The sequence below is a fragment of the Spermophilus citellus genome (genome assembly GCF_964194105.1).
Source record: "Spermophilus citellus genome assembly, chromosome: 14".
Taxonomy (NCBI): domain Eukaryota; kingdom Metazoa; phylum Chordata; class Mammalia; order Rodentia; family Sciuridae; genus Spermophilus; species Spermophilus citellus.
In genome coordinates this window covers 49,048,780-49,120,868 of record NC_138194.1, presented here as the reverse complement: position 1 = coordinate 49,120,868, position 72,089 = coordinate 49,048,780, and the positions used below count along the sequence as shown (strand labels likewise).

At 32.9% G+C, this 72,089-nt stretch overlaps 1 long non-coding RNA gene across 1 annotated transcript; it reads right to left on the bottom strand.

Moving 5' to 3' along the window:
- Positions 1–37,595: 37,595 nt before the first annotated feature.
- LOC308633557 lies at positions 37,596–70,745 on the bottom strand. The gene is made up of 3 exons (XR_014018799.1): positions 70,673–70,745; positions 39,994–40,085; positions 37,596–37,943 (listed from the first exon to the last, which is right to left on the bottom strand). It is a non-coding gene; the product is annotated as an uncharacterized lncRNA (long non-coding RNA).
- Between the last annotated feature and the right edge of the window lie 1,344 nt (positions 70,746–72,089).

Below are 72,089 nucleotides of genomic sequence, written 5' to 3'. Positions count from 1 at the left end.
CCCTAATTTCAAGCTCCATTAGCACCATCGGAAATATTAAATTTCTTACATTTATGGAACTGAAGAAGTACAGACCTTCAAATAATACAACACAAAAATAAAGAGTATTTTATTCAGTTTTTAAAATACAAGAACTACATATCTAATTTATATTTTTGTTGTTATAGCTATAGTCCTCTGAATTAAGTAAATACTTCCAATAATACTATTCTCTATCTTTTAGTGATCATCATTTGTAAAAATTTTAGCATTTTTAGTAATAATTCTGTAGTTTAGTACATAAATGTTTTTTGAAATTAAAAATTTAGTTAGGAGTTTGATAAATTTTTGAGTATGTAGATGCATCTAAGGCCAAACAATAATATATTCTAAAGGCCAAAAAATAAATATTTTCCAAAGTAGAAAATAGCTTAGAAAAAATGATATTTATTTATTTTTACACTGACAATCAAACCTAGAGCTGAACATACGTTAAGTAAGCACTCGACCACTGAGATATATCACCAACCTCAAAGTTATAATTCTTTTAAAGATATTTTCTAATGAAGTACATTTATTCTTGAACTAATAAATTCCACATTTGTACCAATAACCCTTTAATCCAAACCCCTCACCTGAATAGTAGATTTTAATGTATAATGGGCAGCTTGTCATCACTACATATATATGTAGGTATTTCAAATTCTTATGTCTAAAGAATTCTTGATGATTCTATCCTACTCATGTCAAATAATGTCACAAGTTCCTCAATATAAAAATTCAGACTTAACATCTCTTGCTCAAATTGTTTTCAACTTTACTTCTCAGTATCCAACAACTTTTTGATATCTCCACTACTGAAGTTTAATTCAATATCATTTCTTAATTAGACTGCTGCAATATTTTTTAAGTGCTTCCACTTTTGTGTTACCCAACCTCAAAAGTGGTTGCCAAGACTTTTTTCTATAGATTAGCAAAAGAGATATTTTCAATGACTAAATTAGAATATTTCTTTATTCTCCTTAAAATTCTGCATTGAAATCCCCTGCAATTAGAATAAAACTTGAACTGCTCCCAAAGGCTTAGCTTTTGGAGGCTTCTAATAAAGGTCCAGGTTTCTAGCTGTGATATCATAAAGTGTCCCTTTTAATCACTGGATTTTGATTACCTTCACATTCTTTCTATCTTTTTAACACTCTGAGTAAATCTTGTCCTCGTTTCTTGACATGTATTCCTTTTCTTGCCTGAAATTTCTTTCCCCAGGTGTTTTTGTGATTTGCTCCTTCACAGTTCTTAATTCTGACATCCCACTCTTAGAGAGACTTTCCTTGACCATATAAATAAAGGAACCCCAGCTGAACTTGGTCTTCACATTGTTTTGGTTTCTTCATAATCATCAGCAGTTTAAATTATATTTTGCCATAGTCATTTTCCACCTGTCATAAATTCTACACTTACAATACTAACTCCAGAAGAATATGAGTTTTACAAGTGCAAGAAATGGAATTTGCCTATCTTATTCCCTTCTATACATATAGTAGCTAGTTCAAAGCTGATCACCTATTAAGTTCTAAAAATCATTGTAATTAATTAATTATCACTCAAGTACTTCCTTCCTGCATGAGGTCAAATGGAATTATACATATGGGGTAATTAATTATGTGATCCAAAACTCAGACCTGACTACTAGCTCTTCAAGATAGATAAAAGGAAAAGAATGTTCAGATCAGTGAGGAAGCCTATTTTGTTTGACTGTTGTTGATATTGCCTCACAATTTTGCTACTAAGAAGGTGTATTATGGCTGTCCTGGCATGTTCTTTTCTCATTGCTCAATGATTTTCAATGATGGATGAATATGCTGTGACTGAGCCATGGAGTCTTAGAAGCTATCTGCTATACCCTACATGGAGACCACTTCCACTAGGAAAGCACAGTGGTTGCATTGACCCTATATCAATTGCTCAGACACCATAATGGGGATGTTCAGGGGTGGGAGCAACTCTTCCCACCAATGAGTGTTGTTATTCGGTTTGTTCAAAGTTGTTTCAACTTTAATTCCCAAAATCCAACTATTTTTGGACCTCTCCATTACTGATTTGTTCAGTCCATATTCCATAGGTCTAAATTTTCAACATGGAGATTCAGAGCTCTTTTATTAGAAGCTTGTCTAAAGGCAACAGAATATGTAATTAAAAGTAGATTACACAAAGAAATATATCACTTCACCTTACAAACCACTGAAGCTATTTAAAATTATATGGACCAGAATTAAATCACATATCCACGCCCTAAATATAATTGTAAGAAAATGAGTTTGGGGCCTCTTCATTCTTTACAGTGAGAGATAGGTCGTAGAATTGGGAAAGAAGATAAAATTCTATCTGCCCCAGAAAGTTGTCTTTGCTATACAAATGAAGCTATTTTCCCAAAGCCATGGCTAGGTATCAAAATGAGTCAGCAAAAGGGATTGTCTAGAAACCCTAAACCAACTCCTTCTATGACAGTCCAGATTTCTGAGCAGGTGTCCCAAAGTTTCTGGAACCATTCCATTTCTATCCTCTGAAATATTGATTTATTTATTAGAAGAAAGTCCCAAATCAATCTAGTTGAACTAAAGATTAGACAAACACACAGGGGAAATACTGAAGATATACTCTCTATTACCAACATGGGAAAGTCAGATAGTGATTCCAAATTGAAGAGTACTGAAGGGAAACATGAGGTTCTGTCATTTTATCCAGAATGAGCAGAATATGGCACAGAATAATAGTACAGATTAATTTTTCTATGAAAAAGAAAGGTTTTTTCCCACATAAAATTCAAGAGTGCTAAGATTGGGAGCTTAATGCTATCATGGATATATGAATAGTTCTTTTTTATTTAAATACAAAGTTTTTAAAACTCTGGAAAAGAATAGTGGGATATGTTGATTGGGTTGTTTGTTTTCTTATTGTCTAATTTTTTGAGTTCTTTGTATACTCTGGATATTAGGGCTCTATCTGAAGTGTGAGGAGTAAAAATTTGTTCCCAGGATGTAGGCTCCCTATTTACCTCTCTTATTGTTTCTCTTGCTGAGAAAAAAAACTTTTCAGTTTAAGAAAGTCCCATTTGTTGATTCTTGTTATTAACTCTTGTGCTATGGGTGTCCTATTAAGGAATTTTGAGCCCGACCCCACAATCTGTAGATCGGAGCCAGCTTTTTCTTCTATCAGACGGAGAGTCTCTGATTTGATATCTAGCTCCTTTATCCACTTTGAGTTGACTTTTGTGCGTGGCGAGAGGAGGGGATTTAGTTTCATTTTGTTGCATAAGGACATGAACAAACACTTCACAGAGGAGGACATACAAACAATCAACAAGTACATGAAAAAATGCTCAACATCTCTAGCAGTCAAGGAAATGCAAATCAAAACCACCCTAAGATACCATCTCACTCCAGTAAGATTGGCAGCCATTATGAAGTCAAACAACAACAAGTGCTGGCGAGGATGTGGGGAAAAGGGTACTCTTGTACACTGCTGGTGGGACTGCAAACGGGTGCAGCCAATTTGGAAAGCAGTATGGAGATTCCTGGGAAAGCTGGGAATGGAACCACCATTTGACCCAGCTATTGCCCTACTCGGACTATTTCCTGAAGACCTTAAAAGAGCACACTACAGGGATACTGCCACATCGATGTTCATAGCAGCACAATTCACAATTGCTAGACTGTGGAATCAACCCAGATGCCCTTCAATAGATGAATGGATAAAAAAATGTGGCATTTATATACCATGGAGTATTTCGCAGCACTAAAAAATGACAAAATCACGGAATTTGCAGGGAAATGGATGGCACTAGAGCAGATTATGCTTAGTGAAGCTAGCCAATCCCTAAAAAACAAATACCAAATGTCTTCTTTGATATAATGAGAGCAACTAAGAGCAGAACAGTGAGGCTGAGCAGGAAGAAAAGATTAGCATTAAACAGAGACATGAGGCGGGAGGGAAAGGGAGAAAAAAAAAGGGGAAATCACATGGAAATGGAGGGAGACCCTCATTGTTATACAAAATTATATATAAGAGTTTACGAGGGGAATGGGATAACAAACATGGAGGGAAATGAATTTCAATAGATGGGGTAGAGAGAGAAGATGGGAGGGAAGGGGAGGGGGGATATTAGAGGATAGTAAAGGTAGCAGAATACAGCAGTCACTAATATGGCAGTATGTAAAAATGTGATGTGTAGCCGATGTGATTCTGCAATCTGTATTTGGGGTAAAAATGGGAGTTCATAACCCAATTGATTCTAATCTATGAAATATGATTTGTCATGAGCTTTGTAATGTTGTGAACATCCAATAAAAAAAAAAAAAGAATAGTGGGATAGGTAAGAAGGTGACCAAGGAGTCCTTTGTTGTTGTTTTTGGTGATTTTTGTTTGTTTTGAAAATTAATGTGTTCAGTATTGATCCTGAAAGTAATACAAAATAGGGCTAGAAAGTTAAACATAAAAGCTACATGATCATATCTCTATAAACTTAATTCTTCATTAACTCTTGTCTGTAATACAAAGATTTCTATAACTTATCTCTCTTCTGATGTTTTCCCAAATCCATCTAAGTCAAATTGACCCATGAAATATTCCAGAATCCCTTGCCCTCCCCACATTGAACTTTCCTACTCTTTATAGAAGTCCTCTGACTCCCATCCATCCCTCTGCAACATCTTTGATTTCCTTTAATATGAAACCCCACATGTCAAAAAAATTCATATCACTTCTTTGAGAGGATAAGATAAATGCAAAAGATTTTAAAGATATATAATTAACAAGAATTTCCAGGTTATTGGATGCTATATATAACTGATATGGAGAAGTCAAGAATCATTTTACTTTACATATTGGAAAATACTGGTGTCATTAGACATTACTGGTGACACTAAAATAATATTCAGTAAAAGCATAGTAACCAGGAGTAAATTATGAAGGATTTCATAAAAACTTGAGACAATGATTACAGGTTGCTCTGCCATAGAACTCTCTGAGAACAGAAGAGAAATATGAGGGTGGATTTGAAAACTCAAAAGAAGATATTTGATTCTCAAGTATATGGGAAGCTATGACATTTAAAGCACAAAAAGTGGAAGAATATTTTTGAGGACTTAATCTCTGAATACTAAAAAAAGATTCCTTTTGCTAAAGATGCTTAATATGTGAGCAGGAAAAAGAGAGGAAACTTGAATTGGAAAAAAATGTATGAATAGAGTGGAATTTGGCCTAAAATGGATGCTCATAGCAGAGGGCTTAAAGATCAAGGAAATTGTTTAGAACTGTCCACATAAGAGACTTTTTAAAAGATTGCTAAACAGAAGAGAGAGCTATCTGAAGCAAGCTGGCATGTACTTATAGGCAAATCAGCAGAGTTATTTGCCTGGTTTTCCAGTTTAGCAATGCTTAGTATACAGGGAGAGAAAAATGAGATGTTAATGTCATAAGGAGTTTGGCAATGCAGGAATTGTAGAACAGATGGCAAGATGTCCATGGAATCATTATTGAAAGGGTTGACACTGGAATCCAGGAAAGGTGTAAGAGGTTAGAGTGAGTTAATAATAAAGAGAGGAGAAATTAGAGGGAAAAAGGGAAATTGGTATATTAAGCATAAAAAGATTGAAAAAAAGTAAAAAGTAGCTTTTGTGTAGAGATCGAATATTGAGATTTCAAAATCTTATATGGAAGGCTCTTATATGGAATAAAAAAAATTGTGAGCATGTCAAAGAAGACAACTGTAAAGGAAATTTATAAGAACAAGAATGCCAAGGAACTGGGAGGATGGCATATACCTCTCTAAATTTTAGTTGTCTATCCTCTTCTTAAACAAACAAACAAAAAAACCCCGAATACCCATAGAAGAAAAACAAAAACAAAACTTTTTCTTATATTCTAAATCCATGTGATTTAGATTGAGACATCAGACTACAATGCAACTTCGAGGTATTTTTTAAACTCACCTTGGTCAATCAAAGTAGTATATGAATAAAGCCAAATAGCTCAGGAGTGGCTGAATATTTGATACAACCCAGTTGAATTCTAGTACTTCTGCAAAATATTTGTGGTCAATGAAATTTAAAATATAAGCTTAACGGGGCTCTTAGTTATAATGATACCTCAAGGGAATCATCTGCCTTAGAATGGAGCCAGATTTAGGAAAAAGTATAGAAGAGATGAAGAAAGTAAACATAAGACCCAGTGATATAAGAGCCCCTTGATGAAACACTCCAGATACATTCTACTTTAATTCCTTTATTCTGTTGATATCTATTTAAATTGGACTTCTGTCATTTGCAACCACAAAAGTTTCTAATTATAAATAACTACCACCAGGTTTTTCATTTCTTGAGAAACAAAGATAGAAAGAAAAAAATATAACAGAAGCTCAGCAGTAAACTATCCCTCATGAAGGTTTTCATGTTGTTTATTGTTCTTCTTAAATCTCTGTTCATTTGACTTAAATCTTAGCTGCTCTAATCAGGACATTAAATTAATTAGGTCAAATCACAATTGATGCAATGTTTTTTTCAGTTGATGTGACTAAATTTAAAACAAAAGCAGAAACAGAAGTCATTTTGGTTCTTGGGAAGGAAAAATGGAAGCAGTGATAAATTTAAAGATGATTTCCAATCTTAGAGTTTTCATTGTCCTTTGTGAAAACACGTGTTATTTAGAAGATGGCTTTCCAAAGTAGAGGGTCACTGCTGAGAAAGGTTTTAAGTTCTATCACCTAAGGAAATAATATAATAAGAACAACTGGAAATAAATTAATATTTAGTGTAGAAATGGATGTTTTATTTCGGTGACTTGGATAGAAAAGCTACAATTATGGAGCTTTCAAAGATGATAGCATAATGATACAGTTCTTTATCTGATTTACAGAGAATGCTGCCATTTGAAACAAAGGAAAAGAATAACTAGAACAGAACAAGCTCAAATTAAATGACCACTATACTCAGATTTTTTTCCCATCTTAAATAAGAAGATAACATTTGGTTGAAGGAATAAAGCAAAAAAAAGGTGGACTCTATAACTTACATGACTGCAAATGGAATACCTTTCACCTCTAATTCACTCACTGAAATGGAAGCAGTCTCCATAGAGACCGAAATTCTTCCAGGAGAGATGGCAGCTCAGCCGAGAGACTGCACATTGGGGGGTGGGGGCACCCTATCCTTTCTAAGAGGTAAGTATGACATTAGGACCATAGTTAACTGCTTTCCTAGGTGACCTTGCCTGTTATCAATCCTCCATATTTTAAAATATAGTGCTTTTGTGAATAAAAAATTTTAATTTTTTTATGGCAATACTTTGATGCAGGGGAATTTTTTAAAAATTAATATAAGTCTTAAAATTCTGTTCAAACTATCAAGCTTCATGTTATCAACATCAATATGTAATTGAGTTTTCTCCTATATAGTTATGTGCTAAAATTCTGTGAATATATTGATTATAAGTAGATGTTATGATTGACAGATTTGTACATTGTTTCTCAGGTGTAGGTTAAACTTTAATAATAAAACAAAATATTTTAATATTAAAATAGAAAAGGAAGTCTTCAGTTAACCACTGTCTTCTTAAACTGTCCTTTTTCTTGTTTTCACTACCATACATTCTAATTTTTCTCCTACCTCACTAACTGCTCTTGGCTTTTAACATTTATACTGACATCACTAGCTCTAAGTGCAAAGTCTAGTGTCTAATGGTTGGGGTTCCTCAGAATTATGTCCAGGCCATTATCATATCTTCAATGAAGGACCTGCTAAACCCACCCAACTTTCCCTCAGACTCTCTTCCATGGACCCCTTCAGTCTTCTACTCAGAGATGGGATCTTTTGGTTTAAACATAAATGGAATGCTGTTCCTTTTCTGATTAAATCCCTTTTGGCTTTCTGTTGCAAAAAGAATGAAATTCTTTGCAAGGCTCTGCATTAAGTGCTTCTAATTCTGCTTCTCTTGTTTACATTCACTATATTCAGTCATTTTTTTCCTCAATTCTTTAAAAACTCACCTCTGTTGACTCTAATTATAATATTTCTCCTACACCTCCAGATGGCTGTCTCTGTCGTCTCTCTCTCCCTCCTTTTGGTCTCATTTAAAACGCGATTTCTTCAAAGACTTTCCTGATAATTTAAAATAAGTGTACATATACTAATCTTAAGTACTCTTATGCCCCTTTCAAAAGCATACTACATTTGTGTGATTGTATGGTTTTAAGTATGAAATCTAAGAGGTGGGTGTAGGTGGCACAATGAGACGTTATTTTAAAATGCACACATTCTTCAAAAAGCATGTTTCTAATGTTTCTTTTGTTGTTCAGTTATCTTGATAGAGGCATTCGTGCCACTGAACCATCTGTTCTCCAGACATCATGTGATCTACCCAGTGATAACAACTAGATTGGAGAAAGCTCGTTTTGGACATGTTTAACAACAACTAATTTTTATGGTTTAAATTAGAAAAGAGATAAAAGTGCACTTAAGATTATGTTTTTGTTTGTTCTCAAATCTGAAGCTCAGTCTCTATTGTGATTTGAGGGGTTAATTTTGAAACAAGATTAGCTCCTCTATTTTTTTTTTTTTGTTGTTGTTGTTGTTGTTAAAAAAAAATTGCATTGTCAGAGAAATCTGGCATGTATTAATGGGCACTCTCCTCTAAAAATCCTCTTTGGCACATTTTAAAGTTGCTCCAAAACATTTCTTTGATTTCCTACTGGCTTAAAAAAAATCTACGCTGGTAATTATTAAAAAAAGGACTAAAATGTTAGAGGCTTTGGGGAAAATGTAAAGGAAAGCACCTAGCCGTTTCTACAAAAGTTACTATTTATGTTCTCAAAATACTATCATAAGCTATATACTAACATAAAAAGAGTTCACAAGGCATTATTTTGAAAGAAGTCAAGCACAATGAAAATAATTTTCTTAAAAAAATCTGGAACACTTGTGCAAAGTCATTCCTCTACAAATCAATATCAGGCCTCTTCTACAAACAATGTGCTGTGTTCAGTTTAACCTCAACCAAGGCTCCAGTTAATTTCCCAAGACAGCCAACTTCCCTATATATTAGAACCTTTTCTATATCAGAACAAAGCTCAGGTGTCAAAAACATTGAACCATGTTCAGTGGGAGTTTACCACTTAAGATGGTGTTCAATATATTATCCCTTTGCTACATGCCCAGAAAAGTTCCAACTCTAGAACCTACGAGATGTGCATCTACTCTCATCCTGGGAAACATTCTCACCCTTCTGCCGCCACCCACACTGTCATCTCCTCTTGTTTAGATTTGATTCCACTTCCTGCTCATCCTCTCAACTTTTCTTTAGGTCCATGCTGGTCAAGAAAGCACCATTGATTTATTCTCCATCATGAGACCATGGGTCACTGTTCCAGTGCATGGTTACCTTCTTCTGCCTCTTAGGAAAGCTCATTAAATTTCCTGCATTTTGTCTCACAGTATAGTCTCTGATTTTCTCCAAGAACACACTTCAACAGTGTTAGTAGATATGGCTTTGAATCTCCTGAATTCATTTTTCTTTCTGGAACATGATAGTAAATAGCCATTTTGTCCTCAGATACACTTCATATTGCATAGAAAGTTACTCTCTGATGCTTTCATTTTTATATATGACTAACTGATAAACAATTGAAAGCCAAGTTTTCAGTGACTTACAGCAAGAATAGCAAAACAGCTTGGTTCAGGACCCAGAGAGGCATCTACTCATGTACAGTCTACTTGTGCTGTCATCAGAGTTTAACTAAGCTAAACTTAGTCATAGTAATTAAAGTATTGAAAACAGCTTTCTAGCAGTTTTAATGATTCCATTCTTGTTTGAAGCCACATAATTGTTCATACTTGAAGCAGTGATTTTCCTAGCAAATAATTAAAATTATGACACTGTTTCACTTACTTAATGGGTCTCTCTTCTTCACTGCCCTTATAATATAATTTAAATCTTTACGATAGAGTACAAAGTTCAAGTTCACATTTGTCCAAATAAGAATTTTCTTATAAGCTCTCAAATTCATGCTCCTTTCACTTGCAGCACCTCTTTTGTTATAACTTCCACCCATAAGCACAAACATATACTGACTATCCCAGTCTCATCTGCCTGGATCACATTTATTCTCTTATTGTATTTCAATTAGGAGTACAAAATCACTGAGGGGTAATGGAGGATGAGCCATTGGTCTGTGACTATGACTAGCTCTAGGATACATAGGCATTGTTTAGATTCATGTGTCAAATCCCAAGCCTCAGGTATGCTACACCATTAAGTCACATCCCCAAACTTAGTTGCATGTTCAAATGTACCATTTTTTTTTCTTGAGAGTTTTAAGTATATCCTTAGCTTTCAAATTACTAAGGTCAATATTTTATTCATATGAATTAAATTAGCACTACTTTTTTTATTTATTTTTATTTTTTTAAATTTTTTTATTGGTTGTTCAAAACATTACAAAGCTCTTGACATATCATATTTCATACATTAGATTCAAGTGGGTTATGAACTCCCATTTTTACCCCAAATACAGATTGCAGAATCACATCGGTTACACATCCACATTTTTACATAATGCCATATTAGTAACTGTTGTATTATGCTACCTTTCCTATCTTCAACTATCCCCCCTCCCCTCCCCTGCCATCTTCTCTCTCTACCCCATCTACTGTAATTCATTTCTCTCCTTGTTTATTTTCCCATTCCCCTCACAACCTCTTATATGTAATTTTGTATAACAATGAGGGTCTCCCTCCATTTCCATGCAATTTCCCTTTTCTCTCCCTTTCCCTCCCACCTCATGTCTCTGTTTAATGTTAATCTTTTCCTCCTGCTCTTCCTCCCTGCTCTGTTCTTAGTTGCTCTCATTATATCAAAGAAGACATTTGGCATTTGTTTTTTAGGGATTGGCTAGCTTCACTTAGCATAATCTGCTCTAGTGCCATCCATTTCCCTGCAAATTCCATGATCCCTGAAGACCTTAAAAGAGTGTACTACAGGGATACTGCCACATCGATGTTCATAGCAGCACAATTCACAACAGCTAGACTGTGGAACCAACCCAGATGCCCTTCAATAGATGAATGGATAAAAAAAATGTGGCATTTATACACCATGGAGTATTACACAGCACTAAAAAATGACAAAATCATAGCACTACTTTTTCTCAGTTTTTTTGAGCAATGTATGAACAACATATTTTATTTGTACATTTGAATTACTACTTAGAGAACACTACATCTACAAAGATAAAGATTTTGTTTCCTATAATTATATATTGCTCACCAATGAAAGCTGCTTCTTGAAAGAACCATAACAAACATCCCAATAGTAACAGCAAATATATATATATTTTTTGGTACCAGAGATTGAACCCACAAAGCCACATCCACAATCTTTTTAATTAATTCATTAATTATTATTATTATTTTAATTTTGAGACAGGTTATTGCTAAATTGCTTAAGGCCTCACTAAGTTTATGAATTTAGCTTTGAACTTTCAATCCTCCTGCCTCAGTCTCTCTAGCCACTGGGATTACAGGTGTTGACCACTGTGTTTAGCCTGATAGCAAGTCTTAACAACTATCTGTGCATAGTGACACAGGCCTGTTCTCACAGTTGCTTAGGAGGGAGGCAGGAGGGTTACAAGTTTCAGGCCAACCTGAGCAATTTCATCAGAAATTGTCTCAAAATAGAAAATAAAAAAGGCTGGGATGTAGCTCTTAGTGGTACAATGTCCATGAATTCAATCCCCAGTATGGCAAAAAAAAAGGGAAAAGAAAAGAAAAAAGCAACTATCCAATATTATTTTCAATAATAATGAATATTTATATTATTTTTAAAATTATAAAAGTTCGTTTTACAAATTATCCAATTGGTTTTTTGGTGGAGTGGTACCAGGGATTGGAATCAGGGTCACTTGATCAATGAGCCACATCACCAGCCCTATTTGTTATTTTATTTAGAGATAGGGTCTCACTGAGTTTCTTAGCACCTCTCTTTTGCTGAGGCTAGCTTTGAACTCATGATCCTCCTGCTTCAGCATCCCAAGCTGCTGGGATTACAGGTGTGCAATATCACACCCAGCCAAATTATCTCATTGTTAATAGTCATTGTTGCATTATTTCATTTGATTATTTTACAACTCTGTAGAGTAACCATTAATATTATTACGAATTTATATTTGCAAGTGAATGTCAAGTATAGTTTTTCTCTATATAAATATTACATCTTTTCTCCGTGAAATTTGGAATCTGTATTTATTCTTAAATGGTCATCATTTGAATCAACAATGATTGATGAGTAATTGCTCAGTAACTTTGGATTAAATATTAGAACTAGGGCTCATAATTTTCATGTAAAAAGTTCTGTTTTATTTTTTTTTTTACTTTATTAGCCTATATCAAAATATAATCTGGAAAAAATAAGAGGATTTATATAGCTTTGGTAAGAGGGTCTCGTCAAGAAATGTTATGGTTTAGACATAAGATACTGCCCAAAAGTTTACATGTGAGAAAAATGCAAGAAAGTTTTGATACAAAATGATTGGGTTATGAGAAGGCTCTCATAATCTCATCAGTGCATTGATCCCATGATAGAGATTAACTGGGTGGTAATTATAGGAAGGTAGGGTGTGGTTGGAAGAGGTGGGCATGGTGTATATTTTGTCCTTGTTGAGTGAGAGCTCTTTGTGCTTCCTGGTTCCATATCCTCAGCCTCTTTCCTCCTCCACACATTTCCGCCATGATGTTCTGCCTAACCTTGGGCCTATGGACTGAGATCTCTGAAACCATTAGCCCAAATAAACTTTTCTTCTAAAATTGTTCTTGTAAATCTTTTGGTCTAACAGTGAAAAAGCTGACTAAAACAACCCATATTGTTAAAGGTCCCTCTGTGTATTATTGAGACAAAAGCACAGTGTTAAATTCCAACTCTGAACTTGCACAAAAATATCTTTCACAAATATTGTCACTTCCCAAAGTATCTTTCCTACATCTACTGTCTAAGGATGGTTTCTCTGGAAAACAGATTGCAGAGTATTGATTTTTATGAAGAAAATGCATTGGACGTTCTGTCCAATGCATTGATCCCATGATAGAGATTGAAAATGCATTGATCCCATGATAGAGACTAACTGGGTGGTAATTATAGGAATGTAGGGTGTGGCTGGAAGAGGTGGGCATGGTGTTTATGTTGGATTTGATATGTGAAAGTAGGGGAAAAGACTGGGAAGAAGGAAAGGTGAGAAGCACTGCAGATACAAGAAAGAAACTCTTCAGCAATCCCAAGTCTGCTGAAAATGGCACAAACCCTTAAGTATTGTCCCAGTTGAGGTAAGGGACCCAGGCCATAGTACTCACACTTTCATCAGTGGTTGCTTTAAGCTTTACTTGGGCAGGGGTCATAACATTGGCAAAGGCAACTCTGATATTCTGAAGACAATTTCTTAGAAAAGAGTTGTGAGCCATCAGCATCCAGGCAGGTGTGGAAATGAACTCCTCAATACTAAAGAAATCTGAGTGGTAGACAACTGTTTTCACAGTACCCACATATTTAATGGAAATAAAATGATATAATTTAAAACATCACATTTTGAAATACCAAAGTGAGTATCAATTAGAATGTATTTGTTAGCTTAACTATTGGTTTAACTGGAAACTCTCAGTTTTCATTTTCTTTCTACTATTCTGTCTCCCTCACTGAAATGCAGGCACCATGAAGACAGGGATTTTGTGTCTCTTGTTCACATCTGCATCTCAGCACCTAGGAAATCATCTACCTAATGGTAATCGTTCAATAAAATTGGGTGTACAAATGGACATATGAAGGAATGAAGGACACTTCTAGAACCTGTGGAACTATTTCAAGTTTTTAAAGAGTTAATGTATTAGTTTTCAGAAATCTGGAAGCATATTTTTAGATACAAACTGACTCTCAATTCATAGTGATGAACTGTCTTGTATTCAAATGACTCGACAAGCAATAAATCTGCTCCAAATATAGATATTATTCATTATTAAATGTTTGTCTTTTTTATTTCCTTGATGTGTTGTGTCTCACTCTCACTAGATAAGGTAATGAAAATATAAAATATGGTTCAGATATGATTTATATGTTGAGTATTTTGTACAGTACATGCAAAAAGCAAACTAACATTATCATGTTTTCATTGGTGTGCTGTGAAAAATGCTACCTATCTGGTACGCAAGAAACCTTGCTCTTCCTGAGCAGCTCATTTCACTTAAATCATAAAAGAATCTAGAAATATATAATGATTGGGTCTATTGAATTGTTTTGCTTTTTGCAACTGCATATACCTTAATAAACTCCAGCTCCAGGTGAAACAAATTGAAAAGAACCCCAAAGAATTGGAATAGTACTCCCTATTAATTTGGGACTTTACTTATAGTTCCTTCCAGGCAAAAATATTTCAGCATATGCATATCTGAAAACAAGGTCATCAAAAGAAAATGTATTGGTATGTCCCAGGCAAGTGTCTGTATGCACTGTCCATGCAGATTCTAAAGTAGAGGCAATATCCAACCCTATACCAGTAATAGAAGAGGGTGGGGTTTCACCAATTGCCATTTTTACTTATATATGTGTGTAATATATACTTTTCCTTGGTTCCTGCCATTTGTAAGTGCATGACCTTTTGAATGTAAAATTGTACAAATGATTGTGCTAGAACTTGTATTTTTAAAGCTCTAAGTGATATGTGAATATTTTAAGAATTAAACACATATTTCTTCTCAAACATTGTCCTCCTCTTCATGTTCCATACTCTTAACTTCATCTACCAAATATTATCATGCATTAAATATTGGCATTGCTAGCATATGGATGTACTTCTCATTTGAACATGTAGAAAGTAATTTGGATTTTTGTTTATAGTTATTCCTGTTTCCCTCTAGAAGAATTTTACATATAGTTAGCCCAAAGATAACCCAATGAGTCCAAACTGAAGCATTCTTAAAAAAGTTTATTTTTTTAATATTCCAGTTCATTTCCACCAGTTCTTCTCACAGATGTGCCTCTTTTAATCATTTTCACTATCCCCCATATTCAAAGGATTTCTCAACCTAATGCTTTTTGAACTCTCTTCCAAATTCAATTTCACCAAGTATCTAAATATTATCTTCAAAGTGACCTTGAAATTAAATTAAATTTTTTTTTTAGGTTGAGCCACATGGAACTTCATATTTTGCAAGTCAAATGCAATTGAATAATAGCAATATTTTCTATTTTAGAAATATTTTAGGCAAATATTGGGTAATCTGGGGGTTAAGACCAGAACCAGATACTCATTGTTTGATATATTCATTATTATACTCCACCTGACTGCTTTAAACATTTCTGTTTTTTCTTCACTCCTACCCAAAGCATCAAGTTGGTGACTCCAGAGAGACAGCTGCCTACTGCTTCCACTTAAAATACTTGTCATTCATTTTAAAGATGCAAAGCATACTTCTTAGCAGTTTAATACTACAGAAGATGCAGTGTAAGTTCCTCTATGTCCCTCAGTCTCAGTGGACAAAGCACTGATGAGCTATTACTTCCTAGTACCTCCCCCTTCAAACATCATCCTCAAGAGGTAAATTTCTAAAACATTGACTGTGACAGTCACCTTTGTATGTCCCACAGTATAATGTTTCACAAAGCTTTGTTGAATTGAATATAATGGAATTGAGTGAAATGTGAAACCCCCAGTTCCTATGGATTTTTGTCAAACACATGCTCCCTGGTTATATTTCTCTGTTCTCAAGAGCTCAAGTTTCTATCCTCACTGTTCTTGTGTGTTATTTCACTGATACCACAAATTTAGTACTAAAACTATTTTTGGTTCATAAGGTCACAGTTTAAAATTAAAATTAAAAAAGAAGATATTAGTGGTGACCTATTTTATGAGAGTTCTTCTTTTCTGTAATAAAAAATCATTAAACTAAAAATGTATGTTAAAGAAATTAATTTTAATCCAAGTAGATCTTTGGAAATCCTATTCTCTGATTATAAGAAGCATCATTAAATATCTGTTGGCTCATCTCATGCAAATCAATTGTTTCCAGAAAATTAAAATAGTCACTGAAAGAAACTGCCAATGTGATTATGCAAGACCAAACTGCTATCGGTTAATAACCTGAATTCACCAAATCAATTTCTATATATGTTAAGGAGTAATAATTTTGGTAAATTAATTAATATTGAATATTTCTGCGATGGTCTTATTGAAAAATTCAGTATTAGGCATTTTTCCCTTTTGTTTCTAAATTTAATGTGTTTCTTTTAAGAGATTTGATTTGTAGTTAGAAGATGCTCCCATGTTAAAATATAAAATATTTGTACTAATCTTTAAAAATCTTCAAAATAAGGTTTACTATAAGATCCGTATATTTCAGTATTGGTTTTAACTTTTTTTTTTTTTAGTGCAATTGAAAGAAGCTTCGTACATACTAATGTCTGTTATAACCATGCACCTGAATGTTAACTTATTCAATATGTTCTGTGTACTCAATAATTAGGACAATTCCCCCAAAGCAATGATATTAACTAAGGCTGACAGTAAGGAACTAATGAGATAGGAGGAATGAAAATGTAGAGAAAATTGTGGAAGAAAATCTTTTAATGTGAAGATCAGCAAAAGAAATACAGAGCATGAGTGCTTAACCTAGCCCAAAATAGGTCATAGGGACAAAATTACAAATCTTTTTCTAATTATATGCAATACTCATTGAAGGCATGCATAAAAATAAGCATCAACTAAAATCATGTATGTGTTAAATAACCATTTGCAAGTATTCAAGTCTGCAAATTGGAAACTGCAAACATCTGTGGCTTCCCTAGTTTTCTTTCCTTCAACACTTTCAGTAAATTTCGTGACACAATGGAAACCTTGTGGCAGTCACAAAAATACATAGCTTAAAGATGAACTTTGGGTATTTTATGGGCCTTTCAGGATATGTCAAACATTGCTCAAAGACAAAAATAAATACTTGGTGAACATATCCATTAATCAATAACAATTTGCACTTTGCTGTTGGTATTTTTATTTATTCAACTTTTCTCTTTTCTCTCTCCCTGCTCTCTCTCTCTCTTTTCAAGCAGGGTCAAATGCTGTCCCTCTGATCTGCTACAATCAGGTGCCCTCTGCAGAGCTCTCTCTTTGTTCTTCAGGAGGGGATGCTCTTGCCACACAGATGCATGGCTTTTGATGATCTGAAAAATGTGGGTGTTCCTCAAGGGCTACTGATCTAGAGGCCTTCATTGCTAGAAATAGATCAAGAGATGCTTTCTCCAAAAATCTAGAGTCGTGTCACAAAGAAAACCAAGAAGATTAAAAGTTTTACTATGAAATTATACTCTCACTACTAAGCAAAACCTGTACCTCCATTATGTTTTGGTAGAATTACCAGGGAAAATAACTACATTGATATGCTATATTCAGTACTTCATTCTCCTGAATAATGGATAAATGATCACTGTTCTTTAAATTGGATAACAAAGCTTAAGTCTACCAGAGTCAGGAATATGTTTCAGAATTAACTTACCTCTACATTTGCTAGAAGGTTCTGAGACATTTGAGTTAACATATTGAAGTATTGGGATTTTAGGAAAAAAACAAAAAACTGCTGTGTGTATTAGCTTAGAAAGGACTGCAAAAGTTACACATAAACATTAGGGAGATGTGCAAACAAAAATCTTAAGGACAAATGCTGAAAATTTATTATAAATTGGAGCATAAAAATTTATAAAAAAGTTTTAATAAATGTAACTAGTTGACACATTTATTTATTGTGATAATGAGGATAATGGCAAAACATGAAATTATATAGCACACCAACCCATACAATTGAGGATGGTTTTAAAAACAGAAGATGGGAAGCTTAACAGTACTTATATTTTTGTATAAAATGTCTTTAATAGCCTAGCTTATGGAATTGAAAACATAAGGTGAATGGGTTTTGAGTTTTTACAGCCTATTTTCACTTTCTCTTATATCTAGTTACTTTTTTTGCTCTATGCACAAGAGAGATAAAATTAGTCAACATTTTACCTATGGGGCAAAAATCACTCCTACTGTTTTTTTCTTCTAAGTTCCCCAGCTGCAATCAAATCTTTTATTGGTACTCCATTATCTTTAAATGAATAGAATCAAATTTGCATAATAAAAATATAATGCTATTTACATAGATAATATTTAAAAGGCTTGGTCATATTTGCAAAAAAAACCCAAGAAGTAAATAAAATTATGATTATTAATACCGAAAAATAGCATGGGGAGTTTGAAGAATTGGGAATTGTTAGGTGGATCATAGATCAAGTCACCTGCCATATGTAGAAGCTGTTGCAAATTAACTGAAGGGGAGCCAGGAGTTGAAGAGGAGACAGAAAAATCACAAAGAGCTTTTAGTCACAGCTTAATATTTATAGTGTTTTTAGGCAGGGTGAGATTAGTCAAACTTGTCTAAATTGGATTCAAAGTGATACCATGTGGGTTGGATTCTGGATCAACGAATCTTTAACATTGCTACACTTAAAAAAAAGAAAGAAAGAAAAAGAAAATGTCTTTAAAGTAAGTAACATATTGCCTTTTTTATGTGCTGCTGAAATTTATACAATGTGAAAGTAATCTTTGAAAGACTAAGGATAAAGGTGAAATTAAAGATCCTAAAAATCAATTAACTGATCCAATTGCATAACCTTTTTAAATGTTTCATACTAAAAATTATCTGTAACTGACAGAGACACCCAAGAAAGTGAGGATTTTTGAATTTAAATTTTCATAAATGTGTCTGATCTTTGACTATAATGCTCAAACTGTCATATCCTCTGCAATTAACTAAGCTATAAATTCAATCTCTTTTCACATTTTTTAACACTCAAACTAAGGATACAGTCTTATATAAAACTAGTAGTAGAATTGAAAATAGTGAAAATAAGTGCTAAAGAATATGTGTTTTTTATTTCAAAGCATTTTTAAATGTCTGCCATATTATGTTTTATAAACAGAGAACACTAATGCCAGTTATAATTGGCAAATTCAAGTAAGCATAATTTAAAAAAATATAGTGCTTAAATAGTTTTCTCATAGAATATTAATTTATGGCTTTTTATGGTTTTAATCAGGCTGTATTCCATAAACTAACTTTGCTAACAATGTATAAACACAGTAGCAAATGAAATATTTGGGCAAAGCATTGGCATATATGTGATATGAACAATTAAAAAGTTCTTGAGCAAACAGACTGATTTCAATTTGAAATGTTTTGATATTCCTGATTATTGGATTAGTGTCATAGCAAATTTTTAAGATGAATTTTGCTGTTTTCCAAAATTGTGTTGTTTTTTAAAAAATATCTGAACTGGATCATATGTAATATTTTGATTATTTGGCACTTACAAGAGGTAAAAATTTATTCTTCAGGAAGCGGGTTATATGTTAACTAATAACCAAGTGACACTTGGTCAGAATAGAGAATTGCTAAAAGTCTCCCCAGTGCTAGAAATCATTGTCCTATCTTACCAACAGGACCTGGATACATAGCTATTTGGTAGACTCTTTTTAATAAAGAAGGGCTCTAACAAAAACCAAACTATGAATATCTCAGGGTCCAATGAAGCAGGCCAAATTCAATGAAATGTTAAACTGTAAAATTGTAAAATACAGTTAAGATATTTCTAAGTTATACTGTGAAATATCTCTGTATCTTTAGAAATATTTGATTTGGTGTTACTGGAATATTGCATAAATGAGTCACAATCAGTCATAGATATGGATGTGAGGTGAATAAGAGTTTTAAATTTTGTGGTAATGTTAAATCCAAAAGAATGAATCCAAATAGCATTTCACTAGGATTCAATTTAGTATTTAAAATAGTAAATCAAAATTTTAGTTATGATATGCAATATGAATAATGTTTAATTTCTCCTCTTCATCCTTCTTATTCCTCTTTGTTATGTGCAAGTTTTCCATACAATTTATGGACTTTTGAATGAAATTTATATCAGTCTCCTATTTTGACCCTCAAAAAATGATCCAACAGCCTTTTCTTAGAATGCTTTGTATTTCTCTGTATCCTGTGTGTTATAGTAACATTGTATTTTATTTTTCTTTCTCTGTTCTTTACAAATATTTCTTTGTAGTGTATATTTACTCAATAGTAAGCTCTCAGTGTACGCTGCATAGTGGAGTTAATTGAGGAGCTTAAAAGTCACCTATTTGAGGGCCAGAGATGCTAGGTTTTGTGTTTTGTTTTGATTTTTCCTTGGGCAGGGGTGAGTCTTCCACATTTTGTTGTTGTTGTTGTTGTTGTTTTTGAATTGGTCTCACTATGTTGCCTGGGCTAGCTTCAAACTCCTGAGCTCAAATCACCTTCTAGCCTAAGCCTCCTGATTAGGTAGGTCTCTAGATGTTCTCTACCAGATCCAGCTGTAAATTATTTTAAAAATTCACCAATTGATTCTAGCATTCAGAGTTATGAACCACTGAGAAACCCACCTAAATATTCTTGAAGGTACAGGACAAATGGTGCCTGAAGGGTGTGGTGTCATCCACAGTAACACAGGAGAAAAGTCTTTTCATATAGTTTTAGACTTTAGTTATTTGTGGACATATAAGCTTGTCTTATTTTCTTTATTTTTTGTAAAATTATGTGGTCAGAGATGATATTGTATGCATCTTTGTTAATGTTATGCTTTGTACACTTTAAATTCAAAGTACAGTTTGGTTATTTCAGTGTATATTAAGTAATATATTATACAGAACTCAGTGTCTTCTAGCACCCATAAAATAAATATATTTGTTCTATAATCTCCAAGTCGGATTTAATATGAATTGTTAATCAAATAAAAGGTACATTCTTAAGTACACATGGATATTTAAAGATATATGTGTGAATATATAGTTTTAAAAAATAAAGGAAGAAGTAACTCAATAATAAATATCTTTTCATTTAATAAAAGAAACAGTGGAAAAGGTATACTACATCTTTATCTTCCTAAGGGTATATAAATGGTTTTGTTTCCCTCTGAATTCTTTATGATTTAAAGAGTAGTTAGGTCAAAGTAGAAACTTGATTATCCATTTTTTATGTCTCTTCAAACACAAGCATATTGAACACATAGAATTGAAGACTTAGACCAGAGGCAAACTGAATTTTCCATTACAGCAATGAGGGACTAGTAAGATAAAATGAGAGCGTGTGGATTATAACAAATTTTTTCCTGAATAGCTGACCCACAATCTGAGAAACCATTTGTATAGAGTGATTCAGGTATAGTCTACTACTTGACCATTGGACTATATTTTTCTTTCCAAGATAATAAATGTTAACAGAAGAACGATGGTTTGTGGAATTTTCCAAAAATAAGATAAACACTCAGCTTCAACTTAGAATGTGTACCACACACTTTGTTAAAGTGGCTTTCTTTCCTAGAGTAGAATTAAGTTTTATACCATGCTTATTCTGAGTTGTTGCCATGGTAACTATATATGTCTTTAAAACTGTAAACAATTGTATAAAACGGTCAAATAGAACACATGTTTATAGCTTTACTAGCACAGTTCAAATGTATACACAGACCATTTTTAATATTATCTTTACAAAAAATATTTATTCACTTCAGATAGATGCTCAGAACCTTCTTCCAAAAGATTATGGCCATTTGTGTGTGGGTACATGGTGTGTAATTGGGGGGAAAGTGACTTTTCTTTCCATGTTCCAAAACATAAAATGAGGTGATTATAATGCAGACAACTAGAATCCACAGTTCATCCATCTAATTATTATGAGTAGTCTATGAAAACATGCCAAAAGCTTTTCTAAGAATTAGGCCCTCAGGTATAAAGATTAGCATGGTTAAATTGACTGCCGGCGATTTGAACAACCTTTAAAGGCTCTGCATAAAATCCATTGACAATGAAAATTTTCATTTAAAAAATGTGCTGCCATGGGCAATCCATGCTAACCAATTTATAGTCTCTATTTTTATAGGAGTTTGGAAGAAAATGCTTTTAAATCAGCCAAACAAAACTCCATGAATTTGTTATACATTAATACATGATGATTTTGCTACCATAAGAAAAGACAGAAATTATAGGAAATCAGAGGGCAGCCATCTACCACATACATCTAGCTCTGCTTAGGGGTTTGAATTAGAGAGTGATGTTTTTGTGGTGTCATGTTTGCTAAAACTCTGAATGAGAGAATGAAATGGAAGACTAAGATTCTAAGAACATTTGTTCACCCTCAAGGAAAACCTAGTCTGAAAATGCCTTCACAATACATGGGGGTTAATTGTTAGTAACAACATCACAATCATCCTAGATATTTATGTATTTTAAATGTCCTACAATATTTAGATTCAATAATTAATAAAAACATTTTCTAAACAGTGATATGCAAATTATTGTTGCATTATGAATCTTCGAAAATAATGTTGACCAAGGAATTTCCTAAATAAGGTGACACATTATAATTTTTTCATAAAAATCTTACCTTAGGTATGTCATTTTTTGTTTTTTTTATTTTCTAATTTTCTGCCAAAGTTTTTCATTTACCTATTTGATAGAAAATATTACCAAGTTAAGAACAATAAGTAAAATTAGAAGTTAATTATACAAAACAAAAGTCTAGAATACAGATTGTTATAACTAGAATGAAAAAAGTGAAAGTGTGAGAAATTAGGTGTTGGCTTTTTCATTAAGAATTAGTCCATTCTGTGACTACCTTCCACGATATTTTCTCAGTATCATCATGTGAAAGATGAAATTTAATTATTTTCAGAAAAAATTTACTGTCTTTTAACTATCACATACCAACAACAGAATAAAAATTGCAGAGACAATTAAATATATATAAGAGAAAATTGCTGTTGCAGAAAGAACAGCTGTATCATCTGGTTGCTTAAAAACTCATAGAAAATCTTCAGAACTTTTCCAAGGCAGATTCCAAGGGTCTGTAATTACCTGAAGCTATATTATAATAATATAACAAATATAAAAAGTTAATATCTGCAAACATCTCAGACTAATACAGTCATAACAATGAGCAATAGGGTTGTCTAAAGAATATTTTGTGCCAGGAAAAACAAACTGTGTTTAATAGAGATATGAGATTAGTCTATGAATCAAAATGAAGCCATAGTATGCCGTGTGTGTGTATGCACATGCACACACACACACACACACACACACACACACATAAACATAAACATCTTTATTTTAATAAAAGCACAGTAGTATGTTTCATAAAATTTTACTGTGAAATTAATTTAAAAGACAGCTAGCAATATAAAAATGTTCACATGAACTGAAAACTAAAGACTACAAAAGAGTTTCTAGAGACAATAACTTTTCTTCCAAGAGAGTATTAACTGCATTAAAATAAAGGGAAAATAAGGGGAGGGAGAAAATTAAAATTTAACTTCTGATATGTAACTTTGTATGAGTTAAATACACACTGATGCAACTTGGGGAAAATAAAAGTAATTGAGAGAGTACATCACCAAAAATGATGAAGTACAGCCTTGAATCCCCTTGTCCATGACTAAGTACAGAATTAAAAAACCCCCTCCACACACCCAGAGGCGAAGCCACAAACATTCTTCAAATGCAAAGGGAATTTGTGACAAAAGGCCTACCTATATTCCCTAGTTCTATTATTATAATGGACTTCAGACATGTAACACTCACCTGTTAAACAGTAAGACACAGTTCTAAATTCTGGGGGTAAAATAATACGCAACACACATGCTATTCCTTCTACTTGTGGATTTTATAGTCTAAAAAAATACTAAAACTAAAAATGGTCACTGTAAACTTTTGAGCTAATAGGACAGATACTGGGTGGGTTGTGTTAAATGATATTTCAAAGGTAAAATATGAATTACTTAATAATATTAGTAATAATACTCCATAATTGCTGCATTGATTATTTTATATTCATGCAACTCACGTTAATACTGTTAAGGCACTATTCTGAAATCTCAAATAAAACTCCAGGTCTTTTTGAAGCAATGATAAAGGATTCATTCTGGCCAAGGCCAAGGGAGCAGAAAGCAGACAGTTCTGCAGCCCAAGACACTGAATGCTGGTTGGGGGCAGCATAAAAACAGAAAACCACAAAGAAGGGGAGTCAGAGAGGTAAGTACAATCATAAGACACATTTCACACAGTGTCACCAAGTTCTCAGAATTGACACCTCCAGGACCTACTCAGGAATGAAGCTAGCACCAGCTCCATAGTTTAAAGACATTGTGGTTCGGGTGCAAGTGGGTGGGGGTATCAGCTTCTATGCGAGTGGACTCTTAAAGGAAAGGAGGCCAACTCTGCACAGGGTGAGATGTCTGAGCAGAATGGGGTCGGCCTGAATTAACTTTTAAATCATCACATAACAGTACGACACCAATTAGCCACAATTAAATAAACACAGAAGTCAGAGGAAGGCAGTGGGACTTTGTTTTGTTTGTTTTTGGTTTAGGTACTGGTGATTGAACCTGCCATTGATCTATATCCATAGTCATCTTTATATTTTATTTTTTTTCCTTATTTTATTTATTTATTTATTTATTTATTTTTATTATTTTATTGTTGGTTGTTCAAAACATTACATAGTTCTTAATATACCATATTTCACAGATTGATTCAAGTGGGTTATGAACTCCCATTTTGAGACATGGTCACATTAAATTGCTGAGGCTGGCCTCAGCCTCTAGAGTTCCTAGTATTGGATTTAATCAACATTGGTGTCTATCATTCTTGGAGCTTAGAATAAGCTGTAAAGAATAATAATTATCATATAGTTTCTGTTCTCAGGTAAAGAAGCAAATTAGTAATTTAAAAAACGGAATGGTCCTGGGAGCAGTGGCTCACATTTGAAAATCCTAGCTACTACAGAGGCTGAGACAGGAGAATCCCAAGTTCAAGGCCAGTCTGAGCAATTTAACAAGACCCTGTCTCAAAATGAAAATTAAAAGAGCAGGGGATGTAAGCCAATGGCAGAGCTCTGCCCCCTTGATCAAGGCCCAGTATTGCCAATTACTGTTTTCTATTAGGAAGGTCTTTAAACATAGTTTAGAGTGATGAAACAGTAGATTTAAGTTATTGGTAATTCATAGAGTGGTCCATTCTGGGGGCATAGGTATTTATCTTAACAATGATGGGGAAATATTGAAATTCAGAAATGCTCTAATACCAAAAATGCCATAGTCATGTTTGTGTTTTAGGGAAAAAAAAAATGGTAGAATCCATGAACTCAGAAACCTAGTGTTTCAGGCAGATCATAAAGAGTGGACATGGGGAAATGGGCACTAGAGATAGAGAAAATGACACACTGGATATAAATTATGAGGTGAAATCACTAGAAATTAGTGTCAGTTGTATCTGGGCCCAGAGCAAGAAAAATTTAGAAACTTCCTAAAATCACACCTTGGGTACAGTGAGATAAAATTTCTTTCACAGCCTTGGAAATTAAAGGTAAATTAAAATTTTAGCTTGTTTTAAACATTTTTTATACTGTAGGGTATTCAGGAGAACACTGTCCTACTGTCTACAATGGCCTTAGTCAATTATTTTCTACTCTACCATCTACTTCATTGCTTCAAGAATAAACCCTGAAATTGATCTGCAGGTGGGGTGAGGAGTGTATAGGAGAGTACCACGAGAGTACCAACATGTTCAGCTAGGACATCTCTGCTAGGTGCAAAGGGGCACAACATCAGAAGCAAAGAGGGATAGAGTAAATACTAAATAGATATTCATAATTTTGTTTTAAACTCTCTCTCCTCCAAGAAGACATTTTAGTCAGCTCAGTATTTATAGAGTAATGTGCTACATGTTATAAATCATCACTCTGAAGCAGCACACTGTGATAAATTAACTATATTTGATGCTGTTGTTAGAATTAAACAATTCAATATATGAACATGTCAAAGAAAATTATTCTAATCCATTGAACTGAAACAATGTTAGTTCATGTTTTAAATATCTTAGTTTATTTTAATGCTTGGAATGAAGGTAGGATCTCATGCATGATAAGCACCTTCTCTACTACTGCATGATGCCTCGAGCTGCCCAGAACTTCAAATATCTAAAAACATCTATTTCCATGTTGGCAAATTTTGCCTTAGAAATTCTATCATTTGTCTAAAACCTCAGAGAAAATGTGAAACAGCACAGTTGTATGCCAATTTAAAAATGTGAAATTAAAAGTTTTAAAATTATTTTTCCTTAACATATGAATCTTCAGAATTGAGTTCCACAAATTTTAAAATGCATATGGCTTTCTGAAAAGAGAAATATCTGAAAAAAATTAACTTTGAACACAATAAGCCTCCACCTTCTAATTAAGGTTAGTCTGTTTGGAAGGAGTGTGTTTATGGCTTTTGTGGATCTCGTGCATTCCAGGCAGACGCTCTACCACTGAACCACATACCCAGCCCTCATAGATTTTTGTATTGCAGAATTTACAAAAAGAGAGTGTGTTTATTCCATTAACACGTGGAATACTTACATACATAGCAACTTTTCTTAGATGAGGAAAGATACATGAACTAAAGTAATATGGTTAGTAAATTAACAGAATAAAATCAATATGAAATATTTAAAAGGATATTTTTTAGTAACAAAGGAAACCTGAAGTCAAGGGTGAAAACCAAATAATAACAACCAGAAATAATAAATTTAAAATTGTAAGCCCAAACTCAGATTCATTATACAATGCAACCAATAGACACTCATGCTTTGTAAAAGTATGAAATGAACTACAAGTGGCTGCCCTGAAAATTCTCAAGTGGAAGAAATGACCTGAGGCTGATTACTGCTGCTGCTGGAGCTCTGGTTGAATGAGCTCCAATTTGACCCCGAAGTGACAATTTCACCAAAAAAAAACAACAATAAGGACTATATGATGACAGCCACAATGTTTTCAGAGGTGGGCTGACCTAATGTTAGTATAAAAGTGGAAAGAAATTGAATGCATTTTCTAAAGAGTGAAAAATCCAGAAACATTTAGGATCTAGCTTATCAGCAGTCAACCAAGAATCTTCAATAGGGAAAGCAAATGTGAACTCAATGGACCATCCTATTCAAAGCCTGCCTAGTGGGCAAACACTGTTACCTAAGACTATGAAAACACAGATTTCAGTAAATGGGAAGGTAGATATAAAGATTTATGTTGGTTAAAATAAATGGGTATGGTGCACTACATGCAAGAAGACATTGCTTGCTCTTATGTACTATTATTGTTTAGATCCCCTAATTAAAATTACACAATTCTGAAAACAAGGTTACCATACTCCTCCACATTTGTTCTTGCCTCCTAGGCCATCTCTTCTCTTCAATTATTCCAAAATGCCCATTCTTTAAATACAGAACATAGGGGATATAGCAGTTTTTTTGTAGAGTGCTTGCCTTGAATGAACAAGGCCCTGAGTTCTAATCCTCAGCACCACCAAAAAAACAAACAAACAAACAAAAAAAAAACAGCAAATATATGACATCAAGTGTCACACAGGAGTTTCATAAAAGGTGATGAAGCCTACATTTCCAAGTTTAGAAGTTTTTGACAGAATTCATTTCTCTATTTGATGTTGATCAGTCTTCTCCTTTAGGTCTTTTCCACTTTGGTTTATCCAACATGGTAATCTGCTTCATTAAGGTGCAGAAGTCAAAAGAGCAATAGAGAGAATTTTCAATATGAACTCATAAACTTTCAAAAATTAATTGAAGAAATGACATCCCATAAATTTACCATATTTCATTGGTCACTAGAATTTAGTGATACTTGAGAGAAGTAGATTACTCATAGCACAAATATCAGGAGGTGAGGTTCATTAGAGATCAACCTAGAAGCATGCCTACACTATGGGAACAGAGATTTTTTTTTTAAATTTCTAAACAACAAGTTTTATATCTACACATTCACAAAAACAATGAAAATACCACCCAACTAGTAATCTGTAACAAATGTCTTACCAAATGCTAAAAATCTGATAATATTTATATTCTAAAGTGGTTTCTTATCTTCTTAAAAAAATAGAGGAGATATGAGTAAAGAGGAAAAAATTATGAAAATGGCCAAGTTTTAAAATTTTTATTATCTCAATAATATGTACACTCTTTTATGGCTTGTAGATTAAGACAAAGAGATGAAAAATTATACACTTGCTATGTTTTTCTTAAACTTGTATTAAAGCATGTCACTTGTCTTTCTTTAATCCTTCAATAGCATCTCACAGCCTTGAGAATTAAACTTATCAGCTTTCCCATGTCCTATACAAGTCCCTGAGAGATTTACCTGACTCTGCAGTCATTTCCTTAAGACCCCTTTCTTCACACATGCCTTCTCCCAGTTCATAGGAGTTATCTTTAAGTTCCATTAACTGCAGAGTTTGTCCAACTTAGGATATGCTTACTTTGCTCTTTGCCTAAAAGTTTTACTTCACATTTCACATAGTGAATTCTAGCCAAGTTACTATGTGTTTTCCTGATAGAAGCCTCTCCTCTGAGAATTACTTTCAGCCAAATAGGCACTTCCTATTTCTGGAGGCTATTCTTCCCTAGACTTTACACTGTTCTTCTCCTCCAGTTTTGAATCAATGACTGACTGACTAGGATATGAAAAGATTGATTGTTTCTTCTTCAAAGGGACATGAATTGGTGTATATGGTTCTTCCATAGTAGGTACCACTATTTGTAATTATTTTATTCATTTTCTTGTTTATCTCGTTTAGTCCTTTAATTTGAATGAAAGTTTTCTAAAGGAACCAGGAATATCATGTTCTTCTATATCACTGTTAAAACTTCAACAACTAGAAATGGGTTTAGCACATGATATGGCTCACAATAAATATATTTATTTTTATAATCAGTGGTGAAAGTAACTGAATTAATTGGGATAGAAATGGGTTCCTTTGGCCCCATTTAATTTAAACCACATCATGTTTGTCTATCTTGGCTCCCTTGTATGTAGAGTTAGATTGCCCTTTAAAAGTCCCACTTTATATCTAAGTCCTTAAGTAATTACTAATAACTTTTCTAAACTAGCATCCTAATTTAAATGAGAAGCAACTGGTCATTCTATCTATGTCACTTCAAACTTTTCTCCTAGTATTTTAGTTTTTTTTTATTAGTATTATCTTTTCTCAGATCATCTTTGGAATAAATTCCCCTACTTTATGTGACCTTGAAAAAAGTTACTTAAACCTCCTTAACAGATATTTATTATCTTTCAAGGGTATTGATCATACTCACATTGTATGGCTGCCATAATTTGTAAATGAGACAATGCGTATACAGAATCAGGTATTTGCTATTTATGTATTAGTATTTCTCCCTTAAGAAAACCATATAAGCCAAGCTACCCTCAATTTATTAAATGTACTTATACTGGGTTAGACATGCACTTTATTTTCTCCATTGATTGTATTGAAATACATATGTAAGTGGAGATTGACAAAAAAGTCTGTTCATTGAAGGCAGTAGATTTTCTGAAACCTAATTCTTTTTATACCAGCCACCTACTTTGATGATCAAACCTTAAAATGTATATAAGTGTACTTTTAAGATTTAATAAAATACCATAAATATGTATATTTAGATTAGGAATAAATGACTTTTAGTTTTTTAATCTATATTCACAATCTAATTACAAACATTAATACAAATGCTCCAAAAATAATGATTATCACTTTTAATTAAACTAGTGTTCACTTTTTGCTTGAGCAATGTAGAGTATCTGTGCTGATATCATCTGAAAAAGAAGATTTTAACCTTATGCTGCCAATAAGTAATATTTAGGTTATATGGTTTAAAAAATATTAATAGAGAATGATTTTTACCCTAATATAGACATCAAAGCAATTCTTAAAAAAAAAAAAATGTGCAAGCAAATTAGAAAACCAAGGAAGTTCCCTAACCACTGTTTACAAAGTATTTGCATTAGAAAGCTAGAGGACTTCTATTTGAAGCTCAACTACCCAAATCAATTTAAAGAAATGATGTTTTTAATTGAAGTCACTATAGTCCAATTACATTGACACTCTCTCTCTCAAAAATTGACAAGCAAGTAAACAAAAATACTTTGAGACTCTCATTATGAACATAAAGTATAGAGGTGAGCCAAATAACAGGATCTCTCATGCCTAAAAATATTTATTCTTGAGGCCTCATATTTTACCACCCTTAATAAGGTTCTTTTTACTAACAATTGTTGAAAAGATCAAGTAGAGATAAAAGTTAATGGGCCAGAAACTAGGACTTTTGGTGACCTGGAGTTATAATTAACCAGCCTTTTCTTCTACAATAGCAAGTAGTAGCAATGCTAGATAATGAGGAACCATTTGAAAAGGATGAGTGATAGGAAGTTTATCTCATAGCTATCAGAAAACTTAAAGCATCTGGACTTGTTCAATTTAGTTCACATGAGCAATAAAATGGAAAACCTGGTGTATAGTCATTTAGTGGCTTCCCACTTTGTCTTTCACTGTTTGTATTTTTGCAATAGATTTGATATGTTTTTGTTTTTGAATGCTAAGTGGTGTTCATTATATAAATGAAATGAGCCACTTGGTGACTATGGATACATTGTTTCTATAACCTGCCAAAAATTAGCTGAACAACTGCCATGAATGATGATGGGGAACTAAGTCCTTTCACATGCTGAAAAAATATAAAAAATAAATTCCATGTGTATTGCATGTCCTTCAGTTCACAGCTGGTTAAGCTATTAAAAGTACCATACTTTTTTTCCAATTTGCTTCACACCGAATGGAATTTATAAATCTATTTGTAAAAATTAACATCCATTTCTCTCTATTATTCAGATTCTCTTTATCTTGTTCTCAGTTTCCCAAACTACAACATCAGCTGTTTCTTCTCCCTCTAATCATCTATTTTATACAACTCTCTTCATTATCTGTTACTAAGTCTAACAAATGATGGACTAAGAGACTGAAGAAATGGTGAAAACAGTGGATCCAACACATTCTCAGCATCTTTTATAGAGAAATTGTGACATAGTAAGTTGACAGGTGAGTAAATAATAGATATGGATATAGAAATGAGAGAGATTTCACACAACACACACACACACACACACACAAACATTCATATATGTGAATACCATCAATCTGCTCTTGTGTAGGGCAGAAACTCCTTTCTTTTTATTGACTTCTTTTAAATGTTAGCTTCATGATTCTTAGCATTCAGGACTCTCTTGATAATTAAACCAATTAGTTTTACTTATTAGTCTCGTCCTATCTTTCATAATCATCAAGTTGCTTTCATTTCTTATCTGGTGCCCAATTATATCCATTTCTCAAATATTTTTCTTAGAAGATTAGGGTTCAAATCCAGGTACTGACCCCTCACTTAATAGCTTTATGATCACAGATAGGTCATCTTTATGTCTCAGTGTCTTCTTCTGAAAAATAAAATATCCCTCTGTTGTTTATCTCACAAAAAGTCAATAAGGATTGAATGATGAATAAATGCGAAAGTTCTCATACAATGTGAAGTATGTTTATTATTAAAATAATTATTAAAGGAAAAGACCACATAAAATCCATGTTTTGATCCAAGTCATTTTAATCACTTTAGTGAGCCAGTGATACCTAAGAATCAGGCAAAGGAGAATATAATATTGCGATTTGGTTTTCTTTGTTTACTAAATTTAATTTTTCACATGTATTAGAAAATTGAGTAAATTATTCAAACATCCCTTAATGACTATGCACTTGAATTATGGCTTTCTTACCAGTTCTGTTAGGAAAAAAATTCCCAAAGCTTTAAAATTAAAATTACAGTTTTGTTTCAACCCCTGAGATTAAATGAAATGTAATTAGTTTTGTTTGCTTTCTTTTTAATTAAAGGTTATAATCATCAGTGCAAAGTTTGAATATTGTATAGATAAATTTATAACAACATATACTTAAAATAAAACTGACTTTTATAAAGAATCATGAATACATAAGTAATATAAGATAAAACATGCAGTATCGATTCATTTAATAACGTTCTAACTTTTAAAAATGTATGCCTAAAAAGGATTCATCTTAAATGGATCTCATAATGTTCCATTTACATACTTGAAAATGAAGACCTTAAATCTGAAAATACCATAATAGGATTCTGAATGTGAAACAAAGGGGAATTAGCTCTGATCTTAATTTAATTTGGTAACAAACCAAAGTTTAGAATATTATCTGTACATGAAGAAATAAGTGCACATTTGGGAAATAGGAGGAAAATGGACAACCTTAATATTTTGAGACCCAAGACATTTGCATATTTTTCACAAGTGTTTTGAGAATAACAAAGATTTGCACATGTTTTTTATATTAAAAACAATTTCAATTGCCAATAGGAATATTTGTAATTCCCATACCCTCATAGGTAATGTAAAGTTTCTTGGAAGAAGCAGAAATAATCATTCTGTGTTTTACAATAATTACAAAAGCCATAGGATGCAGCTTACTTTCCTGAATGTTTTACTAAAAATACTTTTTCTAAATTAAGTTCACAAATATTGAAATAACTAAAGTAGAAAATTTGAAGAAATTCAAAGCTGGGTCCTTTTGCTGGTTGTTAAGAAAAATAAAGAAGTTTTATTATTCTTCCTAGTTATCTAGTAGTATATTAAACAGTAAAAATAGACTGAATAGAAACTAATATGCTATTGAATCAAGTTAGCTTATAAATATAGTTTTCAATATAGAGGAACTCTTATACATAAGGCCTGGTGATAAGGAAGGTGAAATAATGTTTGTCAAATATTTTCCTAAAATTTGCTTTATGAATTAACTAATGTTTCATTTTTTAAAATTTTATTATTCTATAATTTAATTTCATCCCATAATAGAATCAGGGTTCCTTGGGGGCAGGTAGCATAATATTTTAAGTTAGCAGACCAAAAGGTAGTTACATGATCATAAAAGCTTTGATAAATGCTCCTAAGACATGATCTGTACTAAACAAGTGGTTGTCAGTTTTCTCCAAGAGTGTCAAAAAGGTCTGCAAATTCTCTAGTATATTGCTAAAAAATATTTGTCCTAGTAGTTTCAGAAACTCCTAGAAAACATTTACAAAATCAATTCTGATTACAAATTGTGCTTGTCATTATCTAGGGTTCAGAATGATATCATATCTGAGGTTTCTTTGACCCAGGTGGCAGATCACCATCATATGGGCTGATGGTTTGGGGGTAGCAGAATAAAAGCATGAAACGTTCCACTTCGTAAGTACATATTGTTTTGCTTTGAATGTTTCCAAAGTTGTCTCTATGTAAGAAATCATCCAAGGAAAACAATCGTCAGGACACATAAATCTAGAGAATGTTCTTGCATTTTTAAATACTAACTTGAGGTAGAATTTTATCTTCATATAAAATAATGAAATACACTTATAAAATGATAAATGAAATTATGTAGTTATTACTTTATGCCTTAAGTTCATGTCTCTGGGAGGAATAAGGTGCTTCTGGGGAACAAAGTTCAGAAAGCTTAGAATGAAGCATTCATGGAATTGGATTATGTCTTGAAGTCCCCTTGGAGGGTGTCCCATCTGGATCAGTCTGACTTGGTCCTTCTAATTTAACATCGTTTTAATCTACACCTGTAGTAGTCTGCAGTGTCACTCCTTCTACCAACAAATATATGTGATTTTAACAAATGGTCTCCTTAACATGACCCAGGATAAATATGTCAAGACTACTAGTCTTCAAACCTGAACATTCAAAACTTGAGAAATGCTGGTATAAAAGCATAATGAGTAGTAAAGTAATTTAGAGGAAAACATCTTTCATAAAAATAAGAATACTTTCTCTCTATTGCATTAACAGGATCGTTGTAGTTATCAATTAGTAATATGTACTAAAATACAAAATGAAAACCTAATTTTATACTGACAACACCAATAAACTAAAGTAACACAAGGCTCTATTTCTTATTGTTTAGAACCAATTAAGAGTACTTGGTAAGTCGGTTTCCTCAGGGAGGTATAAGTTATGAAAAATAAGCTAGAATCATGTAATTATGAATATTCATTCAATATAATCAAATTTCACAGGGCACTGAAATTTTATAAACCAAAATATGAAAAAAGAATAATTCTTAGAAATAATACCTCCATTTTACTAAGTGCTTATTTTGGCATTTGGTTAAGGATAATTTTATTTATATTTCAACACATACAAAGAAGGTACTGTCAGTTTTATTTTAATGGCAGATAAATTGAGGTTTAGAGACCTTGACAAGATCAACTAATTATATTCATGAAGTTACAGAGCCAACACTAAAATCAAGAATATGATGGTTCCATTCAGGTGGACCATTGATTCTAATGTGGTAGGATGTGACCACAGTGAGTATCTCTAGCTTGCTTGCAGTCTGCTTGCAGATTTGTTCTCTAATGGCAGAAGACAGGGTTAAACCTACCAATTCAGCAAATTCCACAAATTTCCCAGAGTTAGATGTTTTTTATAATTTGTATATAAAAATATAAATTTTTATATATATATACATTTATAATTTTAAATGTACATAATTTATAATTTTAAATGAATATATTATAGTACATTAAAAGGACATTATCAGTCTTGATAGCCATATGAATACAAATTAATATTATACATTGGAAATTTTACTTTTACCTTTAATTGCTTTAGATCAATTAAATACTGTATCATTTATCAATTGAAACTCTTTTAAATGTCTCTATATCATATAAATAACAGTAAATTTTTAGTTTGTGTATTTTAATTTTATATTGTGTAAAATAAATTTGCTATAAGAATTAATACTTTCATTTACTGTCAAACTTTTTATATCAAGAGTATTTTAACTATAATAAAAAACAAATGTTTTAGCAAGAATTGATTTTTAATGTTTCTTTGAAATATGTTTAGTTGTATTTTTTTTTTTCACAAAGAAGTAGAAAGGACTTTGAACTGCACAGAATGCTCAATGTTCTCATTTCACAGGGGAATAGAAAAACCAGAGCAGGAAGTAACTTTTCCAACATCACAGAATGGAGCAAGGATTAGAACTCAAAATTCTGTTCAATGCAAGATAAGTTTGCAAGAATGCCCGTACGTCCTTCCTTTCTCATGAAGAGAAGGAACCTATTTCTCCAAATCTTCTATCATTGCTAGTCTTGTGACTGCTTTGGCAAATGTTACATGAACAAATATGATGTAGGTAGATGCTTGAAAAGTGACTGTGCACTGGGACTTCGTCTCTTGTTGCCCTTGGGTTCCCACTAAACCTGGAATAAGTTGCATGCTGCTAAGACACACAAACCCTAGTTGTCCTTATCACCTTTCTCTACAGCCTTCTAAACACTTCATATGTGAGTGAGCATTCATTCACCAGTAAATTTTCCATCCGCTGCTATCTGATTGCACAGATAAGAGCCAGCCAAGGCAGAATCAATCAGGTGAACTGGTACAATAGAACAACAGAGGCATCATCTAAACAAATCATTGTTTAAAGAAGCTATATTTGGAAGTGATAAGTTACACAGCAAAAAAAAAATACTGATGCAAATACATTTAATTTCAATATTTAGTAAATAGGGTTCTCACAGATCATCTTTATCAGATAGGCCTCAAAGGCAGATCTTCCAAGCATACTATTGATAAAATCAAAGACAAATGAGAATCTGTTTCTTAAAAATAAGTTGCAACTACTCTAAATTTTTGAAGACTCTTCATATGGCATGGCTAAGGCAAATCATTCCCAATAAATAGATATCAGGCTTTCCTTTATTAAATATGTGTAATAATAATAAAAATTTGAAAACATCAGGAACTCAAAAGTAAAAGTAAGAAAGAAACTTGGTAGCCTACAGATACCATCTAATAGAAGAGAAAAACAAATTATAATGTTGATAACATAAAAAGGTTATCACTGCAAAAAATAATGATAATCATCAAATTCAGAGTTAACCCAGAGAAACTTAAAGAATTTAGACACATTGAAATAATTTTTATAATTAACTGTGTATTATCAGAAGCAAAAAAGCCAGTTCTACGTAACAAAATTAGCAGACTTAAGTAAGTATTTAAACTAGTTTCAAGTCTGGTATTTTACTAGATAAAATAAAATAAAATAAAATGAATGTGACATATCGGTTGCAATATAATAAATGTTACAAGTGTATAAGATATACCTACAATTAATGCAAAATAATATAAGCACTAACAGAAAAGTGTAGGGTTCTGATTTCAAGGACATATACTGTTTTGGGGAAAAGATTTCCCAAAAAGTTTAGGTAGGAGGGAGTCTGAATGATTGGCGTTTAGCTACCTTGGAATGCTAGGGTAGTTTGGTTCAACAGTAGCTAACCATTCATGGTATTCAGCTTCTGAAATACAAGCATACAAGCTAATTGCATGCTCTAAATTCACTACTGTGGGAATAAGAGATGATGAAAGTAATGTTAAAGCACTTTTTTCCCCCAGTAATGTACATTTAAATTTCACATTTTAATCTTAGAATCTAAGTAACTAAAATTCAAATTAACAGAGAGATAATTATAAGTATAGCTTCTATTATATAAAGTGGCATAATACATCCTGTCTAGAAAATAGCATTTGCTTTTTATGTACCTCATAAGCAAATGTGACAACTTTGAAATGCTCAGTGATCAAGGATCTGAATGCTTCTAGCATAGGTAAGGCAAATGCCCCAAGAAATAAAATGTTTACAGATATTTGAAAGAATACCAGGGAAAATCTTGGCAAATGAAAAGTACTACATAATGAAGATAAGTGGAGAGGAAAACAAGGGAGGAAAGAGAGTAAGAATCCATGGAGGAGGAATAATCATCATGACAGCTGATTTCTGAAAATTTCTCTGTCAATTTGAGTGTATCAGCCAATTGCATGAATGTCACCTTCCCTTTCTGGGAAAAGAAATTTTAATTTTAAAGCTAATAATATTCAGCTTAACATGTGGGCATTTTAATTGCATTAGCATCATAGATTTGTCAGTTAAGTGCTGCCTGCACAGGCCATCTTCTCTCTGCTCCTAGTGAATTTTAGAGAAAGGTTACTTTCCTTCTTTATCTGTTCAAATTCTTAAAACAGATTCTCTGACTTTCATGGGATTTAGTTTGCTTCTGTTAGATTACTTTTTGCCATTTACAGTGAAATACTTTGTACCATGAAAGTCAGCATTACTATGGAGGAGGAATTAGTTCTGTTTTCAAAATTATGGAATGAAAGATTGTTTTAGAAGCTCACTTGGTTTTGACCATTAGTCTTGGTAAGTAGGATGCTATGTAAGGGGGAACAACAGAACCTAAAAATCAGGCAATTCTGCAAATGCAAAAATGTCTAGACACCTAGGTTTACTTGTTGAGACTTGTTTCCTTGGTGTCATTGTCATTGTTAGATACTGGAAAACCCAAACCAGTGTGATCATCTCTAATTTGGTTGTGTACCTTTTGTTGCCATTATTTAAATATATTTCAATCATATCAGGAATAGACAGGTGTGTGCATGTTTTATGTCTGTACGGGATTGTTATGCATAGTACAACTAGATGAGATATTTTAAGTAAGTTTTCAGTCTTTTCTGATCATTTGAAACCCTGGTTATTTTGGGGGCTAAAATCATAAATTTTCAGATACACAAAAAGAAAATCAGGGGATGAGAAAGAGAAAGAAGATAAGAAAAGAGAGAAAGAAATAAATAAAAAAGAAAGAAAAGCAGGCCATATAGTTGTAGGTAAGAAGTACGGGGTAAGTTGAGAAGTAAATTGTGAATGTTTTAATTATTTTGGGCCACAGGAAATGAAATCAGATTTTTAAGAGGACCCAATTTTGCTCCCTTTTGTGCTTTGATCCACTGATTAACATTTGCAACCACTAACTCACTTTCCTGATGGAGGCGACTGTCAGATGGTGCGGCTTCCAGAGCCGGGCGCAGAGTTTCCAGCTGTGGATGAAGACAGATCAAAGCATATGATGGACTCTCTACAACACAGTCTATCTGGAATACTAATAATAGTCTGTACTACTTGTAAAGAATCAAGTCATTTTTCTCCACTCCTTCAAATAATCAGGGTTTCCTTGTACATGCTATTAATTGATTCAATATGCTGAAAGAATGCCTGAACTTTTCCCACGCCTTACACTCACTCATTTTTTATAATATACATTAGTCTACCTCCAGAGGTTGTTTTAATTCAAATCAGGTTTTTTTTTTCATAAAAATGGAATGAGTACAACTTGTTATGTTTAGCTTTATATGCTATGCATTTTCTTATGTTTTATAATTATGTGTATATGTGTCATCGCCTACTCTGTTCAATTTTGATGCTACTTAACTTGCTTAGAGTAGAATTTCATGATCCATTTTGATAAATATCGAGATTTTTTTTACAATGGAGACTTTATAGACATTGCTTGGTCTTATTAGACCCTTATTAATATTTTTTAAACACAGTAGTTTGAAGCTCTCCCTAAGACTGATAATGTTCTTCAAGCTTGCCAGACGATGAAAGGATGACATCTTCTGTGTTTTTGTTGGTTTATTGTATGTGGGATAATGGTTATTTGCTTTTACTTCATTCTGAGTCTGCCATTTTCATATTTATTGTTTATTCTCATTTCTGATAAACTTGGAGATTTTTTCTTTTTTAACCTTAAGGTCTCTACTGTTTGGTTTTCTTAAGAGTGTGGAGCACAGAGATGTGTCACAGACATTAGGTGTATTCCTGATGCCTTTGGTGGATAAAAAGCTAAAGTGCCAATTTTTCTTGTTCTAGTCATATAAGTGTTTGTCATACCTCCAAAGCTGTGTGGTTTGTAGTGAAAGAGATTCAAATACAAAAGATACATAAAAGCAGAATCTTTTCAATCACATAATTTACAATTCATTATTCTTAGATGGATGTAAGATTGGTGAGAACCTCTATGTAATTGGTGTTCATGAATACATCAAGTTGATAGAATAATCGCCTTGACATATTTTATATACCAACAAGTGAAGGATAGTATCTACCTTGGGTGCAACAGAGTTTATGGTCATGTCTAAAATCATTAATGTGTTTTTTTTTTTTTTTTAATCAGGCCCTGACACTGTACTCTGTCCTTGGTTTGCTTAGTCCTGTTTTAATAGGAATCCTATTGAGTCAGTTTAGTAGAAAAACCCTACCCTTGGTATCTGATCACCTTGACCTGCCCACAGCAAGAGTGCTATTGGGCCTTGATGTTTCCCTTTAGCAATTTCCAATCTACCCACCCCTGCCTTCTTGCTCTCTACCATCCTTGTTGCATTCTGAGTTCCAATTTCTCTTCCTTACTGCTATTCTCCATTGCAATAGTCTTTATATTTTTCTCATGGCAGTCTTTCTTACATTATTTAACAAGGTTAACTTCATTAACAAGTGTCCTGAATATTACTTCATATTTTAATGTTGCCCATGGCTTAAAAAATATCTGATTCATCATTGCACTCCTATATCCCTCATGCAGGACCCAAGTGTGCCTGGTGGAAGTCTTTGTCTTTATTCATCCACGTTTGAGTAGGGATTCACTAGGGAGGGAGGCTTCTAAGCCTGTATTCCTAGTCACAGTTCTATGAAATATGACAAGGACATATTTTGATTCTTATGATTTTGAATATACTCTCAGCAGCTGGGTTAGTGTCCCAGGCTTCTTTTGAATGGTATCTGTGAGGCTGGAAGTTCTTCTTGACTCTTGGTTTTGCATAGGGTTCATTTCCTAACTCCTGATCTGGAAAATATGTTTTTCTGTAAGTAACATTGTGAGTCCTCTACTCTCTACTTGATCCTCTCACCTGATGGGAACTTCTCTATCAACTAACATCCCCTTTCACAAACTTTATGCCTATAGGGCACAAACTCAGTTGGCTTTTTCTTGGTGGCATGACTTTACTAAGGAAAATTTAGAAATTAAATAGTTTCTTGGGAAAACATTGGATTTCCTAAAATTTCTCTCTATAACCACTGCTTCCCCATTACCTTGACTCCCACTTTCCATCTTCCCTTCAGGTCCATTGGCTCTGTTGTCAAGTACTGTGAACATCTGAGGTTTTGAGGCCTAGTGGATTTATCTGAAATGAAAAATGAAATTGGACAATCTTATTTTATCATCAAAATTAAAATCTTTGAATCTGTCCATCATAAATTCCTCTTTTCCATCATTAGCTTTCTTAATTGACACAGTTTAATTGTGTTTAAAGTTTAGGTCTAGAGTGCCATCTATTTGCTTGACATTTTATATAGGACATGAATGTGAGGTCTTTTCCTTTGGCTTTTCTATAAAATGGATGAGTATAACAGAAAAAAATCAAAGTATTGACACAATAATTTTCTTCAAAATAATAAATTGAGTGGGTGGAAGCTTATTTCATATCAATATTCATTTTATTCTATGACTGCTTAACTTAATTTTGAGAGAATTAAAACTATGGATTCTGAATTATTATCTTTCATTATTTCTCTATTTGCAAAGATTCAATGCAAATTTTCTACTTCTATTATTTAATGGATGCAAGGAAAATAGAGACTCACCTTGCATGATTCACTTCGGGATATCACAAGAACCAGGTGAGAGAAACAAAATGATCCTTTTGTAGTGAGAGTGTAAGGTAGGAAGCTAAATTCAGCAGGTTCTTGTTGCAATGAAACATATCAAATTTCTAAGTCACATCTTTTTTCAAACTATTTCAAATTGTATTAGTATGTGTTCAGTATTTTTCTTTTCATCTGTAGAAATTTAAGAATGTTGTATATATATTTCCAGTAGTAGTATAGACACAAAAAATCTGCTGGTGCTTCTTTATTTTTTGGTACCAGAGATTGAACCCAGGGTCATTAGACCACAGAACCACATCCCTAGTGCTATTTCATATTTATTTAGAGCCAGGGTCTCACTGAGCTTCTTAGCTCCTCACTGTTTCTGAGGCTGGCTTTGAACTCATGATCCTCCTGCCTCAGCTTCCAGAGCTGCTGGGATTACAGGTGTGGACCATCTTGCCCCACAAACAACTGCCTCTTTTGATGAGGAATACTATCTTATCATAGTTGGAAAAGCCCTCAACCCAAACTTCCATTTTGAAATCTGAGTTCAATACGTGGCTCTATTAGCATTTTAAAAGTTGATAAAGTAATAAATCTGTGATTACTTTAAAGAAAGTCTTATAGTATTAAGGTGAGTAATTCATAAATGAAGAGGCAAAATATATCTATTAAACCAGAACTTTTGAGATCAAGGGATCTCTGAAATAAAAGGGTTTACTGAGTCATTACAGATGCTAGCCAAAAAAATAAAAAATAAATAATAATAATAATAATAATAATAATAATAATAATAAAGGCCTCTACAACTATAAAAGACTAGAATAGATAGAAAGTGGAAATAGTCTTTATACTAGACTTAGAAAGTGTTTTTTTTTAATATTATGGGGAAGGAAAGCATCATTTACATTGAACCTACATTGGCGGTTTAGAGGTACAGGGTAACAAAAGAAGAGTCAATTTAGGGGTAGGAAACCTGTCCAGAAGAAGAACTCTTGTTGCTTCTATATTGCTTGGAGTTAACAGTCCAGAAAGTTTATGAAAAAACAGGGCTGGGTGAACATCAAAGGAAGGTCTGCTCTCAACCACTAAGCTACAGAGGATAGAATGGGATATTTTTAGGTTTTAGTATATCCTTGCTTGAGTTAGCATCTTTTGTCAGTTTCTTAATATTCTCAGAGACTGATTCAGCAGATTTGCAGATGTTACATGTAGACTAAACTGATACAATAAAAAAGTAATTTTTGAATATTCAAATTATAATTAATTATAATAGACAAACTTATTAAGTTGTAGTTATAAAAGCATATGGAAGTACTTTGTAGAAATTAATTTGTAAATATTTGCCCAAAACTTTAACATATCTTCATGCTCTCTCATATATTTAAAAAAATGCCTCTAAATGAAAGAGTTTCATTCAAAAAATTAAAATTTATTTTTAAATTAAAATTTATTCTTAAATTCCATTGGTAACCATGTGCCTTCAACTGTAGTACCTCCTTTCAAGAATCATCATAGGAAAAGAATATTAAAACAAACAAATCTGCTTGCCCTACTGAATCAGATTATGTCAATCTGAAATCTGTGAAATCTGTGAATCAGACGGTTCTCCAAAAATGAACTTGACTTAAACTAGCCTCTTACCTTTAAGGCCATGAAGGAAAGGATTTGGTGAGTTATTCCTCTTGACATCCTTTTAGCTTATTGTTTATGTATTATTGATTCTTACTAACATATATGGTTTCTTGCTAGGTGCAGTGGTGCCTACCTGTAATTCCAGGGACTTGGGAAGCTGAAGCAGGAGGATTACAATTTTGTCAAAGCATTTCCTGGCAATTTAACAAGACCATGTTTCAAAATTTAAAAAATTAAGAGAGCTGTGAGAGTAGCTCAGTGGAAGTGTCTTGAGTTCAATTCCCAGTACTAGGGGATGTATCTATACCTATCTATTTATCTATCCACATAAATGACAGATTAATTTACTATATGTGTGTAATAAAGGAATGCAGCCCAGACAGAGGTCCATCTCAGCACACCATGCCCATGTGGAGAAGCATGCCTGAGCTACAGTTCCCTATTCATCAGAGTGTGGCTCCATACCCCAATATGAAGGTACTTATAGGCTTAATGCTGCTGCAGCCAACAAAGTGGGACATCACTGCTACTATCTAGGGACAACTATCAGGACCTGGTATAATGTCACCAAAGTCCCTACAAGCCTGGTTGCTCCATAGGTATCTCTAGGAGGGGTGCTAACAATCATCCTGTTGCAGGGGTAACAGGGAGCCTTTCATGGGTTTTCTTTTTCTTATTTCTCCTGCTAACAGCCAACTTCTTTTTCACTAGTCATATAATCTAATCCCTTTCTATTCTCACAGCCTACCTCATAAACTTCACAGCCTAACCTCCCACTATTAGAATCTGTAAATCATTATGCAAACCTATTGACCATATGGTAAAAGATAATCAAACTCATCATTTCTGTTTACAGCAACAAATCTGTAACTGTCAAAATAGAAGTTAATTGATTTATTGCTTACATTGCGTGCTACTATACTGATGCCCCCCCTTAAAGGTGAGGTATTGATAACCTGTAGGGACACTATAAGATGATAGGAAAGAAGCTGCAATATCTCAGATCTATACTGCAAGAGAGGATGACACATAGACATCATGAAAAAACAAGGGAAGAAAGTGCCCCAAACAAAGATAGTACAACAATAAAATCCATGGAGAGCTCAGTAGATGAAATGTCAGAGAAGGGGTTCAGAATGTACATAATTAAAATGATCTGGGAATTAAATAATGACCTAAGTGAGCAAATAAAGGCAAAAATTGATCAGTCCAACAAAAAGATAAGACACCAAACACAGGAAATCATGGATCACACCAACAAAGAGATAAGAGAGTAAATAGAGGTAGAAAGAGATTACTTCAAGAAAGAGATAGAGATTCTGAAAACAAACAGAGAAATTCTTGAAATGAAAGAAAGAATAAACCAGATTTTAAAAACTCAGTAGAAAGCATCACCAACAGACTAGATCACTTGGAAGATAGGACCTCAGACAAATGAAGACAAAATATACAATCTTGAAAATAAAGTTGACCACACAGTGAAGGCGGTAAGAAATCATGAACAGAACATCCAAGAACTATTGGATAACATCAAAATACCAAATATAAGATTTATTGGGATAGAGGAAGGCTCAGAGATTCAAACCAAAGGAATGCACAATCGCTTCAATGAAACAATATCAGAAAATTTCCTAAGCATGAAGAATAAATTGGAAAATCAAATACGAGAGACTTACAGAACACCAAATGTACAAAATTACAACAGATCTACAACAAGCTATATTATAATAAAAATGCCTATCGTACAGAATAAAGACAGAATCTTACGGGCCTCAAGAGAGAGGAATCAGATCATTTATAGGGGAAGACCAATTCAGATTTCAGCATATTTTTTAACCCTGACCTTCGTAGCCATCCTGGAACAACATAAACAAGGCTCTGAAAGAAAATGAATGCCAACCAAGAATCTTTTTTTTTTTTAAATTTTAAATAGTTATATATGATAGCAGTATGCAATTCAATTCATATTATACAAATAGAGCACGATTTTTCATGTCTGTGGTTGAAAACAAAGAAGAGTCACACCATTTGTGTTTTCATACATGTACTTAGGGTAAAAATGTCCATCTCATTTCACCATCTTATATTCTTGTGGCACAAGAATTAAAATCTAGAATCGATAAATAGCATGGGTTCAAACTAAAAAGCTTCTTCTCAGCAAAAGAAGCAATCAGTGAGGTGAATAGAGAGCCTCTAGAATGGGAACAAATTTTTATCACATGCACATCAGATAGAACACTTATCCCTAGGATATACAGAGAACTTAAAAAATCTTAACACCAAAAAAACCAAATAATTCATTCAATAAATAGGCCAAGAAACTGAACAGACACTTCTCAGAAGAGGATATACAACCAGTCAACAAATACATGAAAAATGTTCAACATCTCTAGCAATTAGAGAAATGAAAATAAGAACCACCTTAAGATTTCATCTCACTGCAGTCAGAATGGCATCTACTAAGAATACAGACTACAATAATTGTTGGCAAGGATGTGGTGAAAAAAGGTACACTCATACATTGCTGGTGGAACTGCAAATTGGTGGAGAAAATATAGAAAAAAGTATGGAGATTCCTTAGAAAACTTGGAATGGGACCACTATTTGACCCAGCTATCCCACTCTTTGGTTTATACTCAAAAGACTTAAAAACAGCATACTACAGTGATGTATCCACTTTAATGTTTATAGCAGCACAATTCATAATAGCTAAATTGTGGAACCAAACTACATGCCCTTCGGTAGATGAATGGATAAAGAAACTAATGTATACACACACACACACACACACACACACACACACACAATGGAATATTACTCAGCATTAAAAGAGAATAAAATCATGGCATCTGCAGGTAAATGCTAGAATTGGACAATATTATGCTAAGTGAAGTATGCCAATCCCCAAATACCAAATGCCGAATGTTTTTGCTGATATGAGGATGCTGATCCATAATGGGGATGGGGGGAATTATGAGAGGAATGGAGGAGCTTTAGATAGGGCAAAGGGGATGGAGGGTAAGGGAGGGAGAATGAAGGTACGAAAGATGGTGGAATGAGATGGACATCATTACCCTAAATACACATATGAAGACATGAATGATGTGACTTGACTCTGTGTACAACCAAAGAAATGAAAAACTTGTGTTCCCTATGTGTAGTATCAATTGAAATGCATTCTGCTGTTGTGTATAACAAATTAGAGCAAATAAATAAGTTTTAAAAAATTAAAACATAAGTAGAAAGATGTGTGTGTGCGTTTTAGAGACTATTGTATCACTGTAGTTAACATGAGTGATTGTCTCAGCATAAATAAAGGAAAAATATCTGAAAACAAAACTTGGCTTTACCTATGCTATCACTTTTCTCCCAAATCATCCACTGCTGTCTAGGGTACTCAACTAGGCTTGCAAAACTATGAATTGGGTTCTCAAAATTCCTTTGTTAATACTTTTCTTTTAAACTAAGAATGGAACTACTGAGGTGGATTAAGGACATCTTCCAAAATGAATCTGGAGAACAAGGTCTAGGAATAAAGAAAGAGAGATCAATAAACTCCGAAAATATGGTAAAGAGATGCATAAAAGGAAGAGTGTGATTGGGAAATATTGTCATTGATTTTGTTCTGAACTGATTTTTCCATGATTGCTATTTTTTTTCTCTTTTAAGCCCATGTACTTTGTAGCAAACTTTAAAAAAGTATTCTTTTTTTCTTTTTACCCTGGAAAGTTGCTTAATTAGGTCATTACTAAAACACAAGGGGTGACATAAAATTGAAAAAAAAGTAAATTTTATAAATAATAAGCAATTAAAAGCCCACAACTAGAATTTTTTTTTTTAAAGAGAGAGTGAGAGAGGAGGGAGAGAGAGAGAGACAGAGAGAGAGAGAATTTTTAATATTTATTTTAGTTCTCGGCGGACACAACATCTTTGTTGGTATGTGGTGCTGAGGATCGAACCTGGGCCGCACGCATGCCAGGCGAGCGCGCTACCGCTTGAGCCACATCCCCAGCCCCCACAACTAGAATTTTAAGATGAAATTTTTAGGAAAAAAATCACAAAAATATTTATTTTATACTTAAGTAAAACAACAAAGTAAACATGTTAGTTGCCATAGAAATATATTTAAGCATGAGGAATCTACCTAGATTTACTCTGCAACATCCCACTGCTGAACATGTGAGAGGTCGCCAGCAAGAGCCTCTCAAATCCACTCAGCATTGTTTCCTACAGCTTGTCACATTGCCAAAGCTGTCTTTGATCTGATTGATAGGAATTTCTAACACAGGGATAGATATGGAGGTTGACAACTATAACTCATTGATTATTCACTTTTGCTAAGTTTTTGTGCCATTGTTTTCTCATGAAATTAAGAATGAAGTGTGTAGCCTGACTACTCGACAAGCAAAATCTTTAGGAGATTCTATTTCCAGGCTACTACCACCTCTAGATTACTCAGTATAGATACAGGCTCTGTCATGGCAACTATAATGCCGTAAGAGTGTAGATAGCATGCAATAGGAAGGGGACAGTTTCCTACTAACATTATTTGATGTCATCTTATTTATTTATATTTTAAATTTTTTTATTGTTTACTGTCATTCTGGAGACTCAATGAGTTGGAGTTTATCAGCTATTTATTTGACAGTCATTCCAAGTAACTACTGTGTTCAAAGTTTTAGAAAAGCACTAAGAGACTGTATTAGTGGTTTAGTGGCAATATTCATCTTCCTCTGGTCAGTATGACTAGATTTTCTTATTTCTATTTCCCTATATGTCTAGATAGCTTTATTTTTTCTTATGTTTAAAACAAGAGGTTCACCACCCTTGAAGAAATAAGCAAAATCAGTACCCAATTTCACTAATAAGATCATATCGAAACACATGCACAAAAGTATAAAGTATCCAAATGGCAAATAATGAAATATAAAAACCATTTGTTACAACATTACCTAAGATAGTGAAAATTTGCAAATAAGTTGTGAGATGAGATTTTAGTATGTATATTGAGGTGGAAAATTCAATGAGATGCTATGTAGCCACTGAAATGATAATTATGCAAAGAAAAAATGAATTATACAAAGTAGAAATTTTTGCTTTAAATCACAAAAATCAGTCCATTATACATCCTATATAATCCTGAAGTAAATTTACAGGCCTATATTTGTAATGACAGGAATAGTGGCTTTATGTTTTTTGAAAAATTATCTTTCATGTCATTTTAGAGTTATACTTACAATTTTAAATGCTGTAAATTATAACATGAATAGTTGAGTTAATAATTAATAAGATCTCATTTGAAAATATAGAGAAGAACTTGATTTTCATATCATCCTTAGCACTAACATGATTGCTAGAATACATCCAGGAGAATCAAGTAAGGAAGTTTGAAGGTTGAAGTTAAAAATTCAGTATGTTATCCAATAGATATCATTAAACACTGTTGCTTTATTTGCAGTTAACATATGCACTGGATAAGTGAGGAAAGTAGTTAAATAAATGAAGTGGTATTACGAAAGTGTGTGCACATTTTTTAAAAAATTCCTTATTGAAGGTATTGCAGAGTTGCTTCATTTTTTCCAAATTCACAGTCTGTAAAAAAAAAATGTAAAAGGGAAGAAAAATTTGGAAATAGATTCAAGCCAATTTGACATTCTGTCAAAATGTCAACTTGAGCATTGCTTCTGCTACTTCCCTTAACATCATCCTCATTGTGTGTGTCTTTCCCTCACAGTGCAACTTCCTCTTAAATGACCTACCCACCACACCAATGTAGCAGTGCTTGCTGTTTTATTCTGTATCTATATTGCTATAGGAGTTGTCTCTGAACAAAGAAAAATTATCAAGGGTTCCAATTCTCCAAAGTTCTTCATTGTTTTATTTTTTTAAGAAATAACAAAATTCTTATCATGGTCAAAGCCAGCCTCAGCAACTTAGTAAGGCCCTGAACAACTTATCAAGACCTTGTCTCTCAAAATAAAATATATTAATAAGGCGGGGAGGCGGGGCTGGGGATGTGGCTCAGTACTTAAGTTTCCCTGGGTTCAATATCCCCAGTATCAAAAAAGAAAAAAAGAAAGAAAGAAAATAATTCTCAGCATGGCTTTCATAATTCAATTTTGCTGACCTCTAACTTCACACAAATTTTCTGGTCTTCTTCTGTTCATATTCTTTCTTGATTTGGGCTTTTGGTAGTTAATTTTCCTGCATTTAGAATGATGCTTCAGTTGTTTGCCCTTTGCCTAGCTACTAGTAGATACTTACCCCTTCATCTTTGGGAATGCCATCTGTCAATTATTTTGCAAAGAACTCCGATGTATACCTATATACATTTCATACTGGTGTGTCATTTATTTCATATACATATAAAAATGATTCTAGAAACCTACCACTTATGGGAAAATGTAAGCTAGAGATACCTGAATTACTAGACATTATAGTACTTATTATTACACTGAGCATTACATGATCATGCTAATAATTATTTGATAATATATGCATATCTAATATTATTTGATAATACCTGTATAATTTCATTATTTCATGTTTATTGTGAACCAAAAATATTTATTAATACTCTTTAGGTTGTAAGTAAATTAAAAGTCAAGACAACTAACTTCAGTTAAAACCAAATGTGTAGACTGGCAGTTGAGTTGATAAGCCAAAGCTTAGGTTGAATGAATGGAACTCTTATTCATAGTGTGAATGGACTGAAGCTATCATGGTCTCAGGATTCTGACTTCTGAGGACAGATTCAGGGCAAGCTCTTTATGGTAGTAGTAGTTCTATTTTACCTATTTGCCAGATACTTCAGGAATAAGAATGAGTCTAAACATATGATTAGCTCTGTGAAATGATGTATCCCTTTCTGAGCCGCTACTAAGGTCTAAAGAAGAACATGAACTGATTGAATTAGGTCTAGGTGAAACGATCCACTTGTGAAGCTAGGAGATGAGGGTTGGGAAATCAGCTTTGCCTAACACAAACCAGTTGATGGCTATAGAAAAAAAATTGCTTTTTAAATATTTTATTTTATAATCTTTATTTATATTCATGAAAATATTAATAAAATACATGATATATATACATACATATATTTGTATGTACCTACCCATATATTTATATGTTAATATGTATATATACACATGCATACCTATATATGAACATATATACATATATATATGATAGCTTACATGAGTGGAGAGGCCAAATTTTATTAATTTATAACTCTAATAAGTTTGTGCTATGCCTATTCTTCATAGGTCTTAGGAAAAATTACAGACACATAGTATTTGTGCCTTGCACCTTTGGTATCAACAAATCTTATTCTTACTATTATTTAATCATATTTATGGATTGGGAATGTTAGAAAAGAGTATGACCATTTCTCAACTTTCTGCCTTTAGCTGGAAGTTCTTTGGTACCATATCAGATCAAATATGTAAATGAGAATAGAAATTTCTTTCAATTCCAAAATTGTTTTTGTTTCATCCCTATTATATTATAGTTCTCTCAATGCAACCAATTTTATTTCACTGTCACAAATAGAAAACAGAGTACAAATTTTTTTTTAAGAGAGAGAGAGAGAGAGAATTTTTAATATTTATTTATTTTTTTTAGTTTTCAGCGGACACAACATCTTTGTTTGTATGTGGTGCAGAGGATAGAACCCGGGCTGCACGCATGCCAGGCGAGCACGCTACCGCTTGAGCCACATCCCCAGCCCCAGAGTACAAATTATTGCAAAAAGGTTTCTATCAAATAGTAGAGAATATTTTCATATTTTCCCACAGGTCTCCATGTTTCTAGAGTTAAGCCAACCATAAAGAAGCAGCATACTTAATGCAAAGTTCCCTTTAATTATCTGTGGTCATGAAGAACTGTGATAGCAGGGTACAGATAATCTGAAAACCTAAAGTAACCTATAATATAAAGCCTGTCCCACATTCAGTCATTTCTTTTTTTTTTTTTTATTGAAGCTTCTTTTTTTTTTTCCCATTCCAATAAAACATTATTTACAACAGGGGCAGCTGGTCATAGTCTGCTGATCCCTGACCAGCATTTTTTTTTTGGTTTATTTTTTTTTATTGGTTGTTCACAACATTACAAAGCTCTTGACATATCATATTTCATACATTAGATTGAAGTGGGTTATGAACCCCCAATTTTACCCCAAATACAGATTGCAGAATCACATCGGTTACACATCCACAATTTTACATAATGCCCTATTAGTAATTGTTGTATTCTGCTACCTTTCCTATCCCCTACTATCCCCCCTCCCCTCCCATCTTCTCTCTCTACCCCATCTACTGTAATTCATTCTAAGAGTTAATACTGTGTTAGTCAAGCTGAGTGACCCAAAGGCCATCATCTCATTTCCCCTGAGGTAGTCTGTAGGGAATGCAAATGAGGGTAAATGGCCATTAAAGCAAGCAGGAGAAAGAGAGAAAGATAATCTCTCCTCTTGATATTTAGTCTCTAAATGATCCGGAAATAGCTGGATATTCATCACATATTTTTGTCACTTTTGGAGCCAAAACCTATTTGAAGACACAAATTTAAAGAAATGTTGTTGGTTTATGGTATGGTTTGATTCACTAATCCTCTACTATATTCCAGGGATAACATTAGTATTGGGGCCAAATGGAGGAAAAAAAGAAAGCTTTGTCCTCTAGGGATGAAAATCTATCCACTATTGATTTACAAATAATAATATTGCATAAGGTAATCATAATTTAATTGATTTTATTATGCTTACATTGTATTTCTCAGTTCATTTTTCCTGGTAACCAAACACTATTTGGTTGCAGTGAAAGAACAATAAATTCTAGTACATTTTAGTACATTTTGTGTCTATGGTTTTCTCATATATTTGGGAAGGGAATAATTGTGTCCCTACTATATCTCTTGAAGTTAGAAGTCTTCCACTGAATTAATGTAAAAATTCAGTGTAAAACTGCTGGCATTTTCTATACAATCTAATGGAGGGAAACCTTTATAACAAACTACTTAAATTTTTACAAATACATAAGCTGAACAAAATAATTTGTTCATTAAATATTTAAAACGATACAAGATGTTATCTTAGCTATTAGCAATGCAGGTGGAGGAAATAAACCTATGAAAGTCAGAATAGGTAAAGAAAAAGCAAAGCTCTCTGCACTAGAAAGTGATATAATAGTACACCTGGAGAACAAAAGAAAATCAAGAATAAAACTGAGTATAAAATAAAAACACTGGGTAGGTAACAGGATGTGGAAGAAAGGACCAAGATGGAAAACAAACATTAATTAGTGAACTTAAAAGTGTAACGAATGGATAAGACAACCACACTGGTAGGGTGAGCAAGAACGAATATTTGGAAAACTGCTTTTTGGCTATACTGTGTATATCTAAAGACAAATTTCTAAAAAAAAAAAAAATAGGGAAAAATAAATACCAGAGTGTTGGAATAGAATTGGAAATATCAATTTGAATTCACAATTTTGAATATTGATACAAATATACAGAGATGTATATAGGGTGTGTGTGTGTGTGTGTGTGTGTGTGTGTGATGTAAAATATATCCATACATTTTCTAGTTTTCTAAGACTTAGATGTAATGATTCTTAGAGGCAAAGTATACGCCTGGAATTCAAATCTTTATTTCTAAATAATATTTTTCAGTAAAAAGAACCAAAACTCCTTAGAGACATTACTAATTCCACGACTAGAACAGGAAAGAAAGAAGGATCTGGTACATTTTTTCTTGCCAAAATTAAGGAAATGATAAAAAATTATGGAAGTATGTTGAGAGACATATAAAAGCCAACACGAAAGAATTCCCAATAGCTAACTCTCAGATAATTTCAATAACTAAATTATAATTATAATAGGTTATAATACACAAAATAAATGAACTACTCACAAGGCTATAACATAATTAAACAATTTAGTAAATTAATAGAAGGGAACTCTATTCTTAGCACTGGTAACTGTAAGAAGACACAAAGAATCCTAGACTGGATACTAGACCAGAAAAGGAATATTAATAAGGAATTAGTGAAATTCAAATATAGTCTTTTGGTTAGCTAATAGCACTTAATTCATATTATGTTCCTAGCTCAGACAATTGTTATTCTGATGAAAATGTATGGAAACTATTTGTAATTTTTTTGCTACTTTTAGCGAGCCAGAAACAGAAGGTCTATATGGAGAAAATATGTGAAATATATAATTATATTTATTTGAAAGATGGAGTAAAAAATAGCTTTTAACACACCTGTATTATGGCCTAAACCAATGTACAACTAATTACAAAACAAATACCTAAAAAAAGGATAATACATTTATAACCAATAGGCAAGATCCATCTACATGTAATGTCTAATCTTATATTACAAATGAATTTCTAAGATAAGTGATGCTAGTTTTAAGGATTTCTATGAAGTCTAGTAATTGAAATTGGTTTATGTTTGAAATATTAATAAAATATTTTAGAAAGTTTATCTTGAGAATAATTGAAAAGTGGGCCAAAGAAATTTTATAATAATATATACAGTATAATTGGTATATCATTTGAAAAAAAAATTTAATGACACATTAATTTGTGTGGGTTGCTCTTATACTAACAGGAAGAACAAAGTAATTTTAATTGACCAAAGATATTCTTTTTTTAAATCTGGATAAAGTTTTCTGTACTTCAAATATTTAATTACACATTGATTTCATAATTATTTTTCAATATTTTTAAATGCAAATTTAAAGATAATTCTTTTCTCTGTGTGAGTTTGTGCATATCTTTCCACATTCCTTTTATCAACATATTGTTAATTAATCTGAATCTCTAAAGCTAATTTAGCTCACACCCAAATTCCATTGTACAATTAAGTGTGTAAACTGGATAGACTAATCCAAATTTTAATTAATGAATTCCTCTGAGAAATTATTTAGAACCTACTACTTTTAATGAATGTGGCCATTACTAACATTCATTATTTGTTTGTTTATGTATGTATGCATATATGTATGTATGTATTTATTCATTGGTGCTGAATATGAAACCCAGAGTCTCATTCATGCTAGGCAAGCACTCTACCACTGAATTGCATCCTGATCCTCAAATTACTTAGAGTAGGGATACTAAATATATCTCTGATAGAAAAAAAATTATGTAACAATGAAGTATATCAGAAACTAAATAATATCGCTCACATATGTTCACAAAGTATATAAACTAAAAATTATACAAGTTTGAGGGGGATAAAATTTGTTTTAAATTATTTTTCAAATTTACAGTTTAACTCCACATTCACAACTGGTAATTCAACTAGAATTCAAATCTTTATTTCTAAATAATATTTTTCAGTAAAAAGAACCAGAACTCCTTAGAGACATTACTAATTCCACGACTAGGAGTTTAAAATTTTGATGTATTTGTAGATATTTCCTGTTTAAAATATTACTTGTATTTAACATAGTTTCATTGCTTTTTTTTTCTTTCTATGATACTTAGAAGAATATATCCATAGGAAAATACAAAAGATTGAAGAGAGTTTCGTTGAGAAGCCAAACTTGATGATATTTTATTTAACTGAATTTTAAAATAGCAATAGTAAACAAAAGTAATCAAAGAAAAATAGAGGGAAAGACTGTTCTTAGGGTTCATCAGCAAATGCCTATTTGATGAAAAGAAAAGCTTCTAAGAAGCTCAACAAGTAATGTGTTAAATTATAAAACCACATCAAGACTAGATGAAAAAAGTGGAATTCAGTAGTTAACTTGAGTAGCTAAAAAGACATTACACATCCAATTCCTGGGAGAGAGAGAGACGTTTGCAACTTTTTTAGTTGATAATATTGCTTTTATGATGCCATGATACCCACTTGTATTGAATCCATATATATAAAATTCTTAAGTCTATCAATCAAATTTAAAAGTCTGGCCCCAAATCCCACAGGGTCAATGTTAAATTTCTCCACATTTGTCAAGCCTGTTTATATTGAATTTCTACTTATATCAACCTATTTGTTTCACCAGCTATGATGTGTTTTTATATGGCTTTGTACCACTTCCTGAAACCACAGAGACAATGCTGAACAACAAAGAAACAAATACTACCAACATGCTTTCCTACATATATTATATTTGTTTGGCTTCTCAAAATTTCTGTTTGATCTCTGGAAATTAGATACATACTAAGTTTGTTTCACTTTCTAGATAGCATCAGAGCAAAGTTGACTGAAACTATGAACATAATAGAACTGGATGAAACATTCCATGCTTTTTATCTATTACATCTGAGTTTTGAAGATTATTATTTTAAAGAAACAAGTATTTTCAGTAACAATTTGTTATGTTAGGAAAAAAATGGATGAATTTATTTTCTGTTCATATTGTGAAATATGGTTTATTTTTAATACAAAAGACATAAATCTCAGAAATTACATTATGTTTTGCCTTACAGATAGATCATAGAGTGGCTATAAAGACAGAATCTTATAAAAGCATAGACATTGATATCACAGTAATTATTTTGTTCAACCATTCTATGGTAGGCAAACTTAAATTCACTTTTATTACACTAAAAAAAGAAAAGTTCTTGTAGCTGTCACATTTTGCCTTAATACAAAGACATCTTTTCTCAAGAGTTACCCATTTAGCTTTCATGCTGAATAGGGACATTTGCAAATGGATTGGGTTTATTGGCTATCATTTAAATTTTTCTCTTACTTCCATAAGTTTCCACTGAAAGTCTGTTTTAAAGATAAATCCATTTTATGGATATTGAAGAAATAAGAAAATGCTTCATAGAAAGAACTGTCTACACATCCACCTTTTTACATAATGCCATATTAGTAACAGTTGTATTCTGCTACCTTTCCTATCCTCTACTATCCCCCCTCCCCTCCCCTTCCATCTCTGTATTTGGGGTAAAAATGGGAGTTCATAACCCACTTGAATCTAATGTATGAAATATGATATGTCAAGAGCTTTGTAATGTTTTGAACAACCAATAAAAAAAAAGAAAAAAAAAAGAAAGAACTGTCTATTTCTTCATGTATTTGTCAGCTTTTGTCAATATAACAAATACCTAAGATAAATCAACTTAAAGTAGGGAAGGTTTATTTTGGCTCCTGGTTCAGTCCATAGTTGGCTGTCTCTGTTGCCTTTTGGAATTCTCTAAGGCAGAAAACATGGTCGTCGAGGGGGGATAGTGAAGCAAAGTTTCTCACTTCATGGTGACCAGAAAGAAAATAGAAGGAAAAAGTTGCATACTACCAATGACCTAACTTACTTCTACTAGGCCACACATGCATGAAAGTTCTACCATCTCCCAATGGTACCATAGACTTGTAACCAAGTCTGTAGCATATGGGCCTGTGGGAGAAATGTCAGAATCAAATCATAATTGCAAATAAAGTAGAAAATGAACAATTTAGTTCATTATGAACATGATTATCTTCCAAATGATGAGGGTCTAATGAATAATGAAGCATAAAGCAATTTAAAGATAGGAAAACGAGTTCCTGTAATTAGCCAGCATATAGCAAACCACGTTTTCATGAGATATTCGTCTATGTATTATGGAAAGGGGGATTCTGAACTGTTTACAGACTAAAGTGAAATTCTTTGACACATATTAGCAAAATAGAATTTTAGGAATATTCTATACAGAGCTCAAAAATTTAATAGTTTCATTGAATATAGTTTGATAGTGCAATATTAATAATGCATTCCAGAGATAAACATTTTCTAGAAGTTGGTAGTCCACCTCCTTAAAACATTATCAATTGACTGCTCTAAAAAAATTGTGAAAGGATATCCTGATATCATTGTGATAATTCAGAAAACTACTTTGAATCCTGCTTTAAATTTTGAACAACTTTGTAGTCTGAATATTCCTTTTTTGATTAAAAAAAAATCTGCATACTGGGAATAAAAATCACTTACTGTTCTAAGTAATGAAAGTTTATACAAAAGCTATAGAGCACAGCTTATAATTAATAAGAAATAAATAAATGGTAGGTAAATAACACATGCTTTTCTAGTTTATACTTTATGTATTTATTTCTTAAGTTCCTCAGCTGAACATTTTCTACACAATATTTATTACTTATAAAACTGTTGTGATGAGTTTGAAATTTGACAAGGAAAGCAAATCTGGTTAGAATAAAAACATTTTTATTAATAATATTTGTATAAAATTGATCATTCAAAATTTATTCTTTGTGGGATTTGATGGAAAATTACTTTTACATCCACTATATGTCCTCATAAATGCTGGATAATGTATCTAGAAACTTCATAAGTATACTAAAAATGTCCAATAAAGGCAAATCATAAATCTTAAAAGTTGTTGGATTTCTTGTAGTTGATGAAAGTGATGATTGAAATAAAAATTTAAATATTTTCACAAATAATAATCAGATATCGATGCTCACTAACATGAGAAAAATGGAACAAGGGTGTTAGGATTTGTATGTGAAATGTCTGTCCAAATACTCATGTATCAATGCAGGAATGTGCACAGGTGAAGTAATTAGATTTTGAGAGCTATAACCTAATTAGTGGTTTAATTCATAAAATTGATGTTTAAAATTTGAATGTATTTGAATGTATGGTGGTAATTATAGGCATTCAGAGTATAGCTAGAGGGAGTAGGACACTGGAGTTGTGCCCTTGGGAATTAGATTTTGCCCCTGACTCCTCATGCACACACTCTGTGCTTCTCTGCTGCCATGATCTGAACAGTTTCCTCTGCTATGCCTTTCTGCCTTGATGTTCACTGCCTCAGGCACAGCACAGTGAAGCAGACCAACCATGGACTGACTTCTGAAATCATAAGCTCCAAAGGAAGTTTTTCTCCTCTAAATTGTCCTTCTCAGCTATTTTGGATACAGAATTGAAATGCTGACTAACACAGAAATTGCTACTGGGAAGTGGGGTCATTATCATGGCTAACCTGACCATGTGGTTTAAGAGTCTTTGGAAGTGGTTTATGGGAGAAATTTGCAAAAGTTTGGAGATGCAGGCTGGAGAAGCTTTGGAATGCTATAAGCAGAACTTACTGAGAAATTTTGGTAAGAGCTCAGAAGACCAGAATGCTTATAGGTACACGGACAATAAAGACTGATGGTGAGGTTTCAGAAGAAAACAAGGACTCTACTATAATTGGACTAGAGACCATCTGTTACACTCTGACAAAAGATTTGTTTATATTTGGGTCTAGTCCTCAGACTTTCTGTGAAGCTGAGCTTAAAGGTGATAGACTAATTAATCTGATGAAGAAAATTTCAAGGCAGTGCAGCATTCAGGCAGTGACATGGGTATTTTTGACAGCTTTTATCAGATTTACTATGAGAATATTTTTAAAGGTAATAATTGAAATACTGCAATAAGGCTGGAAAAGAAGCACCTGCAAAATTAGGGCCAAGGAAGGTGTGGTTGTTGAAGGTATTACTGCCATTAAAGAGAAGCTAAGTATTTTGCACACACACACACAAAAAGTAGAAAAGATATCTTGAGGGCATCTTTGGAATCAGCAAGTCCATGCCCATGGAAGATTCAAGGAAATAAAATTAAAAACTAAAAGACACTTTTTGACATGAAAGCATCAATACCAGCTAGGTAGCTGTTTCCTCAGGATTCAATTCACTGTGTTCGGCTGCCCATTTAGATATTGCTGCAGATGCTGCTGCAGCCATGGTGCAAAATGGCTCAGCTATTAATCATGCTGGCATAGATCCTGGCATTATTTACATGGTGCTGGTTTTGCAAGAGTTCAGTATGCTGCCGGGTGTGGTAGCAAACACTGGTAATCTCAGTGGCTCTCGAGGCTGAGGCAAGAGAATCATGAGTTCAAAGCCAGCCTCAGCAAAAGAGAGGTGCTAAACAACTCAGTGAGACTCTGTCTCCAAATAAAATACAAAATAGGGCTGTGGATGTGGTTCAGTGGTCGAGTTCCCCTGAGTTCAATTCCCGGTAACCAAAAAAAAAAAAAAAAAAAAAAGAGTTCAGTATGCTGGAGTTAAGGAGTCATGAAAGCTTCCAGTGAGATTTCAAAGAAAAGCCAGGGAAGCCAGGAAAAGTGTAGAAGGTCAGAAACTCTCTTTGTAACCCATACAAGGTTAAAATATTCTAATAATTTTTGAGAGAGTTTTTCAAATAAACCTTTATTTTACATTATTTACTAGGAAACTAATCTCAGGTGATTACAAACAGGACTCTTTTAATGTATTAGAGTTTTCACTCATTCACTCAAATATGCATCTGAATAAGATATCTGGTCCATGATCAGTAAGTCACAAACGCTTCATCTGTTAATCATCACACATTCAAACAAACTAAATGTATTTATCCACTTTCTTGTGCCATAGACTATACTGAGTTTTAAATATTGAAGAGTAAGATAGAAAAAAGAATTATAGACCTTGTAAGTCTGGTATAGAGCTTATATTTTAGAGAGAAGAGAGAAAAAATAAGGAAGGAAGGAAGGAAGGAAGGAAGGAAGGAAGGAAGGAAGGAAGGAAGGAAGGAAGGAAGGAAGGAAGGAGAAAGGAAGAAAGGAAGGAAGGGTTATCAATAAATCGCTATTGCAAAAAATAAATGTAATTGATTTTCTTCATGGATTTAAATTATAGTATAGCCTCCCTCATCGAAGGGAACATTTTCTTTGAAAAGCCATCCAAGTTCAAGAGATTGATCAGTGTCCAGCACAGATGTAAACAACATCATTGGCATGGTAGTGGTAATAGAGGGGCTCCATAATGTATTCATGCAGGCCATTTGCTGAAATGTCCTAGGGAGTGTGAAGACCACTTCTGGCTTTCTAAGACTGCAGGGAGGAATAAACTTGTTTCAGAGGCAAATACGAGAAACAATCACTGATGCTTTTTTCCTGCTTCCATAACACATTTTACGGTGAGATACTGTAGGATCTGATGACACTTTTGCAACTTTTTCTAGACACATAGTATAAGTTGCCCAATCTCCTAATTGTCCATAAACATTTAAATCCCCCAAATGTATGTGTTCTTCCTTTTGCTGCTCTCCTCTCCTACCTTCTCTGTAGGATGGGCCAAACAAGGTCTGCATTCTCATGCTTCCTCTCGATCCTGTTCTGCCTTCTCCAGTCAAGGAAGACTTTACTTTTCATGAACACTTGGAAGGGTATAATAATGTTTGTTGTAAGTCATCCTATACCTTCCATGTAAAAAACCTCATTTTGTTAGTAAATGAAAATATCATTCCAAACTAAAACTACCAAAAAAAAATTGAGAAAGAGTATTCAAGAGTAGTGTCAATCTAGGTAAGAAGCTTCAGAGATTGTCCTGGAATTTCCAGAGAACATAGATCTAAATGATAACTAGGAATTAAGAAGTAGATTGCATGTGTATGAAAATGTCCTTAAATAGAAAGAAAGTGGATGTTTTTGAGAATCTGGAAGAGGGCAAAGTGTGACTGCAGTTGGGAAAAAAAATGTTAGAGGTGAGACTGTTGAGGAAAGCAATGACCATATTAGGCCTGTAAAGATTGTATTAAGGATTTTTGGTCTTTGTCTTAAGAGTAATTGAAAAAATTTAAGGGTTTAATTAGGGAAGATATTTAATCACATGTGATTTTCTAAGTGATTGTCAAATGAGGAGAATGAATTGAAGAGGATCCAAGGAGGATGCTTTTCACCAGAGACCATTCAAAAAACTAGTTCCTTTCTCACTACAACAAAATTAATCTGTAGGTCGATGAGATCCGAGGGCTTACCAGATGCCAAATCATAAGTAGCTTTATGTATTATCCTGCTGAATACTCACAAGGCAATTAGCCTCATTTTAAAGGTGAGGAAAATGAAAGAGATTAAAGAATTCAAACCCAGGAAATCTGCTGCTAGAATTCACAGGCTCAGCAAGTGCACTACTTTGTTTCAGGTATAAGAAAAGTCACTCAATAAAATACTTTTACTTTCTCACACCCCAGTAGTCAACAGCAGGCATTTGCAAGGTGGCTATGAATAATTAAAATAGAAGCTAGAGAAGTAATTTTTCATGTAAATATTAAGACATCTATAATGCAAACCTAATTATACCTAATGGAAATTAGAATAACTTTCAGAAATGTTTTTGACAAGCTTTATTTTTCTACCTTATCTATTTTAAAAAATTAATCTATATTAATAATGCTCTATCTTTGTAATATAGAGTATTTTTCTCATTGCTCATATTTAATTCAAATTACTAAATTTGGGGATTTTGCATATTTGTTTGTTAAATCCATTAATTTATTATGTTTTGAGAATCCTATGTGCAATACTAAAATTAATCATATTTCATTATGTGGTGTTAAATATTTATCTCTATGAAAATGAAATAATTTACTTTTTCAAAATTACTGTATGTCATTGCATTGTTCATTATTTCCCATCTCATTCAGTACAGGTTAAATATGTAGTTTCCTTCCAAGTTAAAATAAATAGAATACTAGAAGAAAAAACCTAACATTTTGTGAGTAAAATGATTCTCCATCATAAATGCCTTGTATCATAAAATATTTAGAAGTACAAGGATATGCTGTTTTACCATTTCAACTGTAATCCATAAACACAGGATGTGGACTCTCAGAGTCTCAGAGGTGCTCTTGTTTAATATCAACAATTGAAAAGTGAACTCTCCACAGCATCTGCTGTTTGTGAATTTTCTCCCCATGATGTCTATTTCAGTTTCCAACAAGAGGAGATGGGTGTCTTTTCTTTTTAAGACTTAGTCTGTTTTTTATTTTCATTTTGAGCTGGGTGATGTCATTAATTTAAAGATGACTTTGAGGAAACAGAAGAAGAAAAATGCTAACAGCTTCATTGAGAGAAGTGAATAATAGAGTTTAGTAAAAATCTTTACTAAGAGGCAAGTATTTTGGGTGCAGAGGCACACATCTATAATGTGGGAGACTTAGGGGCTGAAGTGGGAGTATCGTAAAAATCAAGAACCAGTTTTTTTTTTTTTCATTTTAGTTGTTGATTGACCTTTATTTCCTTACTTATATGCGGTGCTGAGAATCAAACCCAGTGCCTCACACATGCTAGGCAAGCACTCTACCAACTGAGCCACACCTCCAGCCCTCAAGAACCAGTTTTTGTAACTTAGTAAGACATCTCAAAAAAAAAAAAAAATAAAGAAGAAGAAGTAAATGGGTTGAGCTTTAGTTTATGGTAGATTGCTGGTGGGTTCAATTCTCAGAACAGGAAAATTAATGATAATAATAATAATAATAATAATAATAATAATAATCATAGGCCAAGTATTTTATAACTGATTTAATAGTGCCCTTAGCAATTCAATTCTACAGCACAGCAAATCAAACTCTGGAAAGAGTTCCTAATTCAGTTTTCTCTTTCATACACATGCAATCAAACCATTTCTTTTAAAAAATAAAAAAAAAAAACAGAAAAGTCAGGCTATAGCATACATAATTAAGAAATAGACATTCTGCTGGAGTTGCATCAGATCCCATTTTATCAGAAATAAATTGATGTAACTCCTTCATGTTCTTCTCTCCAGTCTTCTGACCCTGCGGCAATAATTGTACTTAATTTTAAAAATGCATGTATTTCTAAATTTTGTACATATATCATGACATTCATATATTTATTTTTAATTGATAGAAATGATTTCAAAATGTATAAAATGTTCTATACTTTGAAGGTCTGATCAATATTGTGTCTTCGAGAACAATCTAAGTTGATACTATAGTTCTGATTTACAGAATGGACAGGTATACACTATTCTGTTGTTCAGAGATGTTACCATGTATTATGTAGAATTTTGCAATATATATTTTAAGTCCTATTCTAAGTCTGTTGGAGATATATGCAAAAATTATTTATTATATTTCTTTATGATATGCCCATATATAAAGGTTTTTAATCAGAGGGCATATACATTTTAACTAAATTTAGTAAGAAATTGGTCTTCATAGCATTTGTAGCAATCCTATCTTTCTCAATATCCTGACATTTTTTTCTAGAGATTGTGTTGTCCAGGTTTATATATTGTTTTGTGTGTGTGTGTGTTCAAAGGATTGATAAAAACTATGTATAATTATTTGATAAGGATTTATATATTTATTTATATTTACATTCAAAGGCAATCTGATTCAGTCTAATGGCTTTAAATTCAATTTATATTCTAATTATTCTTAAACTTGTATTTCAATTTTAGATTTTTACATTAATTCCAGCCTTGTGTAAACAATTTCCCATGTGTTATCTCAATATAAATGTCTGATAGTCATGCCAAACTTAACTTGCCCAAATCAAAGTTCCAGGGTTTTTCTTCCCAAGAATTCTCCTCTAACAACCTTCTCCATCACAGTCAGTGACAATTTCATCTTTCTGACCTTGTTTATAACTCTCCTGGATGTCTCCTTTTCTCATATCAGACGGATTACCAAATCCTGTTGCCTGTACTATAGATTAAATATTCAACCCCTTATTTTGTGGGGGGATGGGTTCTGGTGATTGAATTCAGGATCTTGTTCATACTAGGTAAGCACTTCACCACTGAGATATCTCCCAATCCTTTTTAAGTTATTTAGTTTAATTTGGACAGGATTTCCTGAAGTGGCAAAGACTGGACTTGAACTTGTGATCCTCCTGCATCAGCTTCCCAAGTTGTTGGGATTATGGATATGCACCACTGCACTTGGTTCAACCATTTCTTAACACCCATTGCATCACCACTCTCACAACCCATCACTTGAAACCCCATCCTGTCTTCCCTAACTGTTGCAATGTGTCCTCAAATTATTTTTCTTCCATCACCCTTGTCCACTTACAGTCTAGTCTCAAAATGGTAGTAATTTGCTGAAACCAAGTTCATGCTATGTCTCTCCTTTGTTCAAAATCATCCAGTTAATTCTAATTAAATCCAAAGCCCTTCCATGGCCTTCAATGTCTATTACTTTTTTGGACATCCTTGACTCTGAGTTCTCCTGCACTTGTCTGCGAAACTACCTCTGCATTGCCATCCTTATTGTTCATAGAACTTGACAGAAACATTCTTTTATGCATACCTTGGATGGGGATCCTCTTTCTCCAAGTATCCACATTGTCCATTCTTATGAGCCTTTGGCTCTACTCAAAAGCCACTTCAAGAAAGCTTTCTAGCTGCTACATCTAAAATTACAACACTTTCCACATACAGCCTATCCAAAGTGTTATAGTCTTCTTCTCTGAATTATTTTTTCTCCACTGCACTTATGAACATGTAACAGGTCTCATTGGTTCCTCAGCACACTGTTGCCACATGAGAGGCACAGACAGTAAATGTTTCTAGACATACTGAATGCAATCTAAAAGGTACACTTTCACCATACATTATAAACTATCCAAAATCTACGTTTAAAATGTACAAATTAAAATGATTTATGTATTTATATATGTTAAATTAATTTTGAAAAGAGTTTCTGAATTCATTTCTTCACATTTCTATAAATCATGGGTTTTAACAAAATTATTATTTACTCTTACCAGTATCAGAAGCTCTGATATTTTTAAACATTGATATATTGCTGCTAAACAGGAGAGACAGCCATATTCCCATTTGGCTATAATCAAATGTTTTGTATACTATAGTAAATATTTAACTATATAGACATTGAAAATTTTTCAAAATATTATTTGACAATTTCCACATATGGCAGGCATGACTGTGATTTCTTTAACAAAGAATACTCTCGTGATATCAATTAGAAGTACATTATGATAGTTCCTTTGTTTTCTGAAGAAGAATGCTTATCCAAATATATTTTATATTATATTCATAAGATGCAAATTTAATAATATCAGCAACTTCACCCTGGCTAAAAATGTTACTGAGGAAATATATATATATATATAAATTTTATATGTACATATAAAATTCCAAGCTTTTGAATGTATCAAGTAAATTCAGAACAGATTATGGGGAATAGATACAAGTTGAATTTATTTGTAAATGAAATCATTTAAAATACCTGCTGTGAGACAATCATTAGAGTATGGTTAGCTGTAGTCCTTGGTTAGTTTTGCTCACAGTGTCTCACTCATTATAAATTTCTCTATATTTTCTTTAATTTAATAGCATTTACTCATCCCCATCATCTCCTGACTTTAAAAATAAATGAACCACAAACTTTTGATTATGCTCTTGTAGACATAGAAAACGTGGAAAATATAATCTCAATTTAAAATTAACTCTTTCTCTTTAGGTTAAAAAAATGCTTTGAATTGCATACCTCCTTGTAACCGCAGGTGATATTTCATAAGTTTAAAGTACAGTTTTTAAAAAGGGTGCTTTCAAATAATTTTCCATGCCTTCATTCAGCAGGTAACCCAAACCTTCATAATCCCCAAATGCTGCACTTCAAAGTTACACTCAGGAAAAAAATATTGAAAAGAACAGCCTCTCTTTCCAGTTGATTTAAAACATCACTAGCTTATTTTCAGTACACATATGGAGTTACTTTCAAAAAGAAATCTTGGAATATTGCCAGACTACATCCAGGAAAGGTTTTTCTCCAGAGAGAGCTAAAATTCATTATCTGAGCTTTGGGACACCAATGTTCCTTCAAAATTTGGACACATCTTTGTTCCTCCATGATTAGTGATAGTAGTCTGACTTAAAATAAGAGACTATTCCATGTATAACTAGAGTCTGAAGAAACCAAATGATTGCATTATTTTGAACTAAAATTAAAATTACCTTCTTAAACAAAGTATCAGTTTGCAAGATGCTAGCTTTAGAATGAACTACAGGGTATGCTTTAGCTGAAATTATTTACAAGAATATAACACTCACTAGATATTTATAAGAAATAATAGATTAAAGTTTGGACCCTTTATCTCTTTTTCATTAAATGGTTAAATTCCCTCATTTAAATCTCTCTGAATATTTTTTTCCAGGAGAAAGATCAATAAATTCATAGAATATGAAGGCAATATGGTTATTTTATTACAGCTATTTGTGATAATTTCATGGTAATAAATGTTTCAATTTTTTTTGCTTATTTCTGATGCATAAAATAAACCTAACAAAATTGGCAACAGCATTTTAAGAGAAGAAAATCAATATCAACATATTAATATTCATTGCAAAATACTACAACGCTAGTTATTTTCTAGATTTCTTATATATTTTCCTAAGGCATATGAAAAGGTGTCTTTTTTAAATATGAGAAAAATAAATTCTTACAATTGAAGATGAAGAGCTTGTGAATATACAATAAAATTAAGATATGTTAATATAAAACAAATTAAGGAGCCACAGACTGTGCTTTTTCTAAGGGATATTATACAAATAATATCCCTTGGAGTGTGTTCATAAAATTGAACAGACATTAAGAACATCATTTTAAAAATATCAGGTTTACACATAAGAAAGAACGCATTGTATTGAATGTTGAGTAAAACAGCCAATGGATTTTATTAGCCTTATTTTTATTTAGGCAGAAAAGAAATATATAGAATTACAGAAACTGCTTAAACAAAAAGGAGGTAGGCAGGTTGAAGGGGTATTTTTATATCATGTGTGAGCACCATGTATCGTGGCAGTTTTTAACCACTTTGATTTTGTCCACGAAGAAGGCCTAGATGCTCTCTGTATCTGCATAATTTGATAAAATCAGGAATTATGAATTTAGTGATGAATTACTTTAAATGAAACCAAAGCATAAGCTCTCCTTAAAAGAGTAATAGTAGAGCTGGGTAGGATTACCTCTGTAAAATGAATTAGAATGCTAGGAACTGCAATACATCAGTGGTAAGTCTAGCAGGTTTCAGAACTGCAGCTATAGGAGAAATGAGTCTGAATCACTTGAGCATCACAAATCCTAGGCCATATTTTTATTCCTAGCCTTACCCTTTGTGTTGCTTCCAAGTATGAAGCTCTAGTTGATTTCAAAGGCAGTGGAAGAGAGATAAAGAGGAGTAAAGATTGTTCTACCTCAGCAATTCATGATCCCTCTAAGGCCACTGATTTTGAAAGAAAATGGAGACCTTGGCATCTCAGCAGAATAGATCCAGCTCCTCTTTTCTATCCTACTCCCACGAGGTAGCGCAAGCATTTATCCAGTTTACCATAGCAAATGATTCTCCATGTCCAGAAAATTACAACACTCTTCCTCTCTTCACTCCGAGGAGTCATAAAACCTAAATTAAACATAACTGTCTAAAGAATTATTTTCAGCAATGTTAACATTTCAACAAGGGAAATAAATGAAACAATATGATTGGAATACTTTTATAATATCAAATATAACAATATTTATAACATTGTACTACCATTAAATTAATTAATCTGACATTATTTATTTTAAAATGACTTTATTTTAAAGGTGTGCTTTTTAAAAAAATATTTTATGAGGCTAAGGTAAAGCTATATATTACTTAACCATGTGTGCTTCTGATTCTCAAAACTGCTAAAACTTTCTTGGCAACATTTCTCTATGTCACTTTTATATAAACACTTCTTTTTATCTTTGAAGACATTTTTTATTTCCAAGTAAATTTAATATGCATTTATATTTATTTCTGAGTCTCAGGTAATTATTATATTCTAGTATTATATTTTGACATCAAAAATATATTTTAAACTATCCCAGAAAATTGTGTTAAAATTTGTCAAAATGAACAAATACTTAGATATAGTTTTACAAGCCATTTAATTAAAGTTCTCGTATCACTTCTTTTGATATCAGTGACAAAAAAAAAAAAAATCACAGTGAATCCCACCATCATGTGTATTCAGAAGAACAGGATCCTAACTAGAATAAGATGTATTCCATGCTTATTTAGTTATATCAAAATGGATTCTACTGTCATGTATAACTAAAACGAACCAATAAATAAAAACATTTAAAAATATATCAAAAAGAATAAATTAAATTAGGAAACTGAATGTTTATTAAATTAGTAACATTTATTTAAAGCATAACCATTTTCAGTCACTATACTAAATTATTATATGTTTATAATTTTATTAATCTTTTGCAACAATATAAGATCAGCACTACTTTTGTCCTATTTTACAAATACTGAAAGAGAGAATTAAAGATTAGTAAATTACCCAAGATAAAGACCGGGCAAAGCTGCAACAGGGACCCAGATCTATGTAAGTTGAAAAATTTATGTTATTAACTATGTTTTAATGAAGTGTTTTAGACTGAGAGAATTCTAAGATATGATTTCTGGGTAGAGAGTTATGGTATTCATTAATTTTTATTTAATTAAATTTACAAAATGTATCCTATGGTGAAACTATTGAGTTTCTTATGTGTATCATCTTGTGCTAACAAAGATAACCAAGCCATGATCATACTTCTAGAAGAACAAACCCTCCAGAAGAGAGGCTGGCGAATTTTTTTTTTTTTTTTTATGTAAATGGAACAGAGAGCAAGCACTTTAAGCTGTTTGTGCCATCTGATCTATCAAAACTAACTGTCTGGCCAGGCATGGTGGCTCATCCCTGTAATCCCAGTGGCACAGGAGACTGAGGCAGGAGCCTTAGCAAGGCCTAAAAAAAATCAGCGAGAACCTGTGTCAAAATAAAATATTTAATAAAGGGCTGGGGATATGGCTCAGTGGTTAAGTCCACCCCTGGGGTTCAATCCCTGGTACCAAACAAATCAAATCTGATTGGCTGCCTTGTTTTTAGCAAGAAATTTGCTAGATAAGAATATGCAAATAAATGATAACTACTATGGTCCAATAAATCTTTTTGGACATAGAAATTTGAATTTTATATCATTTTCAGGTGACAATAAATATTATTTTTCTTCTGATTAGTTTTCAACCATTAAAAATGTAAAAATCCATGGGCCCCAAGCAATACCTCCTGCTATAGAGCTCTAGATATGGACGTCACAAGGCACACATGGTTACTGAACACTTAAATTTAATTAGTACAAATTTAGGTGAATGCTAGGTATAACATGTACTCTACATTGTAAAGATGATGTAAAAATGTTAATGTCATTTATAATATTTGTATTTACTTTGAAATAATAAGCTTTGATACACTGGATTATTTATTTTATTAAAAATATAAATGAATTTTATTCAAAACAAGTTCATCTATCTGTAGTTTCTTTACATTAGTCCTGTAAAATTTACATGCATAGATCCATTTTATATATATATATATATATATATATATATATATATATACATATATATATATATATATATATGTATAATATTATTGTGTATTTTTAAAATGTTCCTTTAAGGTGAAACTATTTAGAAGCAAACTGGTATATTTACAATAAACATATAATTTATCCAAAATTGAAGTAGAATAAAAAATGTATCAAACAAAAATTTCATAAACTTGATTAATGTGTGAATGTACAATAAATATTTTCCATACTGAAAAAGAACTAAAGCATTTTAGGCAAAGAGAGGTGACCTATTAGAATATGTCTAGAAAATTTTAAGTTTTTTCATGCTTGGTAGAAAATGATGTTTTTCTCATTTGTGAACATTTCAGCTTAGAACCCAAACAAGATCATAGAATCACAACATTGAAAATTCCTGAATAATTTAGTGACTGGGAACCAAGTGTTTATCAGATGCTTGAGTGCATTGTCTAAAAGACACTCCGTATTCAGTGGTAAATGGACAGAACTCATCATGCTAAGTGAAACAAGCCAGACTCAGAAATAGGGAAATAAAAATGAACGCTGGATCCCATGAAAATTAGAAAGGAGCTCAGTGGAGTAGAGAACAGGCACTGAGGGGAAAGGTAGAAGGGTAGGAAAAGGGAGAAACTGCAGAATGTAATGGACGAAATTATGCTGTGTACATTTATGAATATACCACAGTGAATTCCACTTTCATGTATCTCTATAAAGAACAAATTTAAAAAAATAAATAAACAAATAGAAGGAAGACCAATAGAGTAGAGGAAGGGGAACAGAGGAAGGAGAAATGAGGGAAGGAGGAAGTACTAAGGATTATAATGGAGCAAATTATCTTCCATTCATGTATAATTATGTCAAAATGAATGCCATTATTATGTCCGACTATAATTCATGGATAAGAACATTAAGAAAATATATGAAAAAAGCATGCTAATAGTAATGTGTGTTAATAATGAACATTCTCCATCATGGGAAATGGATCACTTTGAGATTTAGGAATTTATAACTTCGACTATTAGAAAAGTAATTTCTTATACTTAAAATGATGAAACATCCAGTATCTTTTTCTGAGCAATGCTATCACCATATTTGATTTCAGGAAATCTAGTTAGCTTAGTAGTGGGATTTTTGTTTGTTTGTTACCAGGGATTGAACTCAGGAGCACTTGACCACTGAGCCACAGCTCCAGCCCTATTTCACATTTTATTTAGAGACAGGGTCTTACTGAGTTGCTCAGCGCCTCCCCCTTGCTGAGACTGGCTTTGAACTCATGATACTCCTTTGTCAGCCTCCAGAGCCACTGGGATTACAGGTGTGCACCACTGTATAGCTCAGTTGGTAGAGTGCTTGTTGCATGAACAAGGCCCTGAGTTCAATCCCAGTACCACAAAAAAAAAAAAAAAAAAAAAAGAAAGAAAGAAAGAATGGAATATTTTTTAACAACTGCACTATTGTGTGGACAAAATGAATCTTTCTGTTGATTAGGTACTTTTAAGGACAGAATTCTATATTGTAGGAATGGTTAAGAAGTATAATATCATAGCAGTGTGTGTTAGCACAGGCCTGTAACTCCAGAGGCTCCAGAGGTTGAGGACGATTTCAAGTTCAGCCAGTCTCAGCAATCAGCAATTTAGGTTTTATATATATATATATATATATATATATATATATAGAGAGAGAGAGAGAGAGAGAGAGAGAGAGAGAGAGAAAGAGTGAGTTTTCATTATGGGAGGCAAGTCAGAGCCTTAATAATTCCAACAGAGTATCTCTGCCTGGCATGCCCCAATCTCTTCAAACCAAATATGCCAACATAAGGATTTTTTCTGTTGTGCCTTAAAAAACAATAATGTTTGTTGGCTAATGAAAAAGTCGCATCCATCTGACATATCAAGGAAAACCAAAAATACCCGTGTCATTTGTGCCATTCTTTTTACCCACCAACTATAAATAGTCATCCTCTTAAATCACTCTCAAATACCTCCCTTCTTCTACTTTTCTTGCAACACTTTCCTATTTCCTAACTGTTCTCACAGCCCTATTGTCTCCCAAATCAGGTGTGATGATTTGGTCATCCTTATTTTAAATCTCCTAGTTGTTCACTAAATGGTCTTCGGAAGAAGTTTGTCAAAAATGGGCCTCTGTGTAGGGCATTTATGGGCAGGAAGTTGGAGAGAGAAGGACAGATACCTAACTTCTGAGTTTATTGAATCTATGTGAATGATTGTAATGCTTTTTATTTTATTTTCTAGACATATAAATAAGATTTCCCTTTATGAAATAGTTCTACTACATAGAAACTTGGCCAAGTATTTCAGTTTAGCTTCAAAACACTTACCATCCTTACTTGCTTCCTTTTTTATACCTCTTACAATAAAGTTGTAACAGATGGAAAAATGGAGGATTCTGTAGAGAAAACAAAAATATAATCAATTTTAAATGCATAAATTACTTAGGGGATAATTATGGGTTTTGTAATACAAACTACTGGTCAGATAAGGGAATTAAGGAAGGGTTATAGTTGAGAAAGATAAATGTAAAGTAACATATTTGGAGAGAAATTAATAGTGCTGCTACTCCCATCTCTAATGTTGGGAGCACTGAGAGGTGTTATATTTGTTATCTTAATGCCTTGTGTATTAGTCGGGATTCTCAGAGAAACGTAACCCGTAGACGACACAGATTGAGGGAGAGAGAGGAGAGAAAGATAAGAAGATATCTATAATGGGAATGGGCTCATGAAGCTAGGGAGGCCACAAAGTCCCACAATACTCCATCGGAAAGTTGGAGAGCTAAGAAATCTAGCACTGTAATCAGCATGAGTCATGAGGCCTGGGAACCAGGAACTCATATGTCTAAAGGCAGAAGATGGGTGATACAAATAAAGAAGCAGACAAGAAGATTTACACTTCCTCACTTTATTTTTCTACTGAAGCCCTCAATAGACTGAATAATGCCCACTCACATCGATAGGGTTTTAACTTTCTTTACACAGTGTACTAAATCTAATGATAATCTTTCCCAGAAATATGCACACATATATATCTAGGAGAAAAGCTTTTACCAGGTATCTGAGTATCCCTTAGTTCAGTTAAGTTCCAACATAAAATTAACCTTGACATCTCATGAAAGGTTTTTACAGATCTATGGATAGTATCTGATGCATACTCTGTAAAACCAAGAAGGAAAAGTGGATTGATACCTGGTTCTATGCTGATAGAGTCCTATGGCAGAAGCAGTTGCATTAATGGCCTATACTCCACACTTTTATCCTACCATGCAAACAGCCTGTGCTATGCAGATGGACTGCAAACTAAACAAGAAATAATGAGACTGGTTAGAGGCAAGAGTATCCCATTGAGTTTCTCAGTGATGGGTGCAGACTTGCCCACAAATGCCTTCATAGGGAAAAGGTCACCTAACCTAACTCTGTCTCAGGGAGTGTAAAGCTACAAAAACTAACAGTACCTATTCCATCCCCAACAACTGCTTCCTCTTCTCACTTCAACTGTGCAACAGGAAACAGGAAGTCAATTTTTGGGGGATAGACCCATTTTTCTGGGAAAGACCTCCACGTGTCAGCTTTATGGTTGAGAGAATTGGCTTTTATCATTGACTATGAATAAAGCATTGATTAATATATAGAACTGGACATATTCTAGTTTCTAAATTGAAGGTCTAACAGGGAATTTAAGATCATTGTAGAAATGTTTTTTACTGAAGAATTGATAGCAAATTCAAAAGAAAATTTTATA